General features: G+C 33.2%; 1 long non-coding RNA gene across 1 annotated transcript; it reads left to right on the top strand.

Moving 5' to 3' along the window:
- The first annotated feature begins 13,014 nt into the window (after positions 1-13,014).
- On the top strand, positions 13,015-47,491 carry LOC111541662. Its single transcript, XR_002731342.1, has 4 exons — positions 13,015-13,054; positions 14,769-14,807; positions 16,545-16,576; positions 47,200-47,491. It is a non-coding gene; the product is annotated as an uncharacterized LOC111541662 (long non-coding RNA).
- The last annotated feature ends 24,598 nt before the right edge of the window (positions 47,492-72,089 follow it).

Here is a 72,089-nt window from a genome sequence, read left to right as displayed (position 1 = left end):
AATATCTAACACATCAAGGAAAGAACTCAGTGTGCTATTCGATGAACATGAATGGTGTGGACCCTGCCTAAGTACCAGTGAAATTCCAGCATCCGCAGCAGATGATTTGATATGGCAGACCATTGAGTGATTCCAGCAAGAGGCCATAATGCCCTTTTATCAACTCAGGGGCAGTAAAAATGGAGAAGAAAGTTGAATTTAAGTGGAAGTTTGAAGAAATCATTAAATGTGGCTGATTCAGAAGTGTGGACAGCCTTGGATGTCAGAAAGAATATTTAAGATGATAAAAGAGAGACAGCAAAGATGTGGGGCATGAAGAAAATGTTCCTCCACAGAACAACTGAATGATTCTCTGCTAGACTGACTAATAATATGGTGACAATGTTAACAAAGAAAGAAAACTTTAGAAAGGAGACACCACTGGCCGGGCACGGTGGCTCATGCCTGTAATCCCAGTACTTTGGGAGGCTGAGGCGGGTGGATCACGAGGTCAGGAGATCGAGACCATCCTGGCTAACATGGTGAAACACCATCTCTACTAAAAATACAAAAAATTAGCCAGGCGTGGTGGCAGGTGCCTGTAGTCCCAGCTACTCGGGAGGCTGAGGCAGGAGAATGGTGTGAACCCCGGGGGGCGAAGCTTGCAGTGAACTGAGATCTCGCCACTGCACTACAGCCTGGGCAACAGAGCGAGACTCTGTCTCAAAAAAATAAATAAATCAATAAATAAAGGAGCTCACCATGCCAGAAATTCCAAAAAACATTTGAAAGGCCACATAGCAGTGTTTGCAGCCATGAGGAAACCAAAAGTAGGGAGTATTCTGAGTCATGATGAAAAATTTGGTGACCTTGGATCCAGGGATCCCTGTACCAAGGAGTTATTGGAGAGGAAGATGAGGGAAGATGCTGAAGATAGTATGAACTTCAGATTTTGTTCCAAAGGCAGTGGGGGGCAGTGAAAGTTGTAGAGCTGGGGAATAACAGGATTATATTTACATTCTAGAAAGGTTAATTTTGTGGTAGGATCTGAGAGTGAAGGGGTGAGAAGGCTGCCTGGAATCTTGCCGTCTTCTGATGAGAGACTGAGATGATGAGGACCTCCTCTGGGGCTGGCTGAGGACATGGAGAAACAGAAACAGATTTTGGAGCTGTTTAAGAGGTTAAATCACCAGAAAGAAGTGATGTGATAGAGGGAGAAAGTGAGAGGGAATGGAAGCTATCAAGGAAGACTGGAAGGTTTCTGGTTTGTGTGACATGAAATGGATGTATCATTTGGGAAGATATGAAAGACTGGAAGAGAAGGAGGTCTCAGGTGGAAGAGGGGCAGACAATAAATTCATGTTGGTGTATGTTAAAAATGAGTTGCAAATAGCACTTTACTTTGATCTCTATAGAACATTTCCAGAGACATGGCTGCTCTGCATCTTCAACTTCATGAAAGAAAGGCAATTAGTCTATACTTTTCTCTGCATCCAAAGATGCAGTATGGGAATGATTCCTTTAGGTTTTAACAGGGTCAGTACTGCAATTTAATTGCTTTAGAGCCCTTCATCTTTTTTATTTACATAAGGAATATTTGGATTCCTGAGCTAATCTTGTACATTTTTGTGCTACTGATTGTTCTTTCGGTGGTGGTGTTAGAATTGAGCTAGTTATTAGCGGTTCTCTGTTGAAAGAGCCCACAGGGAGGAGAGGTGAGCTGAGCATTTGAAATTCAGGATCTGGTTAATGTTGTCAGCTCAGTGGCTTTGAGAATATTCACAGATAAGCAACTCAGAAGGATCATACTTGTATTGTAGGCCCTCAGGTATTCAGGAAATAGATCTTCTCCTGTGATTCAATAGCCATAATCCAAATTAAACATCTGGCTTCTCCAACGTGTATTTTTTGAATCTGTGTGTCATTTCTTCATAGACATATCAAGTCATTACTATGTGGTAAGATTTTATCCAGAAGATTCTCTTCTCAAAACCTTTACATATGACCCTTTTAAAGCATAAAATTGTTTTAGGTGTGAACTTTTGTTATACAATACAAGGATGCAGTCTTTAATTTTCTACCTTTAAGATACTGATTTAAATTTACATTATGATGTAATTGATTGAGAAGGTGGAGGGACAAAGTCCTTAGGCCATGGGTACCTGAGGGGACATTGAATCAGGGGAGATAATTGGAGTAAGAATAAGACTACAACCTCCCAAATATAAACTTTGTTTCTGTCTCATTATTTCTATTATCTCTCAGTCTGAGTCTCCAGACTTTGTGTGTGTGCTTGTGCATAAAGAGTTTAGGAAATATAAAAAAGCAGCAAGGTTGATGAGAAAAGGTCAAGAACAGGAGTTTGAAAATCCTGTTTCTGAAACTATAAATCCCTGAAACTGTCACAACCTGAATGTTCATTCTTTGGTGATTCTCTCAGCGGACAGGTCAGTGAATGGGTACACCAGAGGGAAACTGAAAGTGATGATTGTGGGGATGATGATAAGTATCAGTTGGATAGATGTGTAAAATATAAGTCTGTAGGTATACTTTGTAATATCCACACATGTCTTTTGAGAAATCTAAAAGTAGAAAGAACAGGGTGGCTCTTTTGGTATTAGATTTTTAAAAATAGATAATTTAATTGGATTTTAAAATTAACTATAAATGTTGTAGATCCAAATACCTTACAAATAATTTTTGGACCAAAAAGAAAGAAAAAGCAAGAAAGGGGAGAGGGAAAGAAGGAAGGTAGGAAGGAAGGAAGGAAGGAAGGAAGGAAGGAAGGAAGGAGAAAAGCATAAAATAATTTATTATTTTATAAATAATGAATTTCTAAATAATTTATAAATATAAACATTTTATAAAATAAGAATGAAAAGCCTGCAATCTAAAAAATAGTAAAAATTAAAAAGCCTGCAATCAGCCTACTCATTAGAGTACAGCAAATAATAATTGAATTAAAATTATTGATTTGTATTAAGAATCTGTTTAGTGAGGATATCTACCTATATTTATTTCTGTCTTGTCTCCACTAACCTGTTGTTACTGAAATAAGTGTGAAATAGGCAAATACACGCACATTTACTATTGCAAACAGGCTGCCCACAATCTAATTAGACAAAACTCTGCCCATCTGCTCTGCATTATCATGGGGCCTGCTCAAATGGATGCTGTTTCATTACTAAAAGGCAGAGAGATGCAAATTGAATTGAGCTGGACTTCCTCTCAGACAGAGACCAGGGCATGAAGTCAAACCCTTGCTGTGATCTAACAAAGCACCACTGGGAAAAAGTGGGATGAGAGGGGATTTCTTTTTCTAAGGCCACATGTCTAGTACTTACTAGAGGCCATAAGGGAGTGTTCATCCTATTGTTTAGTACAAGGCTACATGAGTCACCACAATATAAAGCTTGTTCACTATGCAAATTGTTGATTTTGGTACTTAGTCACTTGTCACAGATGCCCTTTTATTAGCTATATGTCATGGCATGTTGAATCCGATTCAACATGAGTGAGGTAATAACTAGCAGGACAGACATGAGAGCTTGTTTCATAGAGTTAGCAATTTGCATTTAGTACTAAGGTATATACAGAGATTAATTAAAATATATTGATGAAACTATTGTTCAACGAAGGGTCCATGGTATACAACAATGTTCAAGATCCCAGTTTTGGTGACATTCCTGACCAGTTTTAGACTGGTTTTGACAAATCTCTATTAATAGGGATAATTACTTGCTGATGTTTTCAAAAGATTTTAAAAACTCTTTGGCTTTAAAAATTTGTAAATTTAGAGCAAGAAAAAAGCTAATATAGTGTATGAAAAGTTCTGCATTTTGATCTTGGAAATAGGCTTTGAAATGACATTTTTCTCCATATGATGAATTTGTGCCATTTTCTTCAGTAAAAGCTATTTTCCTGCACAAATGGATGCATTTTATCCTGGATTCGATTCATACTTATTTTTTAAAATGTTTATCTCTTTGTAGAAATGCACTCTAATAAGGATCCAGTCTTCCAAGCTTCAATAGGAGCAAAAAAATTAGATTTTATGTTAAATTTAAAAGTTTTTCCTGTAAGTATTTTTCCTGATAAAAGGTTACACTGTATCAAAAGAGAACTACATACAACTGGTAAAATCTTAAAAACTGGAGACATATGGTGACAGATTCAATGTTTCTTTTTGTGCTTTCAGTGACAGGTGAGCCTGAAGTAGGGGGAGCAAAAGTTCCATGTCCCAAGTCTTCCCTATTGTATGCTATTCTCCACTCAAAGAGTTCATTCCCAGGTTACCTCCAGATACTCAGACTTTCTGGGTCAATAAAGCCCATTCCTAGGCTCCTAGGGAAGAATCAGATGAACAGTTCTATCCTGCAGGAATAATTGTTGAGATTAAAAGTGTTTTGTTACACTTCTCCTAAAAGACTGTAATTCCATTTTCTACAGATTGGAGTCATCATTTCCAAATGGGGAAGAAATATCCTTTAGTATTGAAACAGCAGACATTTGTGTCTCATGAAACTGTCCCAAACTCATAATAGACATCAGTGAGTGATTATAAAAGCCCTGTTAACCTAATACTCAGTGTCCCTGTTGTAATCATTACCCTCTGATAAAATGAAGACTCTTTGCTTTCCTTGCTCTGGCATCTGGAGGACCTACCATGAATTTCAAATGGCAGTCGCTGTTTGAGCTCCACAGGAGTAAATCCATTGTACTGACCTAGAAGTTAAAAAGAGGAACATAGGCAGATGTTGTGGTAACTTTGCTATTTAGTTAGATTGAATAAAACGCATACCAAACAGTGTTCAAATCCAACAATCCCTTTTGCTTACACAGCTTCCTTGGACTCAACTCTACCTTTTGTGAATCTCTGTATTGTGGTGTCTGTGATCTGAATACCTGCCGTTCCTATTGCTTTTTGAGTATCCCATTTGGCTGTTTCTTCCATTTATTAAAAACTTATCAGCCTGGACTGTATAACTAATTTTCCCTTCAGTTGTTAATCTCACTATTCTTTGTTGTCACAGATGTGCAACACCCGGTTCACTTGTTCTAATATTCAGTTTTTTTGTTTTTTTTTGTTTGTCATTGTCATTTGCTTTTTTCTTTCTTTCTTGTGTTCTTTTTCTTATTCCTTTTCTTTTCTTTCTTTTTCTTTTTCTTAGAGACAAAGTCTCACTGTGTCACCCAAGCTGGAGTGCAGTAGCATGATCGTGGCTCACTGCAGCCTTGACCTCCTAGGCTGAAATGATCCTTCTACCTCAGCTTCCCAAGTAGCTAGGACTACAGGTGTGTGCCATTGTACCTAGAAAATTTCTGTATTGACCTCCAGGACTCAAGTGATCAGCCCATCTTGGCCTCCCAAAGTGCTGGGATTATAGGCATGAGCCACCGCACCTGGCTACTTTTTTTCCTTTTTGTTGAGCAAGTAAATCTGTATTCCAATACTTTGCTTGTATATAGCTCTACCTACTCATCTGACTAGACTTGTCTGTATAATGACAAATACATATGTTTTTTAAAGTTTCTCTATTAGCTTTATGTCCAGAACAAAGTCCACTCTCTGAGTCTTTCTTGCTGTCTCTCTCTATTGTTGATCACAAGTCACTCTAACAACTTACTATGCATTTAACTTTTGGCACGAAAAAAAAATCTGTGCTTTTGGTAAATGTTACACATGAAGGTATGTTTGTAAAGGTTTAGGTGTAAAATAAGGTTGTGAATGGGCATTTCAGGAGAAATTGCAACCTTGCCACTGCCACTGATATTGTAGGATTTAAGTTGCAGCCTCTGCTTCTGGGATCAGCTCTGGGCACAAGCAGGAAAAAGACAGCAGTGATAAATTTTTAGACAATACAGCAAACAATTTAACCTGATCCAACTCTTAACTAATTTTTAAATCTTTACACCAAAAGTTTATGGAGATAAAAATATCACTTTTTTATTTTGTTGAAGTTTTGAACTTTTAGAGACAAAATCTTTGATGTTAATTTAGGCAAGCCTAGTGCATCCCAAACCTGCACTAGGACCTTGGTTCGCTGCATATTCTTGGGGGAGATTGCCCAGAAAAATGAAAGAGATAAATAAATCAGTTCGAATTCTTGAAACTTTTAGATTAGATTATTTTGAATTTTGTTTCTAACATATATTAAACTAATTCCTAGATAATACTTTTAATTCATTTTAGTTATAAAATAACACAGGAAGACTTTTGAATATATTGTTAACAGATATATTGCTTCTTATCTAGGGAATATTTGAACAAGAATTGGGATAGGAGGAGAGATAGAAAAATTCCTTCAGAAGTAGATGCCTGAGAGGAAGACCACACATATTTGGTGCGTAACTCATTCCATCTTTTATGAAAGAATCTATGTAAGACAAGGAACTAAAACTCTAGTGTCTCAGGGGGCCAGGCCTGTGATATAAAGGAATGAAGTCAGCTCATTGTTGGTAAGAAGTAGAGACTGGGAAACTGGAAAGCACATGGCCTGCTATTCAGATCCACCTATTTGTAATCATCTTACGGTATTTCAAAAGAAGCCAGAAAGTCAGATTAGCATGTGAAATCATTCATTATTCAAATTTCAGTCAAATGTTTGAAAACCTTATAGGCCCCTCCTCCCTGCCGAATATCTGTAGTCTCCATTGTAGCCTGTGGACTGCCAGTTTATTATCTCAAATATAAGCTTTATCAAACTTATTTCATATCTATTTGAACTATAATTCTCTGCTTCCAATGAGGACTAGTCCATGTTAATTAGGTCCCATTGAAGCTGATATTTAATAAGGACTCAAAATACATTTGTTGAAAACATGCTGAGAACTGCCTATTGCATTATAATCGCACTGTCCTCTTTACACTCTTATAGTACATTGGGCTAATGTAGCTGATTGCTAAAATGGGGTTATAGACATACCCATTCTATAAACCCTAGTGAATAGTTTAACAGTATATTTTTGATTATTAAAAATAAGTAGAAATTAAATTTGCCATTGCAGCATATTGGTGATTAGAAATTCTTAATTTTATGCAATTGATAATGTTTATTTTTAAAAATGTAAATGGTGATTAAATGTTCTAAGATCAGCAATTTTTACTTTGTTTACATTTTCCTTCTTACACAAATAAATCAGTTTATGCATTTATTTTCCACCAGAGTTTGTTATTTGGTTTTGCAGAGTTGCGTAACGCAGAGGAATACATGGTATAGCACATGAAATCAAGATCTCTTAGAGCAATATTATGAAACCTGTTTTAGGGCCTGCAGTGCCCCCCAAGGCCATAGATTCTTGTGTTTGATCATTTCCTTGAATTGTTTTCAATTTATTTGAATGAAGTGTTCAAATTTGTACTTATTATCAATAACTGATTTAGATATTTGGATGTCATGTATTATAAAATTATTTTTTGGTTGCTGTTTATTTTTTGATTTGAAGGGAGAGAGTTTGTGTAATCATTATTAGTGTTAAATTTGCAGTGAAAGAATAAATCAGGGAATTATTTAATTATCAAGTTTTTAATTTGTATTTTTATTGCATGATTTTAATGTCTGTATGAATCTCCTTTGTTCTCTTTTCATATGTCTGCACACAAAATGGGCTGACATCATTCTCCAGTGATTCATTAGGTACCGCAAACACCTATGTATCACCTGCAAAAACATTTACTGGTGCAAGCAAAACCTTCCAGCAATCTCAAAGAGATCTTTAAGGACTGGGTTTTTTTGTGTTGTTGTTGTTTGTTTGTTTGTTTTAATTTTAAGGGTTATAAGTACCTGTTCCTGAGGTGGAATATCTTGTTGCATCTTCTCTGAAGCTAGATAGAGGCTGAATCTGGACTCCAGGAGCTTATTGACTGTTTAGGGTGTTCACTGTCATAGAGGCAACACTTGAGAAATAGCTACCTCTTCCCACCTGAGTTGGACTGCTTTAGCAGCATATGGATTATGTATGGAGGGTGCTACTCCAATTGAACTATTGAATTCTATTATCAGCTTTGCTATAAAGCCATATTTTATGGTGGAGGCAGTCAATACTCATAATCACCATTTGATACTACCTCTTCTGTAGGCTGTTCTGTCAGCCAGTGGTATTACTTTATATTCATACATATCATGAGATTTTGTTCAGTGTGTGCAAGTTGTGGTAAGACAGCTTTAGTGATGCATTAACCAAAGGTAAGACGTCTCAGTGAAACGAGGATTGATACCCATGGCCAAAGTTTATGTGACTATGAGGAATGTGTTGCCTACACACAGGAGGTGTTCATGCTTCAGGTTGGAATTGGAGTCAGTGAATGAGAATAGAAGAAAATGGGAATAAGACATGGAGGAGAAGTTTTCAATCTACCAATTTTAAAGTCCAAAAGCCCGAGAGCTTAAAAGTCTTAGTCTGATATCTGAAAGGTTTATATCTATGTGTTTATATCTAAAGGTTTATATCTAAAACTTGAATGGAAGTTTGGTGGTAGATATTTATTAAGGAACCATTTTTACATTGGATCAAAACATGTAAGATAGGTAACAGTAATTTCTTCTGCTTCAATGACTGTGATAACAAGACATATTAGCCAGAAAAAAAAAAAAAAGAATGTATTAAAACATAGAGTTGAGTGATTTTTATGAAAAAATATATCTTGGGTTAAGGAGTATGTCTAAGAAGGTGGTGGGGTTCAGAACATGACACCCCAAAGTATGTTGTCTTGGCATGCTGAGTACTTTGAACTAAAGGAGATTAGAAGGCCTCAGAAGTAAGTTCTCTCTGACCTTCTCCTGCCCTCTTGTCTCCTATCTCTCTTTCCCAATCGAAGAGAGTCATGGAAACCAGAATTCCTCTTCCCTTAGGGGGATCATAGAAACTAGGTCTTTTTCCTAAAAGCAATACATAAAACCTAGAAAGGTCACTCCCTCCCTTCTTTCTTCTCCCTTGAAGACCCTTGTTCCAGAAGACCCTTGCTCCATACCATATGTGGGGGGAAGGAATGCTACACAGAGAGGCCAAGAAGAATCTGAATAGCCAGGCCTTTCCTGGTTCCCCCCTCAGTCTATTACCATTCGATTATTTCCTTTTGTCCAATCACATTTCTATATGACTATCCATTTTTCATTGAACTTAAGCATAACAAAGGGCAGTTTTTCTTTGAGTCTTTGGGTCTTTCCTTTCTGAAGCCTCCTATGTCATGTAAAACTTTGAATAAATACATTTTTTTACACTCTTCTATTAGTATTTTGTCATAGGAGTGTCAGTTGTGACCCTTATGATGGGTGATGAAAGGTATCACACATTTCCACTTCTAAAAAGGTAACTGCTATTTCTGCCCTTAAAAGTTTGTTTAGATTGATTTAAGGCTAGAGGATTTCTTAGATATGGTTAACTAAATGAAACATAAATACGAGATACATGTATTTTTCATCATTTCTATGAAAATATATAGTGCTAACTTTTTTCATTGAAATTATTCAATACCCTAGTTACATCAGATTATCACTGTGTAAGAATCATAAGTATAAAAGGAGATTATTTAACTAATATAAAATTTATGAAAAAGGACTTTATTCATAGTTTAAGAAAAATATTTTTTTTTTTTTTTCATTTTTGTGTCCAAGAGCTTTTAAGAGTGTCCATGAAGTAAGAATTGTAATGCCTACTTGACTGGCTGGCTGTGAATAAGATATGTGATGATATGTGAAAACTACCACCAAAATGTCTAGAAAATTTAGGTGATCAATAAATGTTTATTTCTCTACCTCATCTCCACTATGTCCCCTTCCTTCCACCTTACTTTTTAAATCTGCCTCTTATTTGGACCATTTGACGTCAGTATTTTACAAGACATATTACTTGGTGAGTTTCAAATATCCTTATTTTCTACCTTTAGTTGCTTAAAGTGTCTCATCTTAAGCAAAGTATGCATTTGACTATTTTACATAAATAAATACTGTTTTTTAAGTCCTGTATTCCAAATGCCCCTGGGTCATTTGAACTATATATAGCAGATCACACATAGTTATCCAAATAGGACATAAACTTTGACAATGTGCTTCTGATCATTCTGCTTGTATTTCCTGGTATGTCTTTAATCGCTCTATTGCTTTGGTATTCACAGTATTTGAAAATATCTTATTTTTGACATTTATAGTACATTCAAATAACTTTTATTCTCCGATAAATAATGACCCTTTTCAGAATGGGGATCGTGTTACTTTCAACTTTGTATCTCAGGTGCATGACACAGAACCTGGTCTTTATTAGGAATGAAATAAAAGATTGTTGAGTAAATGAGTAAATTAGACCACGAACTGTTAACCAAATATAGAAATCAATGAGAGCTGTGAAGCCATGCTCCAACAAAGTAGGTTTAAACCTTTGATTAATGTCCTGGTGAATGAAGGATGGGATTTAGATACTCAACAAAGAGCAAGAGTGTACCTAGGATGGCGTGGTACTAAACCCAACTCTTCTCTTTTACCCCTTCTAATCAGGAAACAGATCACAATGCAGGTGAGTAAGAGTTACGATCTTTAGAAATAACCATGAAAATATATTTTAAAAATAAGAAAATCATTTCTAAATTTTTTGTAATTCCTTCAGAGGCCATGCTTCTAAAAGGAAATGATTATGAAGGAAATTGTCTCTATAATGGTTAAATGCACTACTGGTTTTTAAATACAGAAATATTTTTGTTTAAGTACAAGACAGAGAGACATTATGTTTCCTGGAATTTATTAGGCCTTTGACTTTGCCAGTAATGTTATCTTTCATTCTTGGAAAGTCACAACGAATGTTGAAGTATCTGAAAAGTCTTGCAGTTGAGATACAGCTTGGTAGTGATCTGAAAAGCATATTTATTAGCTACATATCAACTATAATCATTTTTTACCTAAGTAAATCCTGAAGTTTAACTTGTCTACACTTTCAGTTAAACCTCTGATTTTCTAATATTGATCTAGAAAATGATTTACTAGGAGATTCTCAATTATAGAGGAGTCCAGCTTTCACCTAGAGGAGGAGAATGTAGGAGCAATTGCTGGCTCCATATTAGGAACACATTGTATTAGTTTGAGATAATTTTAGTGCCCAGATATACTTCCATAGTATATTTTGTCTATACATGCATTACATTTATTTACTGTCCTGACAGAGTAGAGTTGAGCAGAATATATGACTTAATAGTACTTATCATCTATTTTATAGTACTAAGTTTAATTCCTTTTTATATCATTAGGATTGATTAAGTTATATTAAGCTATCATACAAATACAAAATCTCAGTGGCCTAAAACAATAAAGATCTATTTTTTGGACCATGCTACATATCTGTTCTGGTAAACTAGGGATTTTCTTCCACTTTGACTTCACCAAATGATTGAGGCTGATGAAGAAGCCACAGCGTGGAAACTATCATTTTGACAATTCCATGTTTCTGCTTGGGAGTGACATAGATCACTCCCACACTCGTTTCTTTGCTAAAGTAAGTCACACACACGTATGACATCAAGGGAACAGGGAAGCACACATTTCTCTTTTACTCAGAAGTTAAGAAGGACTTAATATTACTGAACAGTAGTAATGCTACCATATTAGCCCATATTTATGAGACTATATGCCAAATTAGAAAATAATTACTTAAAATAAAATAATAGATTTATTTAAAAACAAAACAAACAAACAAACAAACAAAAATGAGAAGACTAAAGATTGCACCTAGCCTATGCTGTGATTGTTTGGAAGAATGGCATTAAAATCCCCAAAAGACAGCAGTAACCATTATATTACACATCACTAGACGATTTTACTACAAAAATCTAGTATCACAGCATAGCAAATATTCCTATAAACTTTCTCTACACAGATAAGGCATTCTGATTGCTTTGCATTTCCCCATAAAATCTATTTTTCAAACTTCGCACTGAGAAACACTTGTTATTTTGCAAAAGGCTTTACAAAACCTTCAACTTCCAATTCCTTAATTGATGAGATAAATACAATGGAGAGTCACATGTAGTCCACAGAATTATTTAAATTTTCTGCCTTAAACATATTGCAAGGGTGATGACATGTTACAGGTTCTCATTAACTGTCTTCATAGTGTTATAAATTGATGTCTGGCAAAGAGCAGTTTCTAATATACATGAATAATTTGAGAAGGATGGTGGAGATGGTATACTGATATGGCTGTACATACATAACTCACGAGCAGAAAAGATAAGGCCCAAAGAATGCCTGATTTAGCTTGGTGATGCAAGGTAAAGCCACTAAGATTTTGTCTACTAAGAGTGTGGAAAGTGTTCTAATATACAAAGAGATTTGTTTGTTGAAGTTTTGGACTTTTAGAGACAGAATTCTTGGTGTTAATTTAGGCAAGCAGCACATCCCAAACCTGCCCTAGGACCTTGGTTAGCTGCATATTCTGGGGGAAGATTGCCACCTACTGGAACACCAGCACCATTCCCTCAGGTTTTATGGTCGATGTAAATATGGCTCCTTTAAAATAACATACCTTCCCACATTTATTTCAGCACAAACTCCTAGGTATGAAATTAGTGTATTTTTCCTCCAAAGTAAGCTCAATATAACCTGCTCCAACAGTCAGCTGCTACTACTCCCTGTTCCAGGTATCAGTCCTACAGTGCTTTGGGAGAATGATAGATGAAATTCTGGTTTTCTTAATTGCCAGGTAGGCATCAGTTGATATCCTGCTTCAGTCAAACCCAGCTATTACCAAATAGATAACCATTCTAAACAAACAAACAAAAAAGCATGATATTTAAAAAATTTGACTGCTTAGAGCACTTCTACTGTCTAAAAAAAGTTCACCTTTGAAATATATTTTTGACCACATATTACAAGTTTGTGAACAAGAAAAATAATACTACAATTTAAAACGTATTCATTTAAGCAGCAAAACTGTTGGCGATTTTTCTAAGCAAATGGCCTACAGTCAAAATTATACTTTCCATTCTGTTGTCACAATGTGGACTTTTGTAACATAGCAAGGGATTTCAATGCCATCTTTTGGGTATTGAAGGAAGGGTGGGTTTGAGACCACTCCATCATCAATTTTAAAGGTAAAATTGTTGTGAATGTTATTGGGTTGATAAAACTTAATGGTTTGAGCAGATGAACATAAGGAAATATGAGAAGAGGATTTAAAGACACAGACCAGCAGCATGAGGAAGAGTACCAACTGGAGGAGGAGATCCACAATAAGAGAGGTGACTGATAAGAGAAAATGAGATAGTAGTAAGGGATTAAGGATAGCTATTAGAAATTGAGGTAAAAAGCTGAGATAGTGTCTATGGAGGAGGCAATGTGATATAGAAAGAACAAAAGAGCAAAATCAAAACTTCGGAATTGCATAGACCTGGGTCATCAGCAGGTCTGCTTCAACTGCTGCAAGCTGGGAATAACAGTTTCCCCATACTTTTACTTCTATTAAGTTAAAGAGTATCTATGAAACACGGAAGCTCTTGAAAGATAGAGTAAACATTTCTCATTTCAATAACAAGTTTAAAAGAAAAATGCAAAATTAATAAAGATGAAAAGAAAGGTCAATACAATAAAACTTCGGAAAGAAGAGCTGAGATGAAAAGAATTAAAATGTCAATAGCGATAAGAAAAATCAGATCTTGATGAGAAAATTGATGGGGTAATAAAAACAGTAATTGTTCAACATGATGCCCATACTATCAAAAGAAAGTAAAATATGCAGGCAGACAACATTTGCGTTGACCAAACCACACCAAATAACCAATTTAGCTAGTCGCAGGACTTTCTATCCACGTGAAAGTAATTTCCATTTATCAGCTGTAAATTTTTAACACACCTATCTCTGAGCTACACTTTGACTTTTCAACAACTTTCTGGACATTTCAGTTTAAATACTTCACCAAAATCTTCAAATCCGAATGTCAATAATGAAATTTTGTTATTTTCATTATTAAACTCGACCCTTTCTCCCTGATTCTTTTACTTGATAATTAGCATCACCATTCTCCCAGGTCAGTGGCCACTTAATTTAGTACTTCTACTTTTCCTCTTTCTCTCTTTTCACCTTTCCCATGTGGTATATTTATGGTGGCAATAATGATGAAAACTAGAATGTATATATTATTTTAGAATTTATCCAACATTATTTAAACTTTTCCTAAAGATTCTTCTGATGAATCTATTTCTCTATATCTGTTTGAATTTTTTTCCTTAAAATAAATTATATGCTTCTTAACATGTCAAGACCTTCCATGATCTTATACAACTTGGCTTTTAGATTAATTTTCTTTATATCTTTTCAATATCCTGTTCCAACCTGTTTTTTCTCCAAGATAACTGGTTATGTCTTTCTCCCTGTGTATTGAAAGCTCATTCATATTTCAATACCCTGATTTGATGCTATTTTCTCTATGATCACTTCCCCAGTAGCAGGTCAGCCACCCAGAAGTTGCCAGATGCCAGTTTCTTCTACCACTCAGAACATTACTAGAATTAACTAGAATTGTTTCTGACTAAATGGATACATATACACACACATATACATTCTCAATTACTCATAGTGATTTAAATTTAATGTTATTAAGAAATTCATTACATTGCTCCTTTGAGGCCAAATAATACATAGTGTATCTCTGCTTATTTGAAATTAGCGATCTATTTTATAATAGAGATGTTAAGTCTTCCCAAGTTAGTTATCTATTTAGAGCAGGGATTAAAATAAATAAAAAAAATAAATAAAGAGGCAATAAGGACCACATAGAATTGGTTAACTTTTTTTTAAATTTATTTCAGAACAGTGACTCTTCATTGGCCAGTGGAAGAAATTGATAAGTGAATTTATTTCTGTATGTAATATTTATGAATAGAAAAAAACATTTTCTGCCCGTATCCACTAAGTAAATACTGAACAAATAATTAATATGTTTTGAAAGACCTTGACTATATTAGACTTTTTAATGTTTAGATTCCTCTGAGTTTATGTTTCTTATCATATTTACTCTTTTGTGTTTTTTTGTTTTGTTTTGTTTTTAGAGTTTAGCATGGGTTTGCCTTTTTCCATAAGTCCCAGGAAGGCAGATTTTCTATCTTAGATAACACTATGCTAGAACAAAACATGAACAGTTGAGAAGTGGAAGTCAAGAACAATACTCTCCACGATAGTTTCTGGGCACAAAGCCTAGTAAAAATTGGCATTTTGTCTTATGGTTATCATTGGTGATATAGATGAAATGAGTTATGAAAACTTAACAATTAATTTGAATTTTAGGTTATTACAATAACACTAATGACATAAAATACTCAGGACTTCTTACACACACATAAACACACACAAAAAATCAGATTTAACAGTAGAAATAAGCTCAGTCTGTTTACTCAGTAAAGACTATTGTGTTCATAAATGCAAGTGTTAAAAAACGAATGTACCCTCAAAGCAGCTGTATGAGTTTTTTAGTATTTTTTTCTGAATTTTAGATTTATAAAAACCATGTCTCAGCTGCTACCTTTCAACAATTTTATCCTGAGGCAATAAATAATTCAATGTGCTAATTTGACAGATGACTCTCCAGGAGCCTCCTACCATTACTAGCATCATTAGGCCATAATATGCGTGACGAGGACGGGCCATTCAGCAAATGTCCTTCACTTGTTTACCCCTAAAGAGCTGTACTCTGCACAATTAACTAATGAAGCATTATGGGCCTTTTTTTTTTCTTCCCTGCTATTTCAATATATCAATGCAGAGAGTCGAGGGAAAATACAGTCTATTTTCTTTTGCTAGATCAGTATTTATGGGACGGTTAAGACTGCATTGTAGCTCCCAGATGAATAAGGTGAAAATAATAAGATGTTCAAAATGGATCATCGCCATCATTACTATTGCTTCCTCTTCCTTCCATGATTTGTGAAAAAAATGTAAAAGGAATTTGGTGTTGAAATGCAAAAACAAAACAAAAAATACCCAAAACAGTGCTCAAATTTTCTGCTTAATATTTGCTGATTATGAAGAATTTGTACAGTCTTCATCAAGTTAGGTAATTTTATGTTCACCTAAAACCTTGACCACATGTGAATTTTCTCATATTTCTATTAAAGTTTAAAATTAAATTCCAGTTAAAAAGTTTTGAAATAAGAGTGTGAATATGGGCTTTGGTGCATATGAATCTCCTCTTATGGTCCAATTCAACAAAGCACGTGCCTACAAAGGTTCAAATGAAGTCACTAAGTCTACATCTAAACAGTTTCATCCTGCAAAATTGGGTTAAACAAAGCAATATCATCTGACTAGACTACAGTTATTGTTTCAATGAATTATTTAATTGCCAAGACATTTTGTTGCTCAGAAAAAGTGGCTTAAGGTAGAAGTGAGTTTAGGGACCCCTTTCTTCCATTTACAGAGTGTGTTATAAGTTCTTAGTTTAAAAATTATCACATCTTTTACCATTTCTAGTATTGTTTTGTGCTTTAGAGTGAAAAAAAAACTCTGCTCGAATCATGTCAATTGACATAATAGTTGATATATCCTAGGAAAAGGACAGTTACATTTTTCTCTTTCCAATCTTCATTCAGACCCACAATGATGTAGATGCTATTTCCAAGAGGTAAAAGTCACAACTATTCTTCTTAGATGTAAACTATTTTATCCAGTTGGAAATATAGTTTCAATGATAATTATTATCATGGTTCTTTTTCCCCAAAGAAACTAATAATACGTAATAAGCATTGTGATATTAATAATAATAAAATAGCTATAATTTATTAAGTGCCAGTTTAATCTGAGTCCTTTGTTACATGCATGACAAACATGAAAAAATGGTGTGAAGGGTTTGTTGGTTCTTTTATGAACTTTGAGGCTAGAAAAATGTTCACATTAAAAGAGAAAGAGAACCATTATATTTTAAGAGTTCTGTAGACAAATTCTGGTAGATTATCAATATCCTGTTACCTTCATGGGAATTCTCAAAATCACTACTACTATATACTATATATTTCCTTATACTATTCCACTTGAACAATCAATCTATTCATTTCTTCTCTCAGTAAAATCAATTTTAAACATGCTAAACCAGTAATGAGCAAATTTAGTGGAAAAACAATTTAAACCATTTTTAAATATAAATGTTCCCAGTGGTCTTACTATAACCTGGTAAATTATAGATACAGTGAAAATCTGATATTTTGTATTTAAAACATTGAGTGCTGTTAACGTTTTTAAATATTTGCTTTTCAATCCATATATAAAAGTGGAATAAAATTAGTAGAGCATGTAAAATGTATTTTTTCAAAATGTACTTACAAATGGAAAATAATACTTGAATGCCAAGGAAAGCAGTAGTTTCTTTGCTTTTATATTGTAGAGAACGCCATGCATCATCTCTATGGAACATCCTATCCATAAAAATCTGAGGAACGTTTGTAAGAAGTGGGAACATTTCCAAAAAACCATGCTGGAGGAATTTCACAAGACTGAATATATTTAACACAAAATTTCTTTAGGAAACATAAAAATCACCTTTTTGTACCCATTCTTTTCTTTTCCTTACTTTCCGCGATCATCCTTTACATATGAAACCTTCCATAGGGTTTGTTTAAATTCTTCAACTGTAATGAAAAATTATTATCATAAAGGTCCAATACATGCTTCAAATTACTATTGCTGTTTGAACTACGTATTGGACATTTTGGTTTGGTATTTGTAACTCAGATACTTTATTAAGCAGAAAAGAGATCAAAATATGGAATACTTTGTTGAATAATTAAATACTTTGTAAATACAGAATAGACAATTTCATTTTAAATATTCCATCATTTTATCCAAAAGCACTATCTAGCAAAAATAATATGGGTCAGAATATTATATAATTAATACAATTACATGAACAATTTTAGGATTTTGGCATTTGAAATGTGCCAAGTATCACTAACAAGAACTGAAAATTACTTACAAATACTGCATATTAAATAATATTTAAAAATAACAATTTCCATAACACAAAAGCTATAAATCAGTACTCGATGAGATTCAAAAATTACAAATGTATATCATTTCCATATAAATTTATCTATAATCAGCAACATTTAACCAAAATTATCTAAAATTTTATATTTCTTCTAATGAAATGTGTTCCTGCTTTGTGGAAGAAAAAATTAATATCTACATGTTGTATTTTTCTAGAGCTTTGCTCATTCTTATGTAGTAATTTCCTTTTTTTAGTGTGACTTTGCTAAAAATTCAATAATGTACCATTAAAAAAAAAAAATACTTATACTAAATACATCCAAGAGAGGCACTCTCCCATACATATACCACTTAACTGTAGGCTCACAGTTCATCAGAGACATTGCTGTTTATTTTGATATCTTTTGTTAAAGAAATTCACAGTAACAATGATGACCAGACAAAGAGAGGAAAAAAAAGCCATTCATCCATTCATGGGTAATTGAATTCCCTCATATTTCATAAACAGACTGCCTATCTGTAGGGTTGTGTTTTATTTCAATAACTTTCTTTAAAATGCTTTTCCTTATAAGATGGGGAATTACAGTAATGTTTAAGAACTCAAGGTCAAAACAGTTTTTAAGTTAGTTTATTTGACGGATGCATTTCTGTGAGAGGAGTCACCCCCTCCCTTTCCTCTCCCCTCTCTCCTACAAATTGCCTTTAGACTGGATGTTTATTGCCCAATGTAAAGAACAAAACAGGGAAGTAATTAAACCTAGAATTGCCTGCTGGTGCTTATGACAGTCAGGCCATGGGCCTGAGCCTAAGAGTCTACCCAAATCTGCAAAGAAGGAGCTTTGGTTCTGAAACAAAGCCAAGCAGCAAGACATCATTACTGTTAATTACCTGATAAACAAAAAAGACTTGGTGTCGTGGCAAAACACCAAACTCAGTGTGGCAGCTGATGCTGTAAAAGACAGTTGGCCTTACTTTGTCCTGTTGAGCATTGTACTGTGAGATGATCCACCTCCATAAAGAGCTCAAGTAATTATACTCCAACAACTGTGTTTATACGCTCTGTACTCACTATTGTGTTCTACTAACAACAAACAACCTGTCCTCTAGAAACAGGTGGCATCTGCTAAACATCAAATAGAAGAGAAAAAGACATGCTCTCAAATGGAAATTTATTAATTGATAAGCCAGAGGACAAAGTACATGAAAGCAGGTGAAAAGTATGGAAGTACATTGTTTAGGTCCCTTATTAAATAAATATGAACTAAATAAAATATGAGATATAGTTCTCAAAATAATCATTGGCTTTTTGTGACCTACCTTGGAATATAATAGCACAAAAGAAATATTTTAATAAGAATGTTATTTATACATTGATATTTATATTTCATATATGATATGTATATATGTATTTTCATTTTGTTTTTATATTTTGTCCTTACAATTTTCATTGATTATGAATGAAAATCAACAAAAAAAGTAGTTAAATGGAGTGGAGTGGCAGACGCGATTATGTCAAGCTCAGATGAGATTGTGTCATAGAATCCTATGTCCATACAATTGCAGGACATGGAGTTAATCAAGTGGATTTGGGTGTCTTTGGGAGAGTGATGTAGCATTAATGGCACCATCAGATAGATCTGGTTAGCTTCTTGTCACCTGGGGCATGGCCTTAGGTGAGTTAGATTTCTAGAATCAATTTCTTCATATGTAAAACAAAGTTAATCATATGTTTCTCTCAGCATTGGTGTGAGGAGTCACAGATGTAATGTATACGTTCATTTAACATAGTGCCTAAGGCATACTAGGCGTTCAGTAAATAGTGGTTTTCTAGCCAATTGGAATAAATTAGTCATGTTTGAGGCAACTGGCTATTTAAGACAACTAAGAAACACAGAGTGGGCCAAATCATAGTTGATTTGGTAAGTATGGGCAGGTAAACAAGTCATATTCTCCACCAGTAGATACCCTATCAGCTAAGTCAAGAACACTGAAAAGCTCTGAGGCCCAGAATCTTCACCGCTTCAGTCATTCCTCATGTGCTTTACAGGATAATGGGATGGTTAAAAGTAGTGAATTTTGATTTCAGAATGACCTACATTCAAGTCCATGCTTTGTGGGTTGCTATTTCTGTGTGCCTTGAAAGATGACTTAAAATTCATAACTCATGTTCTTCACCTAAGAAGTGATATGTACAGGTCTAACCTCTTTAGAACATGAACTACCTAAATTTGATTCACAGTTTCACGATTTACTTAGTTACTTATCATATCTCTGATTTAGCATCCTCACCTTACACTGAGAACAAATATTATAACTACTTTATAGGATTGTTAGGAAAAATGAGTAACTCACTAGCCCTTAAAATGGTGCTTGGAACATTAATGTGCTTTTATTACCAGCTATTTAGGAACTTTTGAGCTGCTTTTGAGACCTTACCTACTTGTGATGGTAAATATTATTAGTAGTAATCCCTACCTGTGCATGGATGCCACCACGTAGCATGCTCTCAATCCTCCACGTACTTTTCTGAGAGACTTTGCAGTTTACCTTCATGTTTACTTACAAGACAATGTCACCAGTATGCCCACTACAATTACCACATGACACTCCCCATGTACTTTCCCTCCTGCTTTGGCTCACCCTATTTTATATAAAGTCTTGGCAAAGTAACTTGAAAGGGCTTCTCTGTTGCCACTGCTATTATAAGATCTCAAGGGTCTGTCATTCAAGGCTATGCAAGCGTCCTGTTCTTGTAGTGGGTTTCTAGCAGACATGGAGAAAAGGATACCTCCTTAATTCTCTGTCACACTTTGTCATCTGGACCTAGAACACTCCTCATGCCCGTAACTCTTTATGTCCATAAGAGCTCTTGTGAAATCAGCTCCCAACTCCCACTTCCCTAGGCCTCCAGCCCAGCCCACTCTCAGAAGGGAATAAAGCCCAAGATCATCCTGTTCACTGCCACGGGCTCCCCACCACATGCTTCAGGCTTGTAATGACATCATGCTTAGTGGGTGAAAAATGAAAAATTTATTATTGTTACTTATGTGTCCTCTCATGTAGGCCAGCATAATTATTTTTTAATTTGGAATTCATGGAAGTTAATCAAACTGAATTTGCATATTTGAAGCCTCACAGACTGATTATTTCTGAAGAACCATATGCCAGTGGCTGTAAAATTCTGCTCCTTTGTTATACAGTCAAATTTCTTGCTTACCTTTCATGATAAAATAATTAGTCTGACACGGCACTCTATTCACTACTATACTGTTGAATAGTAAACTTTTTGAGCTTTTTATGATGCCAATAATTTACATAAATAACAAGAGCATTGAAGTGCACACACTGCAGTTCTAGGATAATGAAAGAACCATTACATTTAGCTTAGTAAGTAAGCATCCTGAATAAAATCCACCAAGAAATCATAAAAATAACAACACACAGATTGTTCTTTATATTTTTGTGTATGTTAGCTCATGTAATTCTAAATTCAGAAGTAATAACTCAAATTCAAGATCTAAAAGGTGTGTATTCTGAAGTTGCCATATCACTTGCTTAAGAACAATCACAAGCTTTAAGTTGTTTAAAATTTCTACATCTCTTAGCAGTAACTTCTATCCACTATTCAAAAAGGAGCTTTTCTATGTATTTTCTACCATAGAAACTTTTTGCTACAGTGTGTATGCATACATGATATTACAATAAAACATGTGCCAAATAATATTATTAATACATTGTAAATTTTGATTAAAATGGTCATTATATTAGTATGTATATACATTTATATGTTAAACAGAGGACCTAAATAACTTGTCTTAAAATGGTAAAAGTAAAGGTGTTATTCAGGTAATATAAGTGAATTTTCAAGTGTTAATGAAAAGTTGAAAATGTCACTAAGGTGCCAAGATGCTTAAGACGTATGTTTGGAATAGAACAATGGAACCTTGTAGGTCTTGCAAAGCCAGTCTGTAAAATTGAGGTAGATGACGCTGAGTGATTACAGCCAGCCCACCAACCTTGAGCAATACTTCACCAAGACATAGATTATGAAGGCATATTCCTTACTTTCTAATGTCACCTCCACAATATTTTCATCAGTGAATGCAAAGCTATTGCCATTTTCGTCTTTGTTTCTCTCACTATACAGTTTACTCATGTTCTCCAAAATACACTGTCTCCTTAAGAAAGTTTTATAGTATTTATAATAATAAAGAACTTGGAAATTGTAGAATAGAAGCTACTTTCTTTGTAAGTATTGGTATTATTTAAATCCTAAGCAGGAACTTGGGATTGATGTATTCAAAAATCAAACCAAAATTGTGATTTAATATTAACTATTTTAAAGATTATCATCTAAAATATACTTGTTCTAAATTTCAACAATTTTAAATATTTTTTATTAACTTAATACATATATTGAAGAGGGCAGGCATTTTTTACACTAACCAAGTTATTTATGCTGACTTATCAAATATTTACTGCTGTTTTTGTTATGTGTCTCATTCTATTTGTGTTAAATGACCTTTAGTCTCTAGTCTAAAGCAATAAAGTGAATGCTTCCTGTCCTATCGATTAGGAAAGGCCTATTTTCACACTAATAAAATGGGAAGCCTCGTTTAATAAAATACTTTTTTCTGCCAGTGGCCATAGGTGAACTGGAGACTTGACAATGCTGGCAAAGGGCAACTGAGAGGACAGAGGTCAACTCTGCGGTAAATCAACTTCCAGGAACAAATCACTGGACACTATAAAAATCAAAAGTGGTTCTTTAAGAGACCAACTTGACCCTCCTTAACCAGAAAATAACATCTGACCTGGCAGTGAAATTTATCACAACATTTCAATTAAAACTTGGCAGGCACACTAGCAGCTTGCTGTTCTTCTACAGTTGACCTTGTTATAGAGAAAAACAGAGACAGGAGGGGGAAAATGGATATTCTTGATTCATATTACATAACAAATATAATCTGCACAGTAAGTTTTTGTCAGTTACATGAAGTTTTCTAGAAGCTAGATTAATATGTTATGAGTGAGTAAAATACAACTTTGCATAAATTATTTACTGTTCAATTGTTTCAGATATGTGATTTTTTTATGATATTAAAAAACAGCCTGTCAATGTTATCAGTTAAGCAATAACCTGAAGATGTTATATTTTACATAAAAGTACATATCTGGAGTTTGGCAGGGCAAAAAACATTCTTAAGTATCCTCCTTTTTAATTTATTTTTGCAATCATCTATGTATTTATATTCTAGATTTCAAGTAACTTAATCATGATTTTCCTCTCACTTCTACCAAACACAAGTGTGATAAAAATCGAGAAAAAACATGTGTCTTATACATGCCAGTCCTTTTGGGTACGGTAATTATGATCTTAAAACCAAGTATAAAGTACAATATTTAAAAATGAGTTTTGAATCTAAATGACATGTATTGTCTCAGCAGTTCTTATCACCATGGAAGCACTAAGAAAATGTGAATAGATTAACTCAAATGGCATCACATTTTTGACCACAAAGGGCCTTTATAAAAATTTTAAAATCTGAAGTTATCTGGGCGCAGTGGCTCATGCCTATAACCCCAGCACTTCGGAAAGCTGAGGCAGGAGGATTGCTTGAGCCCAGGAGACTGAGGCTGCAGTGAGCAGTGATGATACCACTGCACTCCAAACTGGACTAACAGAGTGAGAACCTGTTTTTAAAAAAAAAATCTGAAATCATATAAAAAGTGTGTTACTTCCCTTGAATTATTTCACTGCACATTGTGGCTCACATGTATGATAAAAGAGTAATAGGAGACAGGGACATTGGCCTCTCCTTTGCCAATGGTTAACTTTGTGGCTCTTCAAAGGCGTATCATCGTACCTCTCTCAGTGGCAGAACAAGATGGCAGAAATAGATAATTTTAAAGATTGTTATTTTATCATTAAATGGCTATAATCTCTAAACTTTTCAAATAATAATAATGCAATACAAATAAGTTACAGAATCAGGATAAAGCTTAGGATTTTATGACTTTTAGGAATTAGAAACATTTTAATGTATAGGTTTTGGTAATACTTTGGAAAAAAAGATACCATGCACATGTTGCCTACTCTATGCAGGCAAAAAATTCTAAAATCAAAGAGATGATGGGGCTACTACTGTTGAGGTAACAGAGGCCAAACATGAGGGAAGTAGGTAAGGTAATGGTATTACTATGATTAGATAGCTATAGATTTTTATTTATATATTTATAATCATTGTATCTATTTAATATTAATGATAATATTAAAATATGTAAATATAATCTAGATCATTCAGTTAGTGACCTTATGATAGATGTTGATGTTTGTGTTAATAATTTCATTTTTAATCAAATTGGAATTTATCAGTATTCTTTAATAACCACAGGCTCTAAAGTAAAGACCTGAGATGAGTGGCATACATGAGGGATTAAGGCCAAACAATAACACAACACTGCAAATGAAAGTTTCACAAAAAATCAAATAGAGCAAAGTCAGGGGTGGGAGGAATCAGAGCAACATAGGACTCACTATAAAATAGTGATGAAAGGAAACTGCAGTGAGAATATTCCCTTGCAAAGTGCTTATGTAATTGGTTTCAGTAAAACATTTTCCATTATTGCATTCATATTTATGTTTGAATTGTATAAGAATTTGACTTTGTTTTTCATTTGTAGTAACTTTTTGCATAATGAAAGCTAACTCAAAGAAGGAGAGCGTGATACAACCCTGAGGGGTTATGTCAGTGTGCAAGGGCTGGGAAAGTGTGTTTTCAAGGTAAACGGAGTAGCCAGATGAAGACTCAAGGAAAGATAGAACTTAGAATAGTCTCTAAAGAAGAACTGGTAGCTGGGCAGAGAGAAAAAGGTGCTCTCTGCCTGAGATGAAATTGGAGATTGTTGGCAATATTTAAATGTTCTTTGCAACTTTTGTGTCATGTCTTTATTATGGTTTTAAATTACTCAAATACTTAAAATAGAAATTTAAAGGAACTATTTACAACTTACATGTTAATGTTAATAAATATGTTTATATTCTCAATTCAGAATGTTGCCAATCACTATATTGCTGAAAGGATTCTCCTAGGATGAAGCACACATAAACGTTCCGTGCTCAGAATTCCCCTCAAAAGAACCTTCGGCAGAAAGCAAATTTAGCTGACAGCTTTCAGCTGCCACCATTTTTGATGCATCAAGGTAGTCATCCAGGGCCACATTTACCTTGCATTGCTCTCATCCACCGATTGAATATACTTTGCATATATTATACTTGCAGTAATCTTGAAAAATTAAAGATAGTTATTTAAATGTTTAATATTCTATACTATTCACATTTATGAAGAAATTTGGTGACGGAGCTTACCAAAAAAATGTATAATTTACTATCAAATGTTTACCACAAAACACAATAAATCATAAATCTTTGCGGTAGATGATCTATAGCTTTTTAAAAGTTCCAAATTGCTGGAAAGAAATTGTCTTTTGAATTTTCTTACAGTATGTTTTTCTGTGTGTGTCATCTAAAGAGATGGTTCACAAAGGCTATAACAGAAACTATAATTAATAATATTTATATTTAAAAAGTAAAGATGGAGAATGAGAAATATTTTCACATTTTATATTCAGTAAATATTTTTATAACAAACTGCATTACCTTTCCATTTAGAAAAAAATTATAAAAGTCAGGCCCTAAAATTTCTGAGTTCCCCATATGTTTACTTTTATACTATTGGTTTTATGAAATAAGTGCCATAGTTATGTATTAAAATTATAATTATATAATTACATGGTAAACATATCATATTTATACATAAAATATGTTAAAATTAATATGTTCAACATTTCAAATCCCTATAATTTTCTTGACCAGAAAACTGGCTCAGAAAATCAATTGTATTTCCCAAGTTCATATGTGTACCTTTTGACACAGCCAGCACTAGAAACCCTGTCTTTTGACTCAGTCAATCTATTAGACAAAAGTCTTTTAATGAGTGTATTCTATATACCATTCTACCGTAGATGCTAAGGATACAACTGTAAGCAAGGCAAATGCTATCTTTGCCTCCATGGGACTTACATTCTATCACAGAAGATAAATATAATCAAATAATTAGAAGTTTTGAGAGATATGCTTAATAGATATCGAATGATTTAGAAATATGGTAACAGGGTTTCCTAATCTAGTTAGAGGGACTGGGAAAGGCTTTCCTATGGAAGTGTCATTTGGGTTAAAACACGGATGGTTTATTTTTATATTTAGTTTTTTTTTTTGTTTGTTTGTTTTTTAACTTGACTATCTTGTCCTATGCCATGTAGCAGGTTGTACTAAAGTGGCAATTGCATGCATGTTTCAAACCATTATTCTCAGTGCCTACTCACCAGGCACTGAACATTCCCTTTACATCTAGTATTTACTATTGCATTATGCGGGGAATCATGTCTATCAACATCATCAGCAATATTTCAGCCATAGCACTTATCAAGCCGGAAAACACTCTCTGCTGAATGCCCTGTGTTTTCACCTGACTTATTTCTGAACCAAACTGGGTCCTTTATATGTAGAATCTCTTTTATCCTTATATAGAAAATCACTGTTGAAATGAGATTAAAGTATTTTAATATGTGGTAATATTAGAGATATGAATTGAGCAATTATGAAATAAATGTGATAAACTTTCTATTGATAGTGATGTATTTAGTTTTTGTTTCTGCTATAACAAATTACCCCAAACTTACTGGCTTAAGCACTACAAGTTTATTTTTTTATAGTTTTCCAGGTCAGAAGTTCAACATAGGTCTCACTAAGCTAAGTTCAAGTAGTGCACAGGACTGCCTTTGTTTCTGGAAATTCTGGAGAAGAATCCATTTCCCTTCTACTGCAAATTTATAGATGCTCCCCACATTCTTTGGCTCGTGTCCTACTTCCTCTTTCTGCAAAGCCAACAACATTATTGTATCTCTCCAACTACTCTTCCATAGCCACATCTTCCTCTGACCACAGCTGGGAAAGATTCTTCCCTTTTAAAGACTTAAAATCATTATACTGAGCCCACTAGATAATCGAGGATAATCCTCCCTTTTTAAAGTCTTCAATTTAATTACATTAGCCATATCCTTTCTGACATGTAAGGTAACATATTATCAGGTTCCATGGATTAGGATGTGGCTTTGTGCGGAGAGGGCAGGCATTATTTTGTCTACTTCAGGTTGAATATTATGCTTAATCTTTCATGTTCATCTACTTGGTGAAAATAAATGAAAATTTAATTTGTAGAGAAGAGAAAAAAATAGATTAAATATGAGTATACCACAAGTATTTTAAATCCTCCCTTTAGAAATATCTTCATTCAAAATAGGTAAAACTTGTCATGAAGCTCAAACTGTAAACCTTCAGTAGCGTCCATAAAACATGGTTTGCAAATGGCCAGCCTATTATATTTGAAATTACAGAGCTATGATACAAAACTGGTAGTAATAACTTCTCTTTTGTGGTAGCAGAAATAAAACTGATAATACCAACCGTATCACATAGTTTTGTACATATCAGAAATCTATAAACATTATAAATATAAAATAATATATAATTCTAAATTACATTTTTAAATGCTGTAACGTAGGACTAACAATAATAGGCTGGCCCTACCTTGAAAATTGTCAAAATTCACAAGGTTTCTCGTGAAGATATTTTCCCTTTGGTTTATTATCAAGTCATGTCAAAGTGGTGCAGGTAAAATACACCAGACATGGAGACTGGGGAGCAGAAGCAATTTTCCGATTCTTCCCTTGTTCCTCATGAAGTCGAGCCTGAAGTTAAAGGGGGAAAGCAACCTGAATGGAGAGAAAAACTCTCCAAGTCAGAAAGAAAAGATCAAAGTGACCTTTGTCCTTTGTACCTTTAGGTTGGAAAATGAACAATGTCATCACTCAAGGGGGTTCCTAATATCTTTGCATTCCACTTATATCATTTTTAGTTTGTTTCATGTTTGATTTTTCATTGGGCCCATTAAGGGCCTATTATTGTCTACCATAATTTTAACTTACATTTAAATAAAAAATGGTCCTTAATACAACCTTCTGGTACCAAGAGGGCACAAATTATTTTTGGAGTGTTTTACTATATTCTAACAAGACTGTTCTTAATGGAAATAGTAAATGTGATTTCCAAACATAATATACTCCTTTATTCAAAAGCAACAAGTCCACAGTTGCAGAGACTCAACAAAATTAATTATTTAGCATATTATTTATCTATGCTGGTTGTATTAGAATTATCTAGAGAGATAGAACCAATAGGATGTGTGTGTGTGTGTATGTGTGTGTGTGTGTGTGTGTGTGTATATACATATAGGAGAAGGCATTTATTAGGGGAATTGGTTCATGTTATTATGGAGGCTGAGAAGTCCCATCATAGGCTCTCTGTAAGCTGGAGAACCAGGGAAGCCAGAAGCATGACTTTGTCCAAGTTCAAAGGCCTCAAAGTCAGGGAAGCTGATGGTGTAACTTTTAGTCTGAGTTGAATGTCCGAGAAACTGGGGCTACTGGTGTGAGTTCCGGAGTCCAAAGGCCAGAGAACCTGGAGCTCTAATGTCCAAGAGCAGGGGAAGAAGAGTGTCAATTCCAGAAGACACTAGAGAGTGTGAATCTGTCTTTCCTCTGTCCTTTTGTTCTATTTGAGTCCTCAGCCAGTTTCATGATGGCCACCCACACTGGGTGAGAGGATATCTTTTTTATTCAGTCCATTGATTCAAATGCCAGTCTCTTCTGGAGACACTCTTACAGACATAACCAGAAGTACTGCTTTACTAGTTAACTAGGTATCACTGAATCTAGTCAAGTTGACACAGAATTAATCAATACAGAGTGCATGTCTAAGGCCAATATCCTCAATGAACATAGAAAAAAAAAAAAACCCTCGATAAAATACTAGTAAACCAAATCCAGCAGCACATGAAAAAGCTAACCTACCACAATCAAGTGGGCTTTATCACTGGGATGCAAGATTGGTTTATATATGCAAATTAATAAATGTGATTCAACACATAAATAGAACTAAAACCAAAATTCACATGGCCATCGCAATAGATGCAGAAAAGGTTTTCACTAAAATTCAACATCCCTTCATGTTTAAAATCCGTCAACAAACTAGACATTGAAGAAACATCTCAAAATAACAAGAGCCGTCTATAACAAACTCACAGCCAATATCATACTGAGTGGGCAAAAATTGAAAGCATTCCTCTTGAGAAATGGAACAAGAAAAGGATGCCCATTCTCACTACTCCTATTCAGCAAAGTACTGAAAGTCCTAGCCAGAACAATTAGGCAAGAGAAAGACATAAAAATTATCCAAATAGGAAGAGAGGAGGTCAAAATATCTCTGCTTTCATACACTATGACTCTATACCTAGGAAACCTCATAGTTTCTGCGCAAAATCTCCTAGATCTGATAAACAACTCCAGCAAAGTGTTAGGATACAAAAATTACTGTACAAAAATCAGCAGCATTTCTAAACACCAACAACATCTAAGCAGAGAGCCAAGTCAAGAATACAACCCCATTCACAATAGCCACAAAAATAATAAAATCCCTAGGAATACAGTTAAATCACGAAATGAAAGATCTGTAGGATGAGAATCACAAAACATTGCTCAAAGAAACCAGAGATGACACAAACATGGAAAAAACATTTCATGCCCATGGATATGAAGAATCAATATTGTTAAAATGATCATACTGCCCAGCGTAACTTACAGATTCAATGCTATTCCTATCAAATCATCAATGACATTCTTCACATAGTTAGAAAAATATCTAAAATTCATATGGAACAAAAAAAAAAAAAAAGCTCAAATAGCCAAGGCAATCTTAGGCAAAAAGAGAAAAGCTGTAGGTATCATATTACCCAATTTCAAAATATACTACAAGACTACAGTAAGTCAAACAACATGGTACTGGTACAGAAACAGGCACACAGACTAATGGAACAGAATAGAGGGCCCATACATAAAGCCACACACCTGTGACCATTTGATCTTCAAAAAGTGGACTGAAACAAACAATGGGGAAAGAACTCCCTGTTCAATAAGTGGTCCTCGGATAACCAGCTAGCTAAATACAGAAGATTAAATCTGGAAATTTTCCTTACACCATATACAAAAATCAACCCAATATGGGTTAGACTAAAGTCTAAAACCAAAAACTATAAAATCTCTAGAAGATAACTTAGGAAATACTATTCTGGACATAGGCCCTGGCAAAGGTTTCATGACAAAGATGCCAAAAGCAATTGCAACAACAACAAAAATTCACAAATGGAACCTAGGTAAACAAAAGTGTTTCTGGACAGCCAAAGAAACTGTCTACAGAGTCACAGACAACCTACAGAAAAGGAAAAAGTTCGCAAACTATGCAGCTGACAAAGGTCTAATATCTATAAGTAACTTGAACAAAATAGCAAAAACCAAAGAACCTCATAAAAATTGTGCAAAGAACATGAAAAGATACTTTCTAAAAGAAGACATACACATGGCCAACAAGCATAAAATCATGCTCAACATCACCAATCATTAGAGAAATGCAAATCAAAACCACAATGAGATCCCATCTCACACCTGTCAGCATGGCTATCATTAAAAGGTCAAAAAATTACAGATGCTGGTGAGGTTACAGAGAAAAGGGAATGCTTATGCGTTGCTGATGAAAATGTAAATTAGTTCAGCCATTGTGGAAAGCAATTTGGCAACTTGCCAAAGAACTTAAAACAGAACTACCATTTACCCCAGCAATCCCATTACTGGGTATATAATCAAAAGAGTATAAATTTTCCTACCATAAAACCACATGCATGCTTATGTTAATCACAGAACTACTCATAATTACAAAGTCCTGGAATTCATCAAGATGCCCACTGATGATAGACCGGATAAAGAAAATGTGGTACATATACACTATGGAATATTACACAGCAATAAAAAAGAAAATGAGCTCTTGTTCACTGCAGCAGCATGGATGGAGTTGGAGGCCGTAACCCTAAGCAAACTAATACAGGAACTGAAAAACAAATACGACATGGTCTCACTTATAAGTGGGAGGTAAACATTGAGTACACATGGACACAAGAAAGGGAACAACAGACACAAGGACCTAGTTGAGGGTGGAAGTTGGTAGGAGGGTCAGGATCAAAAATCAGATACTAGGTTTATTACTTGCATGATGAAATAATCTGTACACCAAATCGCTGTGCACACAATTTACCTATATAACAAACGTGCACAGGCACCCCGAACCTAAAATAAAAGTTAAATAACAAATAAACAAAAAAAGAAAAAAGAAAACACTAAATTTCTTCTTCTTTTTACTCATTGATGTGTTGCACAGATAACAGGGAGATCAACTTCAGCTTAGAGGGACTGGCTACATTGGGAATTGCATGCTATTGTGATCAGCTCTGAGTAGAGCAACAAATGCAGGGCTTTCCCGCAGGGTCACAGGTGAAGAGCAGTTTGAGGTCTATATTGTTGAGGAGGGAGGTGAAATTGAAAATATGGTTACAATACTCACAGAAATATTCAAATGTTTCCACAGTGTGAAAAACACATTAAAGTACAATAATAATCTGTCATCCTAATGTATAAATCAAGTACTACTTAAAACAGCAAAGATCAGAAGACTACAAATATTGGTCATGTACAAACTGAAAATTTGTAATCTGATAAGCTTACTCTTAGACATATAATCATTTCCATGTGAAGATAACATTTCGTACTATTCAAGTACAGAAAGCTATACTTCCCATACAGTCTTCCTAAATAATCTAGCAGCAAAGTATAGAAAACCAAAGAAAAAATTAATGAAGAAAATGGTAGAAACACAGTAATACTTCAATACTTTATTAGAGCCCTCTTAGTTATTGATAGATCATGTGGTAAAACAATAAATACAATTATAATAGATTTAATTAACTTAATTAACAGGTATGTGACTTGAATGAAGTGTCCTTCAAGCAGAAAGTATAATTTTGCTGCTAACACTCATAGTACATTTATAGAAATTGAGCATGTAATAAGACACAAAAATCAAACAGCAAGATTTACAAGATAAGTATGTGGGCACTAGTGACATAAAATTAAGAATTAAGAAGATGAACAAAAATGGTAAGTTATATAAATTTTAAGAGAAAACTTCTCACAGTTAGATCTACTTTCAAGCATTTTTCATCAAGTAAAAAATACACATGAAAACTAATAAGGCCACATAAAATCTATAAACTAGATACAAAGTAAGACACAAATGTGATTTTTTATGAAGTAAAAATACATGAAAATAAAATAATAATTAAACATCCATCTAAAGAACTTTGAAAGGGAGCAACAAAATAAACCTAAATGAAGCAGGAGAAAAAGATGTATAAATTAAAAAGCAGGTTAAGGACAAAACTACAAATTGATAAATGCATTTTAATATCATTTTTGGTAAATGTGAAAGACAAAACAACTAATATAATAAAAAACACACATTAAAAAAGAAAATATAAATGACAAAGAGTAAAAGAATATACTTACAACATAGAGTGATATAATATACTTAAAATATAAAGGGGACTTTTTCAATAGGTAATTTAATTTTATAATATTTCATTATATTACACTCATTAGTTTAATAAAAATAAAATTATTTTATTTTTGTTTAAAACTTTTGGATATTTTAAGCTTTAATGTTTACATTGAGAATGACTAACATATGTTTTAATAAAATTTACCACACCATAAAATAGAAGATGTCAAACTATGAGACCACCCAAATAAATGTTAAAATGAATTTGAGTAAATTTCATGTATCATTATGATAGAAACTAGATATAGAAGAAAAAAATATATATTTTGTATTATATTTTAAGTTCTGCGGTACATGTGCAGAACATACCATTTTGTTACATAGGTACACATGTGCCATGTGGTTTGCTGAACCCATCAATCCATCGCCTACATTAGGTATTTCTCCTGATGCTATCCCTTCCCTAACCCCTCACCCCTGACAGGCCCTGCTGTGTGATGTTACCTTCCCTGTTTCCATGTGTTCTCATTATTCAACTCCCAATTATGAGTGAGAACATGTGGTGTTTAGTTTTCTGTTCTTGTGTTAGTTTGCTGAGAATGATGGTTCCAGCTTTATCCTCGTCCCTAGAAAGGACAGGAACTCATCCTTTTTTATGGCGGCATAGTATTCCATGGTGTATATGTACCACATTTTCTTTATCCAGTCTATCATTGATGGGCATTTGGGTTGGTTCCAAGTCTTTACTATTGTGAACAGTGCTGCAATAAACATATGGGTGCATGTGTCCTTATAGTAGAATGATCTATAATCCTTTGGGTTTATACTTTTAACACGGTAAATACTATGTTTTAAATTACCAGCCAACATTATCTTTATAAATGTGACTTTAGCAATATGCTCATGAAAATCAAATATAGTCATGCATCACTTCATGACAAGATACACTCTGAGAAATGTGTCATCATGGGATTTGGAGAGAGTATTACACAAGCCTAGATGGTAGAACCTACTACATGCCCAGACTATATGGTACAGCTTATTGATCCTAGGTTACAAACCTGTACAACATGTTACTGTACTGAATACTGTAGGCAGTTGTAATACAATGATAAGTATTTTAAATACAGAAAAAGTGCAGTAAAAATATGACTCAAAAGATTTTTCAAGGCCAGGCGTGGTGGCCAGGCTTGTAATGCCAGCACTTTGGGAGGCTGAGGCAGGTGGATCACCTGAGGTCAGGAGTTCAAGACCAGCTTGGCCATCATGGTGAAACCCCATCTGTGCTAAAACAAATATAAAAAATTAGCCAGGCATGTTGGCATGGACCTGTAGTCCCAGCTACTTGGGAGGGTGAGGCAGGAGAATCGCTTGAACCTGGGAGGCAGAGGTTGCAGTAAGCTGAGATTGTGCCACTGCACTCTAGCCTGGGCAACAGAGTGAGACTCCATCTCAACAACAACAACAACAACAACAAACAACAACAACAACAACAAAAGATTTTAAAAAATGATGTGTCTATGTAGGGCATTTACCATAAATGAAGCTTACAGGACTGTGACTTTCTCTGGGTGAGTAAGTAAGTGGTGAGTGAATGTGAAGGCCAAGGGCATAATTGTATAGTACTGTAGACTTCGTAAATGTTGTATACTTAGGCTATACTAAATTTATAAAAATAGTTTTCTTTCTTCGATATTAAATTAATCATAGCTTACTGTAACTTTTTATATTATAAAATTTTTAATTTTCTAACTTTTTATAATAATACTTAGCTTAAAAAACAAACACATTGGTCAGCTGTACGAATATAATATTTTTCTTTATATCCTAATTATAAAAGTCTTTAACTGCTTTACAAATTTTTTAAACGTAAAACAAATGAAGACTTCAACACACAAATTAGCCTAGGCCTACACAGAGTTAATCATCAAGATATAACTAGACAATAGGAAGTTTTGGCTTCATTATAATCTTAAGGGATCATCATTGTATATGGGGTCTGTCCTTGACCAAAATGTTGTTATGTGACACATGACTGTATTAGACAATCATGTCTTCTACCACAACTGTAATTAAACATGTTTCTAAGTTTTAGCCACTGCACGTTTGTAAGAAAAATAAAGTATCTGCTAAAAATGTATTTATAAATATAATCTTTCATTTAAGAATATTATATATTTTATTACATCCAAGACAGTCAACTTAAAATTTAAAAGAAAAATTGAATCCTCAGTAAATTGACTAGCTATATCACTAAAATCCTAAATGAAATAACTTTTCATCATGCTATTAGTTATCCGTAAAAAGTGAAAATGAAGAAAATCACATTCACCATAGCTATCAAAAATATGAACTGGGGAATAACCTTAACAAAAAATGGCAGATGTGTATAAATTTAAAACATATTGAATACCGTATATGAAGAAATGCATGTTTTCTCATCTGATAGGTTAAAAGGCTAATTCTTTAACAAGAGATATAAACATGAAATACAATATAAAGAAATGCCCAGACATATATACAGATACTTTGACAAACTTATCCTCAGATTCAAATGAAATGTGGAAAAGACAAAAACAATCAAAGATTTGACAAAAATTACTGAAAAGGGACATTCACTTTCAGATATTAAGATGTATTAATACAAAAATTTAAAAATGTGCTACTATATACTAAAGACTTAACATAGCTGGATCAATCACACAAAATAGAAAGCTTAGAAACATACCTACAAATATTTAAATGGTTTATAAATACAATTGTTATCACATTAAATCAACTAAAAATTTGGGGTGGGAGGGAGAAAGATTAAAAATTAAATCAATCAAACAAACAAAAATACCCTAAAAACATGTTGATGACTATTTACGTAATTTCACAATATGATCTTTTTTTTTTTTTTTTCCCAAAAGAAGAGATAGTATACAAGCAAACAAGAAATGATTGGTAGGTGAATATTTTACACATAAAGAACTTATAGAAACAAATAAAACATGAAGATCCCAGGGAACATTGAGCAAATGAGATAAACATCCAAGTCATAAAATTTGAAACACATAGGGCCAGTTAAACTATGAAAATTTTTAAGCATCTTATTTATAAATTAATAAATGTGAGAGATTATTTTTATCTACCAAAATGGTTGTGGAGCTTAATAGTTGAACATGTAAGAGTTAAATTTCATATTATAATTGAGCTTAAATCTTGGCTTCACTTTACTAGTTTGATGATTTTGAGTAAATTATTTTAATTCTCCATGCTTTTGTTTTCTCATCCGGAATGTTAAGAATACTATTACACTTCTGCTTCACAAGTTTTTTTGTGATGATTACACGCTTTTGTGTCTGTAAAACACTTGTTTCAATGCATGGCACTTAGAAAACACTCAAAATTACTAGATTTAACCTGCATACCCAAACATAGAGGAAATACATAAATGAGTTCACCTTTGCAATAGAATAGAATGCAAACCTTTGCAATAGAATAGAATGCAATAGAATAGAATGCAAACTTTAAAAAATCATGTTGCCATGGATAAAATAGTCATTATCTCTTGACAAGTAGAAAATGTTCAAATAGTAAATATGGACTTTTGTTTTGAGCTATGACAATAGCTATTATGGGACTAGTTCTCCTACTGAAAAGTATAACATTGATTAACTACATGAGGTATCTGTTTCAATATATTGGACAAAAAAGAACTAGACTATGATCCTCAAGACTCCTCCAGGGAATAATTTCTTGGCCATGTCACAACAAAGTAGGGTCTAAACACACCCCAACAGTTTGAATTAGCGTAAGAGGCTGGGCAAGGCTCTCGATGATAGAGATCTGTGCAGAGAGAAGCATCAGAAAATTTCTGTGAGTCCTTGGCCAAAAGCAGAGCAAAACTGCACAAGACTCAACAGAAAGTGGCTCCTATGACTTGGGAACAGAAAAGCACAGAGGTAGTACAGATTAAATAATGCTAGGAAACTTTACAGTTCAGGCTCATGCAGTGTGCAGACATAGTTAGGTTAACACACTGTGAAAAATCTGGGCATTCAGCTTAGGAACCAGAAAAGCGATGAATTAAAGAGTAAAGACAATGTCTTCAAGTAAGGCCTATTCTACCTCTTCTCTAACTAAGTCTAAAATCAAATCCTGGAAAAACCTTTGAGGAGGTAGATTCTGGACATCTAGTTCCTCAAGTGAGAGGGACTTCAGAAAACTCAGATGTCTATAGAATTGCTCTAAAAAAGCATAATTAGGCTGCAATTAGTTCAAGATGATTATCCAGTTGTAGATTTGCCAACAAATGCAAAAAATTCCTTTGGATGAACAAAATAGAACTAGAATTTCTAAACATGTCATCAACAAAATATAATGCGAAGTAAGTAACACATGGAAAGAAACAGGAAAATGTGACCTAGAATCAAAAATAAAAAGTTCACAGCAATATTCAGTAGCAGTCAACAATGAGATAGTCCAGACATTGGATTTAGCAATGAAAGTCTTTAAAGAGGCTATTATAAATATGTTTACAGAAATAAGGGATAAAGTGTTCAGAAAATTAAAGGTCTTAGTGAGGAACAGGGAATATCAGCAGAGCTACTGTGTAAAACAACTCAAGAGGAAAGTTCAGAATTGAAAATTATAAGATGGAAATGGAAAAACAAATCACTGAAAGTGCTTGACAGGAGATTGAAGAAAGCAGGTGGAAGAGTCACTAAACTTTACAAAAGATCAATACAAATATTCCAATCTGAAAAAGAGATAAAAGAGATTGAAGAAAAATTAACAGACAGGTAAGATACAAAAAGAGTCAAAACATATTTTCAAAAGTCTCAATAGTGAAAAGAATAAAAACAAACTGTGCTAAACATTTTGAATAAATAATGGTCCAAATTCTTCCCAAATTTGATGAAAATATTTACTGATTGACTCAAGATTTCAGCAAAACCCTAAAGCATAAAGTACAAAAAAAAAAAAAAAGTACTTAAGCAATTCTTAGTCTAACTGCTAAAAACCATGCTAAAAATGTCACCTAAAATCTTGTAAGTAGGGAAAATATCTTTCAAACATAAGAAAGAAATAAAAACGTTTTTTAATGAACAAATGTTGAGAAAAAATTGTTGTCATTAGGCCGACACTAAATTTATTACATTTGGACAAATGGGCAGTGTCAAGTCAGCAGTAAGAACTGAGGGATGCATATGATTAGCTCAAGAGAAACAATTGAAAATTATTTTTAAAAAAGAGGGGAAGGAAGAACACAGTCATAAAAAGGAAAATTCAAATTAAAACCAATATAAGTAGAAGGAAAGAAATAATTACAAGGCAGGAAGCAATGAAATAGAAAACAGATAATAAGTAAAATTGACAAATCAAAAACTGATAAAGACCCTAGAAAGGCCAATGAAGGGAAAAACAAGAGAAAGTATAAATTACCTGTATCAAAAATAAATGAGAAAATATCATTAGAGATCTGACAGGCACAAAAAGAGTAATGAGAAAATGTTATGAACAACTTTTGCAAACAAAGATGAAAAGGCCAAAATCCTTGAGAAGTATAATTTTCCAAAGTTGACTGGAGAAAACTAGGTAATTTAACCAAACCTTTAATATTTATTAAAACAATACAATTAATAATACAAAATCTTCCCATAAAAACTCTAGACTAAGCTAACTTCACCAGAGATTTCCATTAAAGAAGAAAATCAAAACCAAAAGTAATTTTATGATTCTGCCATATCCTTGATACCAAAATCTGGCAAAGCCAAAATAGGAGAAAAAAAAAAAAAAATAGAGACCAATACTTCTAATAATCCTAGAAACAAGTCCTTAAGAATACATTAGCAAATGGAATCCAACAATAGATAGAAAAGCATGGTGGATCATAAGCAAGTAAGACTTATTCTACAAAAGTTTGTTTAGCATTTAAGATCAATCAATATACTCCATCACATTTATTAAAGAATGTGTTCATTTCAAAAGATGCATGAAAATTATTCCACAAATTTGAGCACTTATTTATAACTCAGCAAATCAATAAAAGGAGGGATTTTTTTTCAAACTGATAAAAAAAATCTATGAAAACTACATAATTAACATTGAAATTATTAATCTTGCCCCGGTAGTTGGGAATAAGGCAAGGATGTTTGTTCATATTTCCATTACATATTGTATTGAAGGTTTAAACTCTTACAATAAAGAAAAATTAAAAAACTAAATATAGAACTGCCATATATTCCTGCAATCTTTTTACTGGGTATATATCCAGAGGAAAGGAAATCAGTGTATCAAAGTGGTGTCTACACTATTCACAATAGCCAAGATATGGAATCAACCCAAGTGTCTATCCACAGATAGACACTTATATCCTTCTTGGCAACATGGATAAGCTTGGTTGTCAGTATGCTAAGTGGAATAAACCAGGCACAGAAAGGTAAATACCACATGTTCTCATGCATATGTGGAAGCTAAAAAGTTGATCTCATGGAAGTAGAGAGTAGACTAGTGGTTACTAGAGGCAGGGGAAGTGATGGAGGAGGGAAAGATGAAATTTGGTTAACAGATAATAAAGTACAGTAAGGTAGAAGGAATAAGTTCTTCTATAGCACTAAACAATGACTATAATTAACAATTTATTGTATATTTTGAAATAGAAGAGCAGATTTTGAATGTTCCCAACACAAACAAATGATAGAAGTTTGAGGTGATGTATATGCTAATCAGCCTGATTTTATCGTTGCATATTATATATGTGTTTCTATCACACTCTACCCTATAAATATGTATAAATATTGTGTGTCATTGAAAAATAATGATAACAGCAAACAATTAAAATTTGAAAAGCTAGCATTCTAATTTGTCCCTATTTGTAGATAACATGATTGTCTATGTTGAAAATTTTAAGGAATCTATTTAAAAAACTACTAAATTTAATAAGGGTATTTGGCAATGTCAAAAGATATAAGGTCAATATAAAAAAATCAATTGCATTTCTATATCTTGAAAAGAAAATTTTGAAGATAAATTTTAAAATTTATAGTAGTTTTAAAAATATTAAGTAGGAATTGACATAAAAATTCATGTGCAAACATCTACACTAAAAAAATAGAAAATATTGGTAGGAGAAATAAAGAAGATCTAAATAAATGGAGGAATACACTGTATTAATGGATTAGGAAAAGCCCATATTATTCAAATACAAATTTTCTGGAAATTCATATGCAAAATAAAATCAATCTCAACCTTTAAGTTCCCATGTTGTTTTTTAAAATTTTCTAAATTATGAGGTGGGGGAAGGGGGAAGGATAACATTAGGAGAAATAAGTAATGTAAATGACAAGTTTATTGGGTGCTGCACACCAACATGGCACATACACATATGTAACAAACCTTCACGTTGTGTACATGTACCCTAGGAATTAAAATATAATAAAAAAGTTAAAAAAATAAAATTTTCTAAATTGACATGTGGATTGTGAAACATATATAGACATTCAAAAGACCGCAAATAATCAACTATTTAAAAAAAATACAAACGGACAGATTGGTGGAACAGAGTAAAGAATTCAAGGGATATGACATGTTGTCAATTAATTTTTGTTGAAGGGACATATCAAAATCAATGAGGAAAGGCTTCTTCACAAAATTGTACTGAAACAACTAGATATTGGTATGGAAGAAAATGATGAACCTTAGCCCCTCCCTCACATCATATGCAAAAGTAAGTTGTTTTGAAATAAATCATATAACTAAATATAAAGCACAAAGTACAAAGTTTCTAGGGGAAAACATAGGAGAAAATCTGCACAACCATGAGGTAGAAGAACATTTCTTAGAAAACAAAAAGTACTAATAATCAAAAAAATGAAAATTTTTGTATATCATCAAAATTAAAAACTTTTGCTCTTCAATAGATGCTATTAAGAAGATGAAATGATAAGCTACAAATTGAAAAAAAAGTATATATTCTGAAAGAATTACTTCTTTCTAGAATATGTGTATAGTACTTAAAATTAATAAGACAATGCAATAAAAATTGGCAAAAGACTTTAAAAAGTGCTTCACAAAAGAATCAATGTCTGAAAAACACAAATACTCCACTGGGTCTCAGCAAAAGGCATGTTAGCAACATATACATGCTAGAATAACTAAAATTTAGAAGATAAAATATACCAAGTCTTGGCTCAATGCAAATGTTTTTCCACAGGTGAATGGGTAAACAACTGTGTTCTCTTCATATAATAGAATACTAATTAACAATAAAAAGAACACACTATTGGTAAGCACATCAACATAAGTCTCAAAATATGTTGATAAGCTAAAATAGCCAGACATAGAAGAGTGTATATTGCATGATTTCATTTATATAAACTCTAGAAAGGGCAATCATACTTTCTAGTGAGGGAAATCAGTGGTTGTCTTGGGTAGAACATGGGAGTGGGTGTTAACTCAAAAATAACAGAAGGGGGCTTCCTGAAATTATATGAATGTTGTAGATATTGATTGGAATGATGGTTACATAAGGGTATAGAATTTTCAATATTCATCAATCTATTTAGTTAAAATGGTGCATTTTAAACATTTCATATATATATATATATCATTATCCCCGTTTTTGTAAGTATAAAATTAAGCTGAGAATTAATTCACTAAAAATGAACATTTATTGTAATTCATGGTGTTCTTATAGATAATTTTGGTTCTGCTAGATTTCAGGGGATTTTTCCCAGTTTCCTCTATTGAATCTGTATATGCATTAGATAAAAATAACTGTTATCAATAAATTCAAAACAGAATATATTCATTTATTTAAAGAAGACATGTTACAAAATTTAGGTAAGTAGAAAATACAGGTAAATGTCAATTGCTTGGTAGATTTTGCTTAGTATGAAAGAAAACTTGCTTGGAAAATCATCTGAAATTTCCAAAGATACTAATTCGAGGCTTATGAAGAAGTTATTCACGATGTTTGAAAAGGATGTTTGCCATAAAAATGAAATACAAAAATAATTTTACAGAAATAAATAGTTATTGATCATTGATGGACTTATGGATATTGAAAATGGAGAGCAATTTCAAATAATTTGGGATTTGCAGGTATGATTACAGAAGAGTACTAATACCATAACAACAACCTGAAAAGTGGTCTGACTTATGGCAAAGTGGTAGATTATGGCATTGACTACCAGACAGAGTTATATTAACATATCATGGATACTTAACACATACTTATTTAAATAATATGTGCTGAAGTAGAGTAGAAAAATAGTTCACATACCACAGAGTCTAAAACTGAGACTAAGAGACATACTGACTTGCTCATGGTCATTGAACAGTGAGTTTTTTTTTTTTTAATAATGACAATATGCTTTTTCACAATAACCTTTTATAATGTAAGATTTATGAGGGTGGAGACTGTGATCTTTACATAGTACGTGGAAGAGTATCTGAGGTTTAGGCATGATATAAGTATATATTAAATGAATGAATACATAATGCTAGTGAACTCCCATCAAATATTTCACCAAATCATCACACATATTAAACATTATAATTATATTAAAACAATAATAAGACATAATAATACACTGGAAAATATCAGTTGTTGAGGTTTTTAAGGCAGAATGATCGCCTTTCAGAAGTAAGAGAACATCTGGAATTTCACTTTACCCTAGCATCATACCGCCCTACTCTGACCCCCTGCACTACTCCTGCACTTTCCACTTCTTTTCACTTTGTCTTAATCTCTAGAGATCCAAGGAATAATAGATCTTGTGGGGATTTAAGCCTACATAGCTGTCACTTCCCCTGTTGGAAGCAGAGTTTGCTTTTATTTTTCATTTCTACAGAGCATTTATTTTTATTTCATATTTAAAGACAAGTTCTGTCTTTGCATGTCACACCAACCTTCTAGCGTACATGGAACCAAATCCCTAGAATAATAAATGATTTTTCATGAAAGGTGGAATGGATTTTAATCTTGAGTTATTCTAATACTTCTCTCAATATCAGTTTTCCGGGAGGTGTTAGTTCCATTTTCAACATATACACGGCATCAACATGGTGTGAAAAAATTTCTTTGTCACAGCTTGTATCCCAATGGAACTATTAATTTCATTTGAAATCATGCTCCCTTTGTGATACAAGCAGATTATAAAGAAATTTATTGGAAAAAATTATTTTTATTATTTTAATATCTTGCCTATGTTCATTTAAGGGCCATGATCCAACATGTTCTCTTTTGATACACCAGCTAGACAAATTATTTATAATTCTTTTGGATGCAAAAATCTAAGAAATATTTAAAAATCATGAACACTCACTTCAGGATTGATACTGCATAAGGTTACTCTAATTTTCATGTGAAGTCCAAGTGTTGTAACAATTATGGCTCATTATGTTGTCAAAGACAGACCTGTATTCAGTAACTATTTCCAACTCAAGACAGACTGTGTTATTGCCAACAGGCTTTTCAATAACCTGTGACAATCCAGCTTGCAGAAGTTAGAATTTAGCCATGACACTGTCATCGTTTTGTCTCAGTTCCTAAATTATCCAGCTTTATTTTTTTTTTTTTCAGAGATCTCAGATAAATCCCTTATTCTTGTTTATTCTTTAAGGATTCTTCCTTAGTTCTCGGCATAATAAACATGTTTTCCTAATGATTATATTCTTCAAATTACTTATGACTTTCATCTAGCAAAGAATATGAATGGAGGAAACAGAAGAAGAGGAAAGACAATCCAAATGGAATATACTGTTTTTACTTAGCTTCTATGTAGGAGCAACAAGGTCTTTCATTTAAGGTATCTCATTCATCTCTTTGGCTGTGCACCTTGTCCATTTACAGCCACCTCCTATGACCTTGTTTACTCTGGAACCTGCCCTTTTACAGATTATGGTGAGGCAGGCACTAGTGAATAACTGCATGACAGTCACCAATTCATATGCTTCTGGTGAAAGCATAATAAGCATCCTGTTTTAGAAATACAAATAAGATGGCTGAATGATAGATAGTGTTTCTAATCTGACACACAAGACTGACTTGAAATATAAGACTTCAATTTAAGCTTACAGGCAAAATTGCTTAGTTTAAAACTGTTTTCCTCTTCTCCAAAGTGAAAATGCAATTCCATAAAAGTTTAAGGGTGATGATGCATTTTTGTATGTAGAGAAGTTTTAAAAAAGCAAGTAAAATTTTGTCAATTATTTGGATTACAATGCAGTCTACTTGTTTCAAATCCTAAAAAGGGTACTCAAAGAAGAAAAAAAGAACAAGGATGAGTGTTTCCCTTCATTTACCCCTGCTCTCTGATACAAATATTTAATGTTTTGGGATCTAACGATGTCTCTTGAGTTGGGTTAATTGAGATGTGAGAAAATGTATAAAAAGATAGCTACAGTCCTTCAAATGAAATAAGCCATGAAATCACCATCCTTATCATTAAAACTTTAATCACATTGAATTTATAACAATAATTATGAGAGTGATGGTGTTAGTGGAGTAGGGATAGGAGATGAAGTAGTGGCTGTTGTGCGAACATTATTTTATAACTTGATAATATCATTTTTGTATTTGCTATTAACTTTTCAGTGTAAATGTAGGGGGAATAAACTTTTCATTAAAATTTGTCTTGTCTAAATAGTCTTAGTAAACTATATGAATATGTGTATGTACATGTGCATACATCTAGTTAGTGAAATATTTATCTATATACATATACCTAAATACACATATATGTATACATACATACAACACATCCACATGTATGTTTAATTCATTTAGATTTAGGCTTAAAATAGTGCTTTTGTTTGTAAAGGGCTCTTGTCAATCTGGGGATAAAAGAAGAATGAGTTTGATTTATTGAATACCGCATGCATAAATGAAAGAAATAGAGAGAGGGTCCAGCCAAAATCTTCTGATGGCAAAGACTGATAGTCGGATCTGGAAGAATTTGCTTTTTCTTTGCTTCAAGAGTCCACATTGTTATTTACTGATCAAAATGAGAAGGAATGTTGCGGTAATTAAAGTTAATTTACTGGCTCATAAACTTTAACACATTTGATGATGTGTAAGGCCCTGATTAACACAAAAAACCAAGTCAGAAATTATTTCAGGCAAAAAGCACTGCACACATTTGTAAGTAGCTTTGATCAATAAAACAGCAACTGTATATATATATATATATATTATATATATATCTCATATATATATAATATATATATATATTCCATTAAAAACTGACATATTTTAGTTTCCTGTATACTTATTTCTATTATGTTTGGTTGTAACCTTCTGAATACAGTCATCAGTGTTCTTACTTCTAGAATGCCGTGAAAACTTAATAGTTTGTATGTAAAATGAGCCTGAAAAATTCCAAGACCTCTATGAAAGATCTAAACTTTCAGTATTAATGATTCAACTTTTGGCATTGGGTTTCAATCTTTATTAAATCTTACTGTGCGTAGGAGAGATGACATTCATACTTATCATGAATTAGTTTATCATGCTCTGTCCCAAGAATCTACAAAAAAGGAAACAGGAGAGCAAAAGCACACCATAATGCATAATGTCAGGGGTATTACAAACTGCCATAGGCCAGGGGAAAGGAAACTGGAAATGAACTGTTTTTTGTTTTTTTTCCACAATTTTTGCTGTTATTTAGTCCATGCTGCAATGCAAGGAAAGACCCTGACTTACTCTTTGAACTAGAAAAAAACAGCTTTATTTTCTGAGGCATTTAGAAGGTATTGACAATGTCTGGTTGACACTTTGGTGCTTTTCTTTGACATTTGTCTCTGTTAAGCTTGAGAAAGGTATCATTATCGTCAATGCTCTTCCCCACCCTCAACACCTATCCCCCTTTCTATAAATCCTGATAAAATAAAAAGATTTTTACTTGGTATTTTCTTGACTCTGTATTATTTCACAATAGTATGTATGAGTGAAAGTCCTATTCTTGTAAGAGTATTTGTTTATGGTGTTATTTATTTAATTAATTAATTATTCATATTCCAGATAATGGAGGATCAACTGGTAGATCTGAGGTCAAATCGAAATATACCATAAATGTGTGATTTTAGAGCAGGAGACAGCTCCACAGATATAGGTTGACTGTCACTGACTGTGGAACTGTCATCCCCATCATGGTTAAGCCTATTAAATGGCATGACTCTTTAGCAGGGCATGTCAAGTCAGTGAAGAATGATAAAGACTAAGCTACATGCATGCTAATCTGGAAAGTATTATGAAACTGCTTTGCAGCCAAGGTTTCTAGTTTGAGATACGACAATGTCCAGTTTATTAGTATGACAAAAGAAAAAGGAGAATTGTTCACAAAATTGCAGGCCTTATACAGAAATGTCTGCCTTTTTACTCTTTGGTTTATTATTAAATATGAATTAAAAAAGTAGGATTTAAGAATAGACATGAAAATGTTATCCAGAGTGGGAATAAAAATGAATACTAAGAATATATCTGAAAGATATATCCAGCCTAGAATTCAAGATGTCAAGAAAAATGAGATTCCAAAATCAGGGTTGTATAAAACTGAGCAACAAACAATAGAAGTCAGCAATCACAAAGCAAATATGCAAGAACAAATATAACAGGTTAGCAATTCTCTTTGCCTGTTAGGAGTATAGACCATTTATTTCTCTCCAGAGGGAAATTGAACATTTTTAAAGCCATAATTAATATTTATGTGTTTTAATTTGTGATTTTTTTTTAACAGAAATGATTGTTTTCTTAGGAAATTTGCAGTCTGATTATAACACAGACTGATTTATAACACTGTCTTACTTCTACAGGTAAGTGTTCAAAATAGATTCAGAGTCAAAAATCTAATAATATTCAGAGAAGGAATGCAAATTCCACCCAGATTCTGTGATGTCAAACCATTTGAAAAACACCTGTGTTTCACCCATATTGGGGCAGCGTTGCTCACTGAGATCATACAAATGTAAAGAATTGGGCAAGTCAACCAAATCTATCTTTTTTCTTAAAGTTATACATTTTATTGTTAATTCTCAGAAATTAATATAGTTAATTGTATTGTGTACAATGACTTTTGATAGGTCACATTTTCCCTAGAAAATTTATCATTTACCCTTAATAATTTTGACTTATCTCATTTTGTAAGGAAATAGTCCATTAAAAACTTGTATGGCATTTTTAAAATTAGCATCTTTTGATTCTTAGATTTTGAGCCAGGTCTTGGACAACTAATCAAGTGACTTTGATCAAAATCTTTGGAAAATGTAATGTTTTAAGGACAAGTTTAATTGAATCACAGTTTGAAGTGGTAGCAAAGTGAGTTTGCCCTTTGTCATAACGTACCTAGGAATCCTGATCTATATTCCTGATTGCTATTGATTTTTCTAGATTTCATTATAAAATCAATAACTGTTGCACAGGGTAAAATAGTTTACAAGGGTTGCAACATACTGTGGACTTCTGAAAACATACTGAGCTCGGTGAAGCCACCCAGGCAGCCAATTAGGAGAAAACATCTATTAGGTAAAAACAGGGCAGTCCCATTGACTGCTATTGATTTTCTTAGCCCTGTGAAAAGACAATCAATTAGATAAAGAAGGCTAATGTTACAGCTGCAATTTAATAACCCCTAAAAAAAGAAGGAGGGCTATTGATTCCTGACATGGAATGTTGAGGCTTATTGAAATATACTGAACTTCACCTGTCTTTTAATCAGTCCTGTGGAGAAGAGAGGAAGCCTGCCATTATAGCCTTGTGGTATAGAATCCCAATTGTTAAAGAGCTTTGGTGATGCCAGACCTAAGAGATGCAAATGAAACAGAACTTTAGAAGAAACATAGGCCCAGATTGAATACGAAATCATGGAAGCTATTGACAGAAACTGTCTTGGTGAAGGTTGTTTCTTTCTCCATACAGAGCTCACCAGAGTACCACCTGTCATTTTCAAAAGCAAAGTCAGTTTTGCCAACCAGCCGTGAATGACAAATAAAGCTTTATATGAAACACAAGGGCATATTATGTGCTATTGTGAGTTCTGCTAAGTGCTAATTTATCTGGCTTGTTCTCTTCAGCAAACACAGGCATAGACACATGAAATAATCTACCTAATTATGTAGCTATTTAGGAGAAAAACAAAGCAAGGTGTTTTTGTGTGTTGCAGAAGGTACATGATACAAGAAAGGTTTTCACAAGCCCTAACATAGCTAATGAAAATAAATGAAATGCTGTAAGCTGCAACAATTTTAGAACAAATCAACTTTTGCTAGTTTTGGATTTAGGGAGTCCCAGCTGCTTTTCATAAATAGATGAGTACTTTCATTCATTTTTTTATAGTCCCTAATTGGAAATGGCTAATACGCCTTGTCCCTTTCAAATATAAAATCTGGACTAAAATACCTCATATAGATATGTTCTTTATGCTTTTCTTTTCTATTGCATGTATTTGATCCTTTCTCCCTCATTACATATATGCCTTTTTACCAGCAGACAGCTGCTATTCACAATAATTGCTAGGGCAGTCAATTATACTTTAAATAGACCTACTTGAGGACAAATGGTGGTCTAAATTGTACTAAAGACACACCATACACAAAGACTATGCCATTTCTACTATCTGAAATATTCTAAATATTCCTGAGCGGCAATCTAGTTTATACACCTTACTGCAGCATGTCAAAGCTTTTCTCCAAAATATTTCCAGAATACAAGTGAACTATTCTGTGAGCCACTACATAATTACTTAAGATTCTATTGTGCTAATTCCCCCACATGTATTTAGGTAGTATAAATCAGCATTGTACAAAATATATTTTTGTTGAGTGCTTTCCTTTTTATTTAAAAACATGCATATTCAATATGCATATATTTCTACTTATTAACATGGATGTCTAAAATATGTTCTTTAAAGAGTACACTTTTCTTTAAGAATTACACATTTATAAAAATAACTTGTGATTTGGACAAATAATTAGATTTTAGAACTTAAGATCCAAGTCAAAGGTGGATAAAAATGTCCCTTATTACAATGTATAGTGCCTTGTTTACCTACGCAATGTACATTTTACAGACAATATTAGATATAGTGATATAAGTGAGTGTAGCACATTTCTGTTTATAACAGTATAACATTGTCAGAATAATCAACACATTATTAACTGGCAAGAGAAATACACTCCATGCAAATCTGAAATGCTACGTTTATAAGTAAATCACAACCATATTTTTAAAATCAAAATTTGGGGATGAAAAAATGTTTATTTAATTTAAATATTAGAAACTACAATTCATTCAGGCTCTTGGAACATTATACCAACACGTCAAGTATTCTCTTTATTTTTCAATGTATTATACACATAGGTCATTTTTTCTCAAACTTGTGCTTTGCCATTAAGTGTATAAAAACATATCTGTATCTGGGGTAAAATACCAAGTCTCTTAGGCAGCTTAGATGTAGGTGTTTGGAACTGTATTTTGACCTTAAAGATTTAAGAGAGCCCTCCCACTGTTAGATTAGCATAAATGAATTTATAGCAGAAATAAAATCTAGCTTATAAAGGATAAGAATCTGTCAAAAGAAGAGTAATGAAAGTGCATATTTAAACATCAAGGAATGAGCTTTTTGACACTTACACCTCTATTAGAGACATTGAAGTAGCATTTACCTGTACAACATGCAATAGAAGAGTCCTTCACTAAGACATCTTCCCTCAATTTTCCAAGACTGCAAAAATAAAAACTTCACTTTAAAGCATATGACGGGTGTAGAAACAAGGTCAAGTTCTATTTTCAAAACCTTATAAATAATTTGTGAATAAATGAGGACAAATGAATCAACTAAAAAGATTTTTACTGAGGGTTTTGTGGAACTCTTCTTAATAATATCATCTCTAAAGCCAGATTTGCTTGGTTCAAACTCTACCTCCCCCACTTTATAAGTGTGCAATTCCTGGTAAATATTGTCTTGGGGATGCTGTAATTCCTTTTGGGGATGGAGTCTCTCCTTAGCTCTCAGTAGGCCTTGTGTGAGAATACAGAAGTTTTCAGGAAATCATTGTGTATCTTGATTTTTCTTCTTCTTTATCACATTAAAGAGCATGAGAGAAGAGGCCGGCAAGGGAAATTGTCAACATGTGGCTGATAATTATTCTTTAAGAGTTCTGTTGTGGAAATAGAAATTCTATTAAAATATCTTTACTTTGGTATTCATAGAAGCTACATCATGTCCAAAATTTAAAATCAAGCCCAAAGCATTATCATTTTCTTGACATAACCAATAACACATTGTGTAACAAAGAACCACAAAATTAGGTTTATGGATCTAAGTCTAAAACCATTTTACAGTTATAAAAAAGAAGACACATTTTGTAAAAAAAATCTTATTTTTTCTCATTCTCAGAATGTTAAACATCCTCTTCTTTTGTTGTTAATTTGATAAATACTGTTCTTCAAGACTAAAGGGCTGACAGGTTAAATAGTAAGTCCTGTGAAACTTCCCAGCTAAGCTCCAAAGCATGTCACTTGAAACACTGAACTTTATCAGTCACTTCACTGGTAAAGTTTTAAGCAACTAACATATTAGCGAGAGTAGTTTTAAAAAATTTGATCCTAAAAATTAGTATAAGTTGTCCTCAAAAATTTTATTTTTTAAAGCTTTGAATTGTAGAGTAATATCAGAAATAAATAACTTAAGAAAAATGAAAATATAAGCATCTACTTGCCAGTCTGTGTAACTGGAAGAATAAAATATCATTGCAAAACTATTTCTATTAAAAAATAAATTAAAATGATGAGAGTAGAACAAAGTGAATGCAAAAATCACCAATATTGGGGAATCTTTTCAAATGTTTTTATAGGGGTTTGGTTTTTATTTTGTTTATTTTTATTATTTTCTCATATATTAAAAAAGAAAAAAAAAAAAAAACTGACAAATGAGAGTTATTTTGACCCAAACAGTAGAAACAGTGAAGATTTGGTGTATATTTTTCTGAAATTACTTTTCTTCAATTTATTATTGGTTTTTGAGCACTTATGTTTATAGTTCTCTGAAAAGACCTTTCAGAAAGAACAATAAACTTTAAGATGTGTAAAAAGGCAGTGTCTCACTCGAGCCCAGGAGTTTGAGACTAGCCTGGGCAAGATGGTGAAATCCCATCTCTACAAAAAATACAAAAATTAGCCGGAGCTGGTGGTGAATGCCTGTAGTCTCAGTTACTCGGGAGGTTGAGGTGGAAGAATGGCTTCAGCCCAAGAAGCAGAGGTTCCTGTGAGCCATGATCTCACCACTGAAATCCAGCCTGGGTGACACAGCAGACCGTGTCTCAGTACATACTTACATACATATAAAATATATATATTAAAAATTCTACCTACAAATAATATGGAATCTATTTGGGAATCATCTAATAAATGTAACACAAGACAAATCAACCTAAAATTATGCTATTATTTTTTTCTTAGGCTTTATTTCACTGACTTTCTCCTCTTTTGGCTCATTTACCAATACGTTCAGTTTTGTTTTATGTAAACTCATGACCTTTTACGATTCAATAATATTTAAAGTTGTTCAGTGAATGCATTACTATTGGATTTGTTGATAATACAATAAATTAATACAATAAATCAATAAATCAGTTAACAGTATTTTGGAAAGCTTGTCATTGGGGAAATATAAAAAGTGTGAGACAGTGCTATGGTTTGACTGGTTCAGTGAGAGGATTTTGCTTAGTGGATACCAAACATTTATTCAAAAGAACTAATGCCATTTGTCATATTTTTCCTTTATCTATGTGACCTCAGATCTCCTTGACTATGTAATAGTGTCACTATTCTGCCACATTTACTTTTCTCACTACTATTAGAGTTAATTGCATTCCTGTTTTAATAGAAATGGTTAGACTCTAAGCTTCTTGAAAAGCAGAGTGCATTTCTGGTTTATCTTTGCACTTTTCTCTAGGTGCTTAATATATAATTGGCATTCAATTAATACTTGTTGAATAAAAAAATAGAACTGTCAATGACTGAATGTGTGACCTACTCATAGTTCCTTGATGTTTATACAACATTCAGGCTATTGTTCACATCCTTCCTGAAACTCTCTCTTTTTTACTTTACGAAAAGTACACCATCTCATTCACTTACCTTACCAGTTCCCTCTTCTTGTCTTAAATGTGGATAATCCCTCAAGTTTTCTCTTTGTCCTTCTTCCCCTCTGTTCTTTCTCTTCCCTTGCCTTCCTTGAGTTATCATGTCAGCAATCATGTGGTCTATCATGTGTATCTTGCCTTTATTTTGGTAACTTTAGCCTATATGTTTAATGATCTTTTGGCCAAATCTTCTTAGCTCACGATAACTGCAATATCATTAAAACAAAATTAATCATAATTTATTAATTTGAATAATGTACATGAAATTTGACTGTACAATTGTCTTTTTTGTGAAATTGATCTATGACCACAATAAAGATATCATAAAATATAGATACAACTAGGCTTTCTCACATATATTTTTAATATACTGAAAACAATGACCAAAATGCTTTATTTAAAACAGATGTGGAACACGTTTACTCCATTACATCTAGGCAATTGGATATAGTATAGCCATAAAATAATGATATTCTAAAAGTCCATTAATTAAATTAAAATTATATTCAAAATATATTATTAAATGAGAAAAAAAGATGAGAATGCCGGTTATTGTCTTATTTTTAATAAACTATGTAAATCCAGTCGTGCACCTTACAAAGACCAGTCAATGACAGACTGCCTTTATGATGGTAGTGCCATAAGATTATAATGAAGCTGAATAATTCTTACCGCTTGGTGATATAGTAACTATGATAACATCATAACATAAAACATTGCTCACATGTCTGTGGTGATGTTGGTGTAAACAAACCTATGGTGCTGCCAGTTGTATAAAAGTATAGCACACAGAGTTATGTAGAGTATATAATACTTGATGATAAATTACTATGTCACTGGTTTATGTATTTATTATACTATGCTTTTCATTGTTATTTTAGAGTGCATTCCTTCTATTTATTAAAAAAAAAAAAAAAAAAAAAAAAAAAAAAAACAGTTAACTATAAAACAGCCCCAGGCAGGTTCTTCAAGGGATATTCCAGAAGAAGGCATTGTTATCAGAGAAGACAGCAGCTTCGTGGTTGTTATTGCCCCTGAATACCTTCCCGTGGAACAAGATGTGGATGTGGAAGACAGTCCTATGCATGATCCTGACTTTGTAAAGACCTAGGTTAATGGTTGTGTTTATGTCAGTTCTTAACAAAAAAGTTTAAAAACTATAAAAAATTACAATAGATACAAGCTTATGGGGATAAGAATGTAAAGAAAGAAAATATTTTTGTATATCTGAAGAATGTGCTTGTGTTTTAAGTTGCGTTCAATCATTTCAGGCTAATTTTTTTTTTTTTTTTTTTTTTTTTTTTTGAGACGGAGTCTCGCTCTATCTCCAGGGCTGGAGTGCAGTGGCCGGATCTCAGCTCACTGCAAGCTCCGCCTCCCGGGTTCCCGCCATTCTCCTGCCTCAGCCTCCCGAGTAGCTGGGACTACAGGCACCTGCCACCTCGCCCGGCTAGTTTTTTGTATTTTTTAGTAGAGACGGGGTTTCACCGTGTTAGCCAGGATGGTCTCGATCTCCTGACCTCGTGATCCGCCCGCCTTGGCCTCCCAAAGTACTGGGATTACAGGCTTGAGCCACCGCGCCCGGCCCCAGGCTAATTTATTATTGAAGAGAGAAAAATTGTTTTTTAGAAAGATAGTGTAGCATAAGTTTTCGGTGTTTATAGTATATAGCAGTGTACGGTTATGTCCTTGGCCTTCCCATTCACTTGTCTGTCACTGACTCACCTAGAGCAACTCGCACTTCTCCAAGACTTGTTCATAGTAACTACTCTATACAGGTGTACCATTTTAAATATTTTACACTGTACCTCTACTGCACCTTTTCTCTCTTTAGACATGTTTAAATACATTAATACATACCATTATGTTATAATTGCCCATAGCATTCAATATAGTGACATGTTATACAGATTTGTAGTTTAGGAGGAATAGGCTAAAACATATAGCCTAGGCTATACCAGATAGGTTTAAGTATCCTTTATGTTGTTCACAGAAGGACAAAATTGTCGAAAGATATATTTCTTAGACTACTTCCCCATTGTTAAGGAGCACATGACTGTAGTTATATCACCTTCCACATTAATCCACATTAACAATGCATATTAGTGTTCTAATTACAACAACTCATTTTATCTTCATTTTGCTCCATTTTCATTTCTGATTTTTTAAGTCAATACACATGTGGATGTATGGACTTTGAAGAAAAATATATGCGTATAGACACATATATGTAAACAATAAAATATTTTTTATAATACATTAAGTTCAATAGTGTTTCCTTTCTTCAGAAAAAAAATAACTTACTGGGATTCTATTTAAAATAAACAAACACCTAATTAGAGAGTGAGAGAGAGTTGAGAGAAACAGCGCTTGTGAAGAATACCACATTTCTGAGGCTTTCACTACCTCCAAGCCAGGATGGAACGTCAGGGAGACTGGCAAAAAAAAAAAAAAAAAAAAAAAAAAAAAAAAAAAAAAAAAAAAAAATCATGCAAAGACGCTATTGTGACTATAAGAATGGGAACCGGATTCCTGTTTCCCAGCTGGGTTCTTTCTGAGCTGCTCAATCTACAGTCCTGTCAGGTGGTTTTATCCTAGTCAAATATGTTGACAAATCATTGAGAAACTTTTGCATGATCTTTGTAATTTGGGGTTACAAATGAATATATATTATATAATATACAAATTATATATAATATATATGTAGTATATATAATACATTTTATATATGTATGTGTATATATATACACACACACAGAGATGCAAATCCTATTGGATAAACAGTTATGTATCACTTAACTATGGGGATATATTCTGAGAAATATGGTGTTAGGTGATTTTTGTCATTGTATAACCATTATAGCCTGTACTTACCCAAACTCAGATGGTATAGCCCACTTACACATCTAGGATGTACGTTATGGATATTGCCCTTAGACCACAAATCTGTACAGCAGGTTAGTTTACTAAATACCATAGGCAATTGTAACACAATGGTAAGAATTTGTGAATTTAAACATATCTAAACATAGAAAAAATATTTTAAACATATTGTATTAAAATCTTATGGGACCACGGTTGTATATGCAGTCCACCACTGACTGAAACGTTGTTATGAAGCACATTATATGACTTTATATATGATTTTGGCAGATGCAATCCTGAAGGCTGACAAGTCTGAAATCCACAGAGCAAACTAGCAGGCTAGAAATTCCACTAGGAGTTGATGTTGTAGTCTTGAGTTTGGAGACAATCTGGAGGCAAATTCTTTTTACTTTGGGATACCTCAGGCTTTGTCCTAAAGGCCTTCTGCTGATTGAATGAGATTCATCAGATTATGGAGGGTAAACTGCTTTACTCAAAGTCTGCTATTTAAAGGTTAATCTCGTTTGAAAAATACCTTCACATCAACACCAGACTTATGTTTGACTGAACAACTAGGCACCATAATCCAGCCAAGTGAGGATGCTAAATCTTTGAGTGATATTCACTCTTTCTTTTCTTTGTTATCCTATAATTTAATAACTATGATGTAAAGTTAATTAATCTTATGTTATATGGTAAAATAAGAGAAAGCAAAAATTTTTCTTATACACACATACACAAACATGTTCATAGCAAAATTGGAAGAAAAACTGGTGACAATTATAGTCCTCATTTCTGGAGCTGATCATGTTGTCATAGCTGATATTTTTTAATCAACGTCTTCTACTGCCCTTGTTGTATTTCCCTTGTACTCGGCATGCACCTCCATTGCTTGTGGTTTTTTAACTTGGTAAGATGACCCAAACCCTCATTTGTAAAGTGATATCAATCTGTATATATGTGTGTGTGTGTGTATATATATATACACACACACACACACACACACATACACAGAGTGATATATATGATTTTCCTTATTTATATATGTTTTTCTTTTTCCTCAGTTATATTCCATATATATATGATCTTTGAAATATATATATATGATCTTTGAAAAAAAGTATATATATATATATATATATATCTCACATGCCTGTGGTCCCAGCTGCATGGGAGGCTAAGGCAGGAAGATCACTTGAGTTCACGAGGTTGAAAATGTAGTGAGCCATGTTCATACCATTGCACTCCAGCTTGAGCAACAGAGCAAGATTCTGTCTCAAAAAAACAAATATTAAAAAATAAAGAGTAAAGTCATCAACAAGATATGGTGTTCCTTAATATGTATGAACTTAGTAACAGATATCCAAAATACCTGAAGCAAAAATGGACTAAATTAATAAGAGAAATATATCAGTCAGCAAATATATTTAAAATTGAAATATGAGTTGAAATTTATGTTTCAACACTCTTATCTCAGTAATTGATGGAATCAATAGACATAAAATCAGTAGGTGCTTAGAGGACTTGAACAACATAGTTAACCATCTTAATCAGGTTGGCTTTTTAAAAACATTTTTTAATTATTTATTTATTTATTTATTTTTTTGAGACGGAGTCTCGCTCTGTCACCCAGGCTGGAGTGCAGTGGCCGGATCTCAGCTCACTGCAAGCTCCGCCTCCCGGGTTTTTACGCCATTCTCCTGCCTCAGCCTCCCGAGTAGCTGGGACCACAGACGCCGCCACCTCGCCCGGCTAGTTTTTTTTTTTTTTTTTTTTTTTTTTTTTTTGTACTTTTTTAGTAGAGACGGGGTTTCACCGTATTAGCCAGGATGGTCTCCATCTCCTGACCTCTTGATCCGCCCATCTCGGCCTCCCAAAGTGCTGGGATTACAGGCTTGAGCCACCGCGCCCAGCCAGGTTGACATTTTTAAAACACTATACTCTAGAATAGCAGAGTAGACATTCGTTCAAAGTGCACAGGAGTATTCACCAAAATGGACAAGATTTTGGTACATAAAACAAGTTTTGATATATTTACTAAGTTAAAAATCATACAAAGGACCTTGTCTTAGCAAAATGACTAAAATGAAATTATATTAGTCTGTGAAAATCAAATAATTTCCAGAAAAATATCCAAATATTTGGAGTCTAAACAATATTCCCCAAATACTTAATAGTGAACGATAAAATTATAATCAAAATTTGAAAATATTTCTACTAAAATAAAATTTACCACACAAAATAATAAATTTTGTGAGATGTAGCTAACCCAGCACTTGGAATGAAATAGACTAAAATCAAAATCTAAGTCTATGTTATGACACCAGAAATATAAGAGAAAAATCTTAAATTCAATAGAAAAAATACCGAAAATAAGATTATAAATTGTTTTAGTCTGTTTCGTGCTCCTACAACAGAATACCTGGAACTGGATAATTTACACAAAGCAAAAATTTCTTTTCCCACAATTCTGAAGGCTGTGAAGTCCAAGATCTGATGAGCGATTTTGTTTATTTGTCTGTTCATTTGTTTTTGCTGTGTTCTCACATGGAGGGATGTCAAGAGAGAACCAACTCACTCCCACAGCCCCCTTTTTATAATGGCATAAATCCATTCATGAGGGTGGATTGCTCATGACCTAAACATCTTCTAACACTTTTGCATTGGGAATTAAGTTTCCAACACACGATTCTGGGGGTACATATTCAAATCATAGCATTAATAAAATAGAAAATGAGTAAGCATTATAGAATGCACAGTAAACCAAAAGCTTATTTGAAATGATCAATACAATAAAACATTAGCCAGACTGATCGAGGAAAAAAATCACATTATCAATGTTCAGAGGTAAAGAATATCATTATAGTTCCTGTAACTAAAATCTTCCAACAAAATAAACTTTTGTTCCAGATGTTGGACTATATTCAGCGGTGGATTTTACCATACTGTTTAGCAAGAAATGAAATTAGTCCAACCTGAACTCTTTCAGAAAATGGAAGGTATTGAAGACTTCTTAAATAATGTCATAAGGCTGCATTACCCTCATACCATACCAAATAAAAGCACTATAAAAATCAGAAAACAGCAGATATATGTCTTATGAAAATATATATCAGCATCCATAAGTCCAGCAAAATAAGACAATAATTTACATCATGACCACCTGGGGTTTGTTGCAGGAATGAATATTCATTTAACATAGAAAAATAATCAACAAAATTTACCATATTGATTAAAAAAGAGAAAAATACAACACAATCATGTTAAAAAGGAGACAAAAAATGCTGTCATTGCCCATATACAATAACATCTCTTAAAAACTAAGAATAGAAGATAATTTCCTCAATTTGATGAAAGGCACCTACAAAAACCTACAGCTTACCTGATATCTAGTGATGAAAGACCAAATGCTTTCCTTCTAAGCATGAACAAAGAAATGATGTCCAATTTCACCATTTTTATTTAACACAGTACTGGATGTTTTAGTCAGTGCAAAAAGTCAAGGAAAAGAAAAAGCAGAAAGATAATAAAAAGACATAAACCAGTCATATTTATAGATGTCATGATTATCTACATAGGAAATTCAAAGGAATCTGCTAAATAAACATCTAGAGCTAAAAAGTGACTCTATCAAGGTCACAGGATGCAGGACCAATGCAAAAAAATCAATCATACTTCTGTATATGAACAAACATGTGGAAATCAAATAAAAACTTGAATGCCATTTACAGTGTCTCCACAGAATATGAAATGATAGGTGAATATCTAACAAAACATGTAAATGTGCATTCTGAAAATCATAAAATGATGTTGAAGAAAATTTTTTAAAAATCTAGAAATGGAGAAACATATCACATTTATGGATTGGAAAACTCAACATAGAAAAATAATAATTACTCATTTCTTTTTCTAATTTTAATGCAATGTCTATCAAAATGTCAGTTGTTTTGTGGACTATACAAATCTATTCTATAATAATTTGGAAAGCCATACAGCATAAAATAAAATGGTTTTTAAAAGCAGAATGGGAGAAGTTGCTTTCCCTGATGTTAACATTTGCTACATACAGTAGTTAAGACAGTGTAGTATTGGTGAAGGGATAGACACATAGGTCCATAGAACATAACAGAGATCTTAAAAATAGAACCACAAAAATATGTTCAATTATGTTCTTACAATGGTACAAAAACAATTTGGCAGAGGAAAAAATAGCCTTTCCAGTAATCGGTGCTGGGACAGATTGGCATACCTAGGTCAAAAATATGAGCATTGATCTAAACCTCACACCTTATACAAAATTAATTCCTATGAATCAATGACTTAATGTATAATTATAAAATGTTTAAGAAATACAGAAGGCAGTATTCATAATCTGGGGCTAGGCATAGTGTTTAGGCTTAACACTGAAAGCACAATTTATAAAAGTAAAAGTTGGTAAGCTGGACCTCAGACAAATTAAAAACTTCTGCTTTGTGAAATAATCTGTTTATAGATTGAAAAGACACGCTTTAGTCTGGGACCAAATATTTACAAAAACCTATTTGCAACAAAAGACTTGTATCTAGAGTATAAAAAATAAAAACAAATTTGTATATGTATGAGAAAATTTGTCAAAAGATACAAGCAGAAATTTCATTAAGGAGAATATACAGATGAGAAACAAATATGTTAAAAGACTTCAACATCATTAGTCATTAGATAAATGCAAATGAAAACCACAATGAGTTATCAATACACTTCTATATAGATAACTTTAAAAATAATGACACCGCCAAATGTTAGCAATAATGAAGAAAAAAACAGATCACTTGAACAATTCTAGTGGGAATGTAAAATGATTCAGCCACTCTGGAAAGTAACATGTGACTTCTTACAATCCAAACACTTCCTTATCATACTATCCAGCAATTGCACTCTTGAACATTTATCCCAGAGATAAGAAAACACAATAATCTGTACATGCATTTTCATGGCAGTAACCTGGAGATAAGAAAACACAATAAACTTTATATGCGTTTTCATTAATAAGAGCAAGAACTATGCACAACTAATGCTCTTCAACTTGTGAATGATTAAACAAAATGTAGTATTCGGCGATGTTAAAAAATGAACACAGCAATTATTTGAATGCATTTTAAGGGAATTATGCTGAATGAAACATAAAGCCAATATAAAAGTATGGACTGTAGGTTTTACTTATATAAATCTTGAAGTGAGAAAATAATACAGATAAAGAACACCATAATGGCTGCCAAATGATTGGTTAAACAGTGGTAGAGCGATAGAGGAGTCTGTACTTGTGATGGAACTGCTCTGTATCTTGACTGTAGTGGTGGTCTAAAAAAAACTTTGCAAGTCTTATTAAGATGTTGAAAAGGAATAATAAAGGCATTTAAATAATACTTATTTCAACGTATGAAAGAACATTATGTACAACATTACACAAATGAATCTCCATTATTAGGTTTATGTTTCTCATAGGTGCAATTTTGAGGATTATTTTTGCTTGTTTGTGTAAGGCTGTCCAATATATTGGATCATGTTTACTGGGCCTTCTATACATTATTGGTATCTAGTGAGTCCACCTAGTTGTTGTAGAAGTCAAAAATACCATCATACACTTTCAGACATCCTTTGTGGGTTGCCCAAGTTGACAACCATCAATCTGGATTAATCATCTACTTTTCAAAAAATTAAATTATCAAAGTTCCCTCAAAAAATCGAAAAATAAAGTGAATGGCTTAAATTTTTTTAAGATATTGAAAGAAGAGTTGAGTATATACCTCTTAAAAAGGTGCCAGGACAAGGATATTTTATAGGTGAGTTTTAGCAAACTTTGAAGAAGAGATAATTCCTTTGTTATTGAAGTAGTACCTATCTGTCTTTGTCTACACAGGCTGCTAAGACAAAATGCCTTAACCAGTGTAATTTATAAACAACAGAAATTTGTTGCTCACAGTTTTAGGATCTGGGAAGCTTGAGATCAAGATGCCAGCTGATATGGTGTCTGATGAGAACTCATTCTTGCTAGATGGCACCTTCTTTGTATCCTGAGGTATCAGAAGGAGAAAGGAGGCTCTTCAAACTTCCTTTATGAGAATACTAATTCCATTCATGAGGGTTCCCCACTCAAGACTTAATCACTCCTAAAGGCCACATCTCTTAATACTATCACATTGAGAATTAAGTTTCAACAGTTGAATTTTAGCAAGACACAAATATTCAGACCATATTACTATCCGAGGAAAAAGATGGAAATATTTTTTGACTGGCTACCAATCCAAAAATGTAAGTATGAAATTTTAAAATGTAATGCAAGTTATGAATATTACTGCAAGTAAAATATAAATAACTAATATCAAATATAATAACCAAATATACTTTATCTCAAAAATACAGGAATACTTATATGTTCAAAAATACATCAATGTTTTTTGTTATTAAAATTTGAATAAAATAAAATTTGTTGTTATTGTTATTATTATTATTATTTGAGACAAGATCTTGCTGTGTCACCCAGGCTGGAGTGCAGTGGTGGGATCATACCTCACTGTAGCCTCAAAATTTTGGGCTCAAGCAATCTTCCCAACTCAGCCTCCAGAGCAGCTGGGACCACAGGTGTGCACCACCACACCATGCTATCTTTTTTTTTTTTTGTAGAGACATGGTCTCATTTTGCTCTGGCTGGTCTGGAACTTCCGGGATCAAGTTATCTTCCCTCATTGACCTTCCAAAGTGCTGGGATTATAGGCATGAGCCACTGCACCCAACTTAATATTATTTTAATTGATGTCGAAATGCAATTGAAATAAAATGAAATATTCCTTATTTAAAATTATAAATGAAGAAAAAGTAATAACGAGCAGAATAAAACAAACTTGGATAATTTTAATTTTAATTTTAGTTTAGGTTCAGGGGTACATGTGCAAGTTTTCTATATAGGTAAATTGCATGTCACAGGATTTTGGTGTACAAATTGTTTTGTCACCTGGGTAATAAGCATAGTACCTGTTAGGTAGTTTTTTGATCCTACCCCTGCTCCCAATCTTCATCCTCAACTAGGCCCTGGTTATCTGTTGTTCCCTTCTTTGTGTCCATATGTACTCAATATTTAGCTTCCACTTCTAAGTGAGAACATGTGGTATTTGTTTTTCTGTTTCTGCATTAGTTTGCTTAGGATAATGGCCTTCAGCTCCATCCATTTTGCTGCAAAAGTCATGATTTCATTCTATTTTATGCCTGCATAGTATTGTATGGTGTATATGTATCGTATTTTCTTTATTCAGTATACTATTGATGGATAATTTAGGTTGATTCCTTGCCTTTGTTATTGTGAATAGTGCTGTGATAAATATAAACATGCCTACATCTTTATGGTAGAATAATTTGTAGTCCTTTGAGTATATACCCAATAATGGGATTGCTGGGGTGAATGGTAGTTCTGTTTTAAGTTCTTTGAGAAATTGCCAAACTACTTTCCACAATGGCCAAACTAGTTTACATTCCCACCAGCAATGCATTAGCATTACCTTCTCTCCATAACTTCTCCAGCATCTGTTATTTTTTGACTTTTTAATAACAGCCATTCTGACTGGTGTGAGATGGTACATCATTGTCATTTTAAATTGTATTTCTCTAATGATTAGTGATGTTGAGCATTTTTGCATATGCTTATTGGCCTCGTGTATGTCTTCTTTGGAAAAGGATCTGTTCATGTCCTTTGCCCACTTTTCAATGGGGTTGTTTGTTCTTTGCTTGTAAATTTAAGTTCTTCATAGATTCTGGATAAAATACTTTTGTGAGATGCATAGTTCAAAAATATTTTCTCTCATTCTGTAGGTTGTCACTTTACTCTGTTGATGATTTATTTCACTATGCAGAAGTTCTTTAGTTTAACTAGGTCTCATTTGTCAACTTTTGTTTTTTGTTGAAATTGCTTTTGGCATCTTTGTCATGAAGTCTTTGCTGGGTCCTATGTCCAGAATGGTATCTCCTAAGTTATCTTCCAGGATTGTATAGTATTTGGTTTTAGATTTAAGTCTAATAAGCTCATGTTGAATTGATTTTTATATATGGTATAAGGAACGGGTCTAGCTTCCCTCTTCTGCATATGGCTAGCCAGTTCTCCCAGGACCATCTATTGAATAGGGAGTCCTTTCCCCATTGCTTTTGTTAACTTCATCAAAGATCAGATGGTTGTAGGTATGTGGCATTATTTCTGGGCTTTCTCTTCTGTTCCATTGGTCTATGTGTGTCTGTTTGTAACAGTAACATGCTGCTGTGGTTGCTGTATCCTTGCAGTGTAGTTTGAACTTGGGTGACATGATGCCTCTAGCTTTTATCTTTCTGCTTATGGTTGCCTTGGCTATTCGAGCTCTTTTTTGGTTCCCTATGAATTATAAAATAGTTTTTTCTAATTCTGTGAAAAATGTCATTGGTAGTTTGATAGGAACAGCATTGATCTGTAAATTGCTTTGGGCAATGTGGCCATTTTGATAATATAAAATAATTATTCATTTATTAACATTGAGTATAATATTATAAGATGGTTTTATGATTCTGTATTATACAAAATATTATAATTACAATGATTTCAAAAATTTAAACAATGAGTAGGAAAATTAAAATGACCTAAAATGTCACTACCTAAAAACAAATTATAAAGAACATATTGGTAAAATCCACACATCTCTCTCTATATATATCCAAAAATACACTTAACAGGTAGACTGTTAATAAATACATATGTTTTTATTTAAAGATTAATACATTGTATAATCTTTATTTATTTTCTGGACTTTTTTTATTTTCTACATCTTTCACTCAATACTGAAACTGATGGTATTGATAACTTTCCTTCTCTCAAGTCTCACTCTAAATACATAAGTAGAATTGCATAAAGATAATATGAATTTGTTACTAGATGGGAAGATTCAACATTAAAAAACTCTCTTTCCTAAATTTATCTATAAGGCAGTACAATCTGAATCCAAATCAAGACAAGATTTTCTTAAAATTTAACAAGCTTTTCACAGAAGAATAAAAGAAAAAATTGAAGAAACAATTTTTTTAAATAAGTAGGACAGTTATCAGTTCTCAAGCTATTTTATAAAGTATAGATATTATAAAAAGTGGCATTAGCCTGAGAATAGATAAACCCCGTAGGGAAATTGGTCAGTAAATTATACTAGTAATATTATGGAATGCTGAGTAGCAGTAAAATTTTAAAACATAAAACCTTATACCATGAATAAAGTTTTCTTAAGCCTCTTAAAACTATGAAGTTGCAAGATAAAGTAGTATAAAAATCATATAATGGCATATTTATAATCAATGTCAAATTCTCCTCAAAGACCAATGGAAAATCTGTAGGGATCAAACATCAAATTGAATTCATAAGAAATTTGTCACCGATCAGATGAATTTATTCACATGAAATTCTGAAGTAACTTGAGTACTTGGGTTTTAGAAAGTTTTGTCGCGCAGGAGAAGGCCACGGGGTACTTAGTTTCAGGCAAGGATTATTAAGGAAGATTCTGTCCAGACAGGCTTGTATAGCGTTGGCAAACAGGATAATTTCATTGGTCCAGTAGGGAGTTGAGACTGGGCAAAATTGTCCATGTTTAAACATTTTACACAGTTTGTCAAGGATCTTGTTTTTCTGTAGTACATGGAACAGACACAGAAGATTCACCTGTTTATATGGACATATATCTATTGTTCTCCAGAAAACTAATAATCCCATTTGATACACAGAAAGAAACGTAATCCTAAATTAAACCTCAAACTGAGACAATTTTTAATATATTTCAAACATGATTACAGGTATCAAGGAAAATAACTCATATCTGATCCGTTTTCCTTGTCAATGTAATAATATCTTGGAAATGCTTATCAATAAATGACATCATTCATAAGCAGAACTGACATGAAATAGAATTCTAGTCCAACCCATAAAAACACTATGAGCATTGCCTTTTTAAAAAGTTATTTATTACTTATTTGAAATAGAAAGTTTATGTCTGTGTAAGAGTAGAATGATTCTCAACCTTCACATACTCTTTTTATTTTATTTTATTAGGGGTATTGCTGATGGTCTCTAGTGTTTTCTGTTGTTGTTGTTGTTGTTTATTTGTTTTTTGGTTTAAGTCTGTGAATCTCAACGAGGATACTCATAAAATGTTAAATTGATGGCACACTGCAGAATAGTGAATATTACTAAGCTTGCAGAAGTGTACTCAGAATGTAAATAACAACTCACACGCAGGTGCCAGAGACCTTTCACTCTAAAGCTTACCCTTTCACACTTCATCGCTTCCTCCTTTTCTCATTCACTATAGCAAAGACCGCTAATGTGAGAAACAAGTGAATCCATCAGACTGTCAAGAAAACTATCAATGTGAAGAATTTTAACACAGTCAATGACCTGATGAATCTCAGAATGCAGTCAAGTGAAGGGTTCAGAGGAAGTATTTCTTGGGACTAGAGAGTATAGTAGAAAGGGTTAGTGCAATCAGCTCTCTCCGTTACATCACCGATACATGTAAGAATTAAATAAAACTAAAATTTCAGTCTATATCCTAGTCAAGAAGCTAGAAGCCTGGGCTAAATTTAGAATGCCCAGGGTGACAGATTCCTGTGCTTAGCATGAATAATACATAGCTCACAAAGTAAAGAGCTGCAAAAGTATTTTTAAAAACCTACTTTAACATTAAATGAGGTTTATTATAAATAAATAGACAATATTTTATGTTTAAAAATAGGAGAATGCTAAATATTGTTAAAATGTCAGTTCTTCTAAACTTCATCTGTAGGTTCAACACAATCCCAATTAAAATTCCAGCAAATTATTTTGTGAATATCAACAAACTGATTTGAAAGTCTATATGGAAAGACAGAAGACCCAAAATAGCCAACGTGGTGTTGAAGGGGAAAATTAAAGTTAGAGAACTGGCAGTCCCTAATTTCAAGACTCCTAAGAGACAACATAGGAGAAAATCTAAGTGACTTTGGGTTTGGCAATAAGTATTTAGAGAAAACACTAAAATCACTGTAGTGTGATGGGCCCCTGACTAGCTTACTTACAGATGTGTGTCTTCTGCCTGAACCCTGAAGGCTATACAGTGAGCCAAGGCAATGGTGCCCAGGTGTGGACAGGTTTTCCTGAGAACCTAAACATCCTGGAGGGTATCTACAAAGGAAAGTGAGTTTCCTGGAGTGAACCTACAAAGGAAAACAGTTTCATTGTTCGAACACAGTGAACAAAGAGCCAGAAAATTAGCTCAAAAACAGTTTAGAGAAGGGATGTGGCATAGATGTCTAGAGCTATCCTACCATTTTCTGCGAGTGTCCTATATGTAAATCCTAGTAAACTCATTTATTCATCAAACCAAACTTGTCCAAGTCATTCTTTGATCTCTTAGCACCTTCCCAGTTTGGGCAAGGAGGGGACATTACAATTCTAAGTTATTCTCATAACAAACATGATCTATGAAAGAAAAAATATTATGAGTTAGAATTTTTTAAAATTAAAACCTGTTCCATAAAAGAACACTGAGAGAAAGTTTTTGTAAAATATACATCTGCTAAAGGACTTATACACAAAGAACTATTAAAATTCAACAATAAGAAAATGAACAACCAAATTAAAATATTATTAAATATAAGAACAGACACCTTATATATAAGACACCTTATACATATATATTTTCTATGATATATACACACACACACACACACACACACAAATAAACATATGGAAAGATATTCATCTTATGTCACCAGGAAAGAGCAAGTTAAAAGAACAATCAGATACCACTACATTCCTATTTGAATGACTAAAATCCAAAACACTGACAATATTAACTGTTGGTGAGGATGTTATGCAACAGGTACTCTCATTCATTGCTGGTGGGAATGCAAAATAGTACAATCACACTGTAAGACAGTTTGAAAGTTTCTTACAAAATGAAACATACACTTACCATACAGTGTAGCAATTGTGTTCCTTGAAATTTACCCAAATGAGCTGAAAACTTATATTCACACAAAAACCTTCATGTCAATGTTTACAGCAGTTTTATTCATAGCTGCCAAAAGTGGAAGCAACCAAGATGCCAATCAATAAGTGAATGGATGAACTACGTTACATCTATGCAATGGAATGTTATTCAGTGATAAAAAGAAATGAGCCATCAAGCCACACAAAAGACATAAAGGAACCTTAAATTCATATTACTAAGCCTGAAAAGCAATGTACTATATAATTCCAATTATATGACATTCTGGGTGGGAAAGGCAAGACTACGGAGACACCAGAAACATCAGTGGTTGCAAGGGACTCAGGAAAAGAGAGTGAAGGTGTGACAAACAGGTGGAACATAGGAGATTTTTCAGTCCCTGAAATTATTCTGGGTGATCCCATAATGGTGGATATATGCCATACATTTGTCAAAACACATAGAATGTATAACACAACGAGTGAGCCTTAGTGTAAACTATGCAGGAGAGGAAAAAGAAGAGTATATGGGAATCCTCTATACTCTCTGCTCAATTTTTGTGTAAATCTAAAAGTAGTCTAAAAAATAAAGTCTCTTAATTAAAAATTTTAAACAATCCTACTCAAAGAAATAGTAAAAGGGATGTCCATGGCTCAAGAGCAGGATATTTTCCTAGAAGTTTCCTGGCTGATGTGCTCTTATCTTCTATTGGTAAAATTTGTGTCAAATACCAAATTATATACCTGGCAAGGTGATATGGTTTGGCTCTGTTTCCCCACCCAAATCTCATCTTGAATCGCAATCCCCAAGTGTCAGAGGAGAGGCCTGGTGGGAGTTGATTGGATCACGGGGGCAGATTTCCCCCTTGTTGTTCTCTGATACTGAGTGAGTTCTCATGAGATCTGATACTTTAAAAGTATGTGGCACCTCCTCATTCTCTCTGCCTCTCCTGCTTCACCATGGAAAGATGTGCTTACGTTCCCTTTGCCTTCTGCCATAATCATAAGTCTCCTGAGACCTGCCAGTCATGATTTCTTTTGAGCTTGTAGAGTTGTGAGTCAATTAAACCAGTTTTCTTCATAAATTACCCAGTCTCAGGTAACTCTTTATGGCAGCGTGACAACAGACTAATACACAAAGGTAAAGAAAATGCCATTGTTGATTTAGGCTAATCAGAATTTTCCCTCTGGAGCTCAGATGGGGCCCTGGGGTAAGTCTGCTTTGTGGGTAACCAACAGTGTCTGCCATAAATTGGGGTGTTTGAAATACAGTTAAACCCTATAGGCTTCTAAGATACTGGCCAATTAGGATAATAAAAATGGAGAAGTTACAATGGAACATATAAATAGTATTTTTTTTTTTACTCTTTAGATAATCATGTAAAGATATATCAACACAGAACCTAAAAGACTGCTTTTAAAAATTTCTAAACTTAGTTTGATTGATCAGGGAACAATTAGCAACATGCATTTGTCTATACTCACATGCATACACACTGATGCAAAAAATTATTCAAATAAAGCTGTGTGTTCAGGAATATTTAGTATACTAAAATAGAAAAATGAAATGCTATCAGGAAGTCTGTAATGTAATTTATTTTGTTCAAATCATGTGGGTACAAAAAATCTGAGCTGACAGATATTTAGCAGCTTCTAATACTAAATACTCAAATACTATGATTGAAATATATAAAATAATGGCAGTTCCAAAATGTCAATGAATATAATAAAAATGAGATTATTCTGTATTCCCAAAAGAAAGAAACCAGTGGCTAAAGGAGGCATGGAAAGGAGTCATTGCTCATTTCCCACTGCCTTTGCTGAAATTAGACTCTGAAAGTAGGGGATTCCTAAAGGTTGTTTATTTTGGTCAATAGTTCCAGAGATCTGGACTAGGTAACTGACAATGAATCAACAAAAGGATACATTGTTGAGTGGTCACAAATCTGTGCAACTGAGACCATCCTCTAGAGACCTTTTAATAAGCCACGTAGCATGTCATAGATTAATCACCAGATAATAAAAGTTGAAGACCATTTTAGTTTTGCCTCCTCTCCCAATTATCAAGGGTGCCTCATAAGTCCTTTTTACCCCCAGGTTGCACATGAATGACTACTAAGCCTATTCCCATAAGCACGCAACACCAGTTTCAGAGGTAGCCTGATTCTGAAAGTGGAAGGCAAGTAGTTGAGAAAAGGAGCTGTGAGGTTATACCTATGCAAATCTGATTGCCATAGCAATAATAGGACTAAGCATTGACTAAGAATAGGGCATAAGAGATAGCCAATACATGTACCAAGAGGCTGCATTGTGCATTTGTTATTTCTTATTGTTGTATAACACATGACTATAAATGCAGTGAATTAAAACATCACCTATTTATTAGATCATAGTTCTATAGGTAAGAAGTACACATGGACTTAACCAGGTTCTTTGCTTAGGATCTTACGGTGCCAAAATCAAGCTGTGCTTTTATCTGCAGCTTGTGGGGAAGAATTTACTTCTAAGATTATTCAAGTTTTTGGTAGAATTAAGCTCATTATCCTTGTAGGATTGAAGCCCACTCTTGGTTGGGGGTTGATTTAATTCCTGGCATCCACTCTCAGAGACTTGACACATAGTCACCTCCAGTACAGCAATGAAGAGCCTCCATTGTGAAATATCTTTCATGCTTTAAATCTCTAACTTCCAGTTCTGCTAACATATATGACATTCCATCCTCCCAGATTATTTCCCTATTTGAAAATCTCTTGATTTATAACTTTAATTACATCTGCAAAATCTCTCTTGCCATGAAAGGATCACAATGGAAACCATCTTAAAATCCAGCTTACCACAGTGGTGCAGAAGTGTTCAATACTCATACACTGAAACATTTTATAGTGAGGTTTCAGGGCATCACAATAAAAATAGAAAACTGAAAGTTTCTCCAGGGAATAAACTAGATTATTTGCAAAGGAATGAGGATCCTTTTAACATCAAACTTCTCAAAGCAGGATTAAATACTAAAAGAGGAGAAATGCTTGCACATTTGTGAAGAAAAATAATTTTGAATATAGGTGTCTATGCCCAGTTAAACCAAGTAAACATTTTAGACATAACAAAAACTCAGAATGCTTTAAAATTACTGAACTGTTTCTAAAAATTTTACCAGAGAATATATTATACAGACAAAATATAATTAGAGTAAGAAGTCAGACTCAAGGAGAAATGGAAAGGGGAAAAATAGTAAAACATTGTTATTTCCCAATAATCTAATTACATAAAGGTAACATGGAACCAAAATACCAAATAATTATCTGGTGATTATTACCAGATTCGAAAACTTTATTTTAGTCTAGTAGAAAGATAATTTCAAGTATCAATGATAACAATAGATAACCACAGAAATAATAGGACTAGAAAATAGATGTAACTTCAAAATTACTCTGAACTGGGCTATCTATAAGAGACTTGCCTGAAGCCAAAATGGAATATTGAATAAAAAGAAAATGAAAAAAAAAAAATGTGCTATGCAATTGCTAACAAGATGAAAGCTGGTGGTACTTATATCAAAAATAGAATTGTGTGTACAAAGCTGTGAAAATGTCAAAGAAGAATAATCTATAATAATATTGTCACCATTTATTGAGAGCTTAGTAAGCCCAGGTAATGCTCTAAGTATTAACTCTTTCAATATATGTTACAAAACTATGAGATAAACACTGTTATTACATTCATCCCATTTTAAAGAGATGGGAACTGAGGCCCCCAAGAATGTAATGGGCATGCCCAATCACACAGCTAATAAATGGTAAAGTCTTGATTCCAATCCAAGTATTCTGATATTAGAAGTAGTACAGTTAAATGTAATAGTATCCTTTCTTATCTTTTTTAATGTTCATAATAGGGAAGTTCATTTTCTCTATCATCTATCTATTCATCTATCAGTCAATCTGTCTGAATCTAGCCACAGAATTAACAATATATAAAAAGCAAAATTAATAAAACTGAGATAAGTAGACAAACATATGAAGTATACATTTTAAACAATTTTCCCCAAAATAGATTGACATATGTCAACAAAAAATTCATGCATCTGTTGAAAGTGTCAGCAAATTAGTTATGAGAAAGTTGACATTTTGTAGTGAATAAAGTAATAGGTGACAATGAATTATCAAAAGAACTTCTAGTCAGAAAATTATAACTTAAGTTAAAGTTAGGTAGTTAGAAGTAATCACAGCATGACATTCAAAAACAGGTAAGTATGATATAGTTTCAAAATTATGTGACTCAAGAAGAGTTCATTTACATGGAGAATGTATGTAAGAAACAATAATTGGGGAAGTAAATGTGTTAAGAAAAGAAGTTGTAAGTAGGCAGCAGAAGAAAGTTGTAAGTATGCATACAGACAGCTTCTATCTGTAATTACAAAAAGAGATTTTAGCTTCTTCAATATGAAACAAATTATTTTCTATTCAATTCTCTTATGTGTTTAACCCAAAAAAAGCATCAGACATGAAAAAGATAAACACCATTTTCATAAAAACAAGAAAGTATTCATGATGGTGAGTATAACTTATAGACTACAGAAACAATTATTAGTAATGAGGGATTTCTAAACATAGGAATATATTTTATAATTTTTAAAATAAATGTTGATAAACATAGATACAAAAATCCCCAACAAGATGTCAGCAAATTGAATTCATCAATACATTAAAGGTAACATTCACCATGATCATGTGAGTTCTTTTCTGGAATGCAAGGATGGTTCAGCATACACAAATCAATACATGTGATACATCACATTGACAGAATCAAGAACGAGAACCATATGATCATTTTAATACATGCTAAGGAATCATTTAATAAAATTCAGTAAACTTTATGATAAAAATCCTTAACAAATTGAGTATATTAGGAACATATCTCAACACAGTAAAGGCCATATATGACAAAGATACAGCTAACACCATACTAAATGAAGAAATATTGAGACCTTTTCCTCTAAGATATGGAACATGAAAAGGATGCCCACTTTCACCACTTTTATTCAACATAGTACTGAAAGTTCTAACCAGAGCAGTTAGCCAAGAGCAGGAAATTAAAGGCCTCCAAACTGAGAAGCAGCAAGTCAGATTGTCCATATTTGCAGATGATATGATCATATATATATATAGAGAGAAACCCTTGAAACCCCACCAAAAAAAAAAAAATAATAATAATAATAAATGAATCAGTAAAATTGCAAGATAGAACATCAAAATACAATAATCTATAGTGTTTTTAATATTCCAGTAGTGTACTCTTGGATAAAGAAATCAAGAAAGCAATTCTATTTCTGGTAGCTACAAAAAAATAAAATAAAATATCTGGAAATAAAGTCAACTATGAAGGTAAAAGATCTCTACCCTAACAACAATGAAACATTGATAAAAAAATTGAAGATGGCACAAATAAATGGAAAAATATCACATGTTTATGGATTGAAAGAATTAATATTATTAAAATGTTCCTATTACTCAAAGTGATCTGCAGAGTCAATGCAATTCCTATAATAATACCATTGACATTTTTCACAGAAATATAAAAAAATTAAAATTCATATGAGATGCAAAA

Source organism: Piliocolobus tephrosceles, chromosome 4, assembly GCF_002776525.5.
Source record: "Piliocolobus tephrosceles isolate RC106 chromosome 4, ASM277652v3, whole genome shotgun sequence".
NCBI classification, from domain to species: Eukaryota; Metazoa; Chordata; class Mammalia; order Primates; family Cercopithecidae; genus Piliocolobus; species Piliocolobus tephrosceles.
The sequence above is the reverse complement of the archived record's forward strand: the minus strand, read 5'-3'. Positions and strand labels throughout refer to the sequence as shown.